The sequence below is a fragment of the Pleurodeles waltl genome, chromosome 5, assembly GCF_031143425.1.
Source record: "Pleurodeles waltl isolate 20211129_DDA chromosome 5, aPleWal1.hap1.20221129, whole genome shotgun sequence".
Classification (NCBI taxonomy): Eukaryota; Metazoa; Chordata; class Amphibia; order Caudata; family Salamandridae; genus Pleurodeles; species Pleurodeles waltl.
This window is the reverse complement of record NC_090444.1, coordinates 1,026,679,410-1,026,751,498: the sequence shown is the minus strand read 5'-3', so window position 1 is coordinate 1,026,751,498 and position 72,089 is coordinate 1,026,679,410.

Genomic DNA, 72,089 nt, shown 5'->3' with positions numbered 1-72,089 from the left:
GTAAACATGACATTTCTACCTATTCCAAAAGTTATCACTTATTAACTGTAATAAGGTAACCTATGTTATTCAATGGGACAGATACGCCTTACAGTACTCAAAAATGGATTCAAGAGTTTTTCACTACCAGGGTATGTAAAACTTAAGAGTTCATGTCCAACTTTTTAAATATACTGCACCCTGTCCTTTGGGCTATTCACGGCTTACCCCAGAGGTGACTTATATGTATTAAAAAGGAAGGTTTAGTCCTGGCAAAAAGCACATTTTGCCAGGTCAAATTGGCAGTTTAAAATTGAACACATGCTTCATTGGCAGGTGGTACCATTTTACTTGGGACTTATACATAAATTAAGTTTGCTAATTGGGTGTAAGCCAATTTTACCATGAGAAAGCTCATGCACTTTAGCACTGGTTAGCAGTGGTAAAGTGCACAGAGTCCTAAAAGCCAACGGGTTCATAATACAGGAGGGGACAAGGCAATAATTTTGGGTGTGACCCCACACAGAGGGCCAAGTCGAACAGAAGCCACAAACAGGCTGGCAGGTGGTGGCAGTTGTCTGTGACCTCCCTATTGAATGCATCAAGGGCTTACTACGGTAAATAGACTGTCAAGAATACAATGTGAGTTTTTCACCTCTGCTTGTAATATATATAAGACACACTGTCCTTGTTTACACCACGGTGCTCCTGTAAAAAGGTGTATCTGGTGCAAACAGGGAAAGTGCGCCTATTATAATTAATGCACTTTCCTCAGGACAGGAGTGAACTTCAGCCTGCTCTGGGGCAGAGCATTCATTGAAATACAAAGTGTCTGTTTACAAGACTATTCATGTTTAACAGTGCAGGTGGCAGGGATGTCAGTGTTGTCGGTATTATAGAAAGGGCTGCACAAGCATCTGTGATCTCTTTCTGCAATACCATAGTGCCCCAAAGACGTAAAAAGAGGGCACACATGCACATTCATTGCATACCAGGGTCATTATGTGCAACACAGACCATATTGTGCAATACATTCACCAGCTACATGGTTATACACATGCGTAAACTGGCAAGCAATCACAGCAGATAAATTGTTTGAAAACACCTGCAAACAGTCAAACATCAATAAGCACAGAAAGACATTCCATGAAATGCTCACACTTAACAGGGGTGCCATTTAATCAGCCAGAAGTGTCCCCAGCACCGCTAGCACACAAGACACAGCCATAGCACACTCCAGCAGATCATGGCTAATGCAGTCGAAAAGATCAAACACGTTGCAAAGAATGTACTGGGAACATATAGTACAAAGGAGCAACAGTAAAAGTGCCAACACAAATGTTCAGGAGAGAGGTACAATACAAAGTCCCATAAAGGCCCCATGCAAATCACAGCATCTCAAGTTTTGGGTAAAATAAAATTATACCAAACTTAAATCATAAAGTTTTGTGTCACTTAAGAAAATCACAGGAGCAAAGAAACCAACCACCAATTTGGGTGAGATAAAGAGAAAGATCACTTTCTTAGGGACCTTAAACAGGTGTTTACCCTGTGCCTTACACTTTGCCTATGTCTTAAAAAGTCTCTGATCTTGCGTCCTGAGGGGGAGATTCATTTGTGTAGTGTCAGAAATGATTTCATCTCTGACTTTCTGGTGGGCAAAAAGGCTCATGCAGTGCTCATATAGCCCCTTAGTGATGACCTCCTGGATATTATCAGTTTTTAAGTTGAATTCTGTTTTGAAATCCAGGTGGTCTGAAATGGACACAGAACATAATAAAATTCATAAAGTGATTTCCACAAGTCATGCAAAACAATCTGATCTCACACAGAAAACATATCTGGAATGATCACACTCATAAAGCATATGTGCACAAAAAACACGCCTATCAGTGCCTCAGTGCTCCTTGAGGCAAGCATAGGGGATAGGAGAGCAGAGAGGTAAAGGAAACCAGCACATCTGCAACCCATCATATCAATCTACCCTTCGACCACCTTCCCAAGCCCTGCATTATTTGAAATTATCAAACCTCATTATTTCACTGTGTGCCATCACCACAGACACATTGATGCACCCCACAGTAATAGTCTGGTAGTATTTCAGGTTATTAAGAAAAGCGCTACAGAATCCACATGGAATAGCTCATACTTCATCCCCTGTCGCATGATCCTTATCTTCACCTGGTAACCCACTGATGTAGCCCTCTCTTTATCAGTTTTTAGTCAGTAGTCATCCATGAGGGCCACTTTCCTAGTCAATGTTTGACAGCTGAAATCCAGGAACAGCATCGATCTTGTGCCACCCATTTTACCACCTTCTGCTGAAACTCTACCCTCAAAAATTGGTCTCTCAGTTCCATCGATTTAACAATAGCCATCAAGTGGTGCCAGGACCTTTTTTACATTGATTCATGTTGAGAGGGTCCTTAAATGCTTTCACTAAATTGCCACAGTTCTTGACTGACCGCATACCCAATAATTGAGCAAATATGTTCTGTATCTAATTTTTAGTGACACTACAGGGGTCTATACAGGAACCCCCAGCATTCAGACATGGGTAGCTCTCCTGCGGTTGTACAGTATCTCAATTCTCTCCTTCAAATTGAACAGTACGCTCTGCTCTTTAGCCATAAAAGATTTTGCTTCATCTAGGCAACATCTAAATCTGTCATATGACCCTCTATGGTTCATATTTTAATTTCATTTCGGTTCACTCTTTGCTCCTCAGCTAGGACTGTACTTGATGGCCCCTCTAGCTTCCTCACCACCTTCTTTGGAGCCAACTTGATGATGCCTGTCTCCTCCTGAATGTCACCGTGCAGAGCACCTATGGATCTGAGTAGCGATTTCTCTCCCTGCAACAAGTCCTCCTCTTTGCCAAGGCGCTCCACAACACCGGTCCAGCCTAACTCAACAGACGACTCACCTTCTACACCCCGTCCAGCCAACTCCGCTCAGCCGACCTCGCCCTCGCCACCGTCCCCCACATCCGAAGAGCGACTACCGGAGGCAGATCCTTCTCCCACCTTGCCGCCAAGACCTGGAACACCCTTCTCTTGCCCCTACGACAGACCGAAGACCTGCTGACTTTCAGGAATGCGTCTCAAAACCAGGCTATTTGAGCAGTAGCACCCCCCCCCCCACAACAGTGCCTTGAGACCCTCACGGGTGGTAGTGTGCTCTGCAAATATACTAATTGATTGATTGATTGATTTGCCTGGCAAAGAGCCAAAGCAATCCCTGCCTCCTTTTGATGCAGCCCTTTAGAGTTCCAAAAAGTTATCTTTATCCTTCTGCTAGGCCATCATCAGCTTCAAGAAGTCAGAGCCACACAGTGAGAACTGTCTTCTGCCCCAAACCTAGTGGTGCCCTTAAGACATCCTCCCAATCAGCATAACTATGGTCTTAGTGGCTGGTCCAGCACCAGCTAAGGACTGCATCAAACTATGTGAGAAGCAAAATGTCCAAAAAATAAGGTCATAAGAATGATCATCTTCCTGATAACCTGGGAGAACCACCAGTGCCTTAGTCCTGTGCACTACTGTGGAATCTTTCAACATATTGTGCCTTCCCAACCAGGATATACAAGTACCACTACTGCCATCTGACTACCTAATGTGTGAATGCTCCTTCTGGCCCTCCTCAAAGAATACTTCAGACTGTTGTGCCCTCACCCTCAAACAGCTGGGCATTATTAGGCACACCTTCTTTGCTAAGCAAAACTATTAACAGCCACCAATTGTGAACTATAGGTGGAGGACTGCCAGTATAATTGCTGGCTTTTCTGGATATGCATGTACCTGAATGGAGATGTGAATATAGGGGTACACCCTGCCATGAGCGGGGGCAGGGAAGCTCTGGCAATATTAATTACCAAAATTGGTAATGGTAATGCATTAACAATGTAAAGATAGAATAATACTCACTTCTGTATTTTTATTAAAATTAGGACTATATTACGTTAAACACTGAAAATCATGCATGAGAAAGATGAATATCAATCTGCTGCTCTTAGAGTGTCCTCCAGCTGTGCTCCTGGCAAACTATGTTTGGAAGCTGTGGTTTCCCTGGAGGAATGACTCCAAGGGTCAAAATGTCAATTCCATCTTGAGATATAGTCCACTTGACTCTTCTGGCAAAAGAAACACGGTACTGGGGTTTAATTATTGAAATGAGGAGCTGTGCCGAATATGTTTCAAGAGCAGAAGTCTGTAATTTTTGTTCTTTAAGGCAACCAACAATACAACGCTTTAGATGATCGGAAAAATAAGGTTACTTCACAGAAGAAGATAAAGTCATGGATTCTCAGAAATGGAAAGAAAGACCTCAGCATAAGTAAACTGCCTAACCAACAGATTCTAGACTATGACATTTGACATGGTTTTGACCCCTTTGGTGAGGGTTTCAGCCAACGGTCGACACCCACACCCCCTTCCCAATGCATCTGTCGACACTGGGGAGAGCTGTAAAACATCCTCCGGTGCTTGCACTGGAGGATTCCTTTTTTAAACAAGGGGAATGGGAGACACAGAATTGCTTCCGCATAAGCCCCCTCCCATCTGTAATGTTGCATGCTGATGTCATAGATTTCCCACCAGAGGGGTGAGCAGGAGGAAGTGGATGTTCTTTCCAACAGTAGTGGGAAACAATGCCAGAAACTGCCTCCAAAGGATCAAGGAAGGCCTTGTTGGAAGGGGGAGAGCCTCCCCTCTCCAATGAGGTCTCTCTAAAACTGTTTCCTGGCTGTAGATTGTGGTTGCACCATGATCCATGGCCAGGAATCCAACTAGGCCATCTGGGACCAGTGTTTAGTCCCTGGGGTAATGTGCCGACCCTCCCCCCCATGGGAACATTTTTTTAAATCTTAAAGTGCTTTTCCCCTGGGGGTGCAATCGCTCCCCGAGGGGAAGTAGAAAATGTGGGGAATTGGGTTCCTGGTTGAATAGGGTGTGAGCCCTGGTGAAGTAGCAGCAACAATCCTTGTCAGGGTAAGGCACAAGCAAGTCCCAAATTAACCTGTGCTCAGCTTCCTAGAAGCGTGGCACAGCGCAGACTGGCTTTACTTAGAGGAAATGTCTAAAGTATTTGTGCAACACTTCAACAGTAAAACAGTACAAATACCATGCAAAAAGATCCCACACTAAGTTAGAAGAATAGAATAAAATTGAATAAATGATACAAGCCCAACAGGAGAAAAATCCAATCAGTAGAAACGGAGTTATACATTCTTAAAGAATAAAGTGAACAATGGCACCTAAAAGCATAAAGCGCCGACCACGACAATCTGGTTGCACTGGGCCAGGGCAAAATCAAAAGTTCAGGCTGACCACCATAGAATGCAGGTCATATATAGTCCCAGATTAGTCCTGCTGATGTTTGACCTTCTCCAGCCTGGTGCTAAGAGTCCCATTCACATTGGCGAGAGCAGTGAGGAGCAAGGGGAGCACTGGGGGAGGTTTGTCAACGCGGAGCGAAGAGCAGGCCGAGGGTTGCAGATGGGTGGGCTGGTGCCTCACACTTGTGGTACCTCACGAGCAGTCAATGCTGCTCCGTGAAGAAATGGGCAGGTGGCAGCAAACAGGCCTGTTCCCGGTTGTGAAGAGCATAGAAGCTTGATTTAAGAAGCCATGAGCCACACCAAGGGTCCAGAACCTGAGAGGCACAACTTGGGGGTCAGGAACGTGCTGATGCTGGGTCCCAGAGCTGTTTGGGAAACCTTTTATGTCACTGAGTCACGGATGAGGAGGCCAGCAGACTAACCTTATAGTTACTCTGTGTGCCTGGGTTCACGATGAAGCTGCAGGAACAGTTTTTTCTTCCCCAGACAAAAGGGCAGCAGGTCAGCACAGGAGGGCAGCAGTTCCTTTAGGGCAGCAGTCCAGGAGAGTGGCAGTCCTTTGTAGCAGCACAGCAGTCCTTCTTCCTGGCAGAGTATCCACAAGTACAGAAGGATACAGAAGAGTTGGTGTCTGATGACCAGTATTCATAAACAGTTGTGCCTTCGAAGTGGGGAGAAACTTATAGGAGCATGCCTTTGAAGTGCACAGATGTCCTGTCTCCGTAGTTCCAGATTAACTATCGGTATACAGTCCTTTGTGTGAGACAGGACACAGCCTATTGAAATGTAAGTGGGCTGGGCCCAGCTCCGACTACCGATCCTGCCAGTGATAGCCCATCAAGTCACATTGTGAGTGGCTTCTAGGAGGAATACACAAAGCCTAACTGTCTGCTACATCCAATCTAGTGACCAGAGGTAGGCTACAGACATCAAATGGCACATGCAAGAAATTGCCAACTTTCTAAAAGTGGCATTTTCAGAATTGTTATTTAAAATCCAACTTCAGCATAAATTAAGATTTTAAATTGTGATTCCACAGACTATCCATGAGTGGGGTACCTGTTCTCATCAGGAAAGTATCCTTATAAAATGTAATAAAGTAACTCTAATGTTATCTTCTGGGAAAGGTAGGCCACACAGTAGTAAACAACATTTTATAAGGTGTATTCACTACCAAGTACATGACCTGCTTTTCAAATACATTGTACTCTGCCCTCTGACTTGTCCAGGGTCTACCTTAGGAGTGACTTATATGTATTTAAAAGGAAGGTTTGGGCCTGGCAAAAGTTTCATCTTGTCAGGTGGAAATGGCAGTTTAAAACTGCACACACACTGGCTGCAATGGCAGGCCTGAGACATGTTTAAATTGCCATGTCAGTGAGTGGCACAATCAGTTCTGCAGACCCACCAGTTGCGTTTAATTTACAAGACCTGGGCACAGGTAGTGCCTCTTTACTAGGGACTTACAAGTAAATTAAATATGCCAGTTGGATATAAGACAATTCTAAAATCTTTTAATGTTTTAAGGAGACAGCACAAGCACTTTAGCACTAGTTAGCAGCAGTAAGGTGCACATAGTCCTGGGGGCAACTAAACAAATTCAACAAAAATGGAAGAAGTGAGGGCACAAGGTGTGCAGATAACCCTTCAGAAAGGACCAAGTTCAACAGAAAAGTTAAAAGAAATTAAAAAGTGGATGAAACTGCCAGGAGATCGGCTCTGTTTGCATGTGGGCAGGCCCCTTGTCAGCCCAAATTATTGTTTGAAAATGTGTGTTTTCCACACATTATAAAACAAGTAAAGAAATGTAGGTGGGATTTTGATCCTCAGCGTATGGGGCAATCCCCTTTGGGGGCCAGATATAATTTTTTCAAATGTGTGTGTTCCCCTGGGGGCAGCGATTGTGCCCCATCAGGAGAAAACACACATTTATAAAAAAATATGCTGCAATCATCACATGATTTACCGCGGTAGGTACAAGAAAGTTCTTGTACAAAGGGATCAAAAATTACTAAAAATGTGGAATTGGAAGGTCCTGCGCAAAGGATAACTAGTAATCTTTCAGTTGCTTATTTCTGCATTTGGTTGCTAAACTGGCATGTCTGAGGTGAAATGTTTGCCCAGGCAGTTTAGCATTATGACGCCTAATTTATCCTGTTCTTGCCACATGATTTAGTCAACCCTGTTGTGTAATTTGCTGTTTTCCTGCCACATAATTCTGCACAGTTCCAGTAACCCCAGTAATTGCACTGTGAGTTGGCTTCAAGAAGTTAATTTTATACTGACAATGGTCTAGCCTATCCCCCAACAATAACGTTTTTGCATTAGCTATGTCAAAAATGTGCTGTGGAAATGGGGATGTGTCAAGGTGCAATAATACTGTGTAACTTTTTCTCTTTTTTTAGTGTCATTGGAGAATCTGCAGCTTCACCATAAAAGATGTCATTTTCTGTGTATTTACTGTTACACACATCTCACAGACACACAAACCCACCCACCGATTTTGAACAATACTTCTGCCTTCTATGTATGACAGTGTTTTAGAAAGAAGGTTTTAGCCAGTCAGCAGAGATTGCGTCTTGGTGGATGACTGCTGCCCAGGGCCTAACTCGGGTTATGGAGGACAACTCTGAGGCAGGATCAAAAACTGAAACAGCATCTGAGGGAGAAGTAAATAGAGCAGAATCTGGAAGTGATTTTTCAGTCAGCGGTGTTCTATGTGATGACTCATCTTCCTGTGATTCTGAAGGACATGATGATGGCAGTTGTGATGTCCCTTCATAAGCATAGTCTGTGCATTGGAGTCACCGTAGCAAGGTTGACCACCCCAGTGAGCAGGCATTTTCAGAGGCAAGCACAGATGAAAGGCTCTCTTGGGAGCTCTCCAATTTAGTGCAGCCCCATATTCCTCCATTCACTGGCAATGCTAGATTTAAAGTCAATACAGCCAATTTTTTGCTGATTGATTATGTCCATCTATATTTGGATACTGGATTCCTTGAGCAAAGTATGCAAGAAACAAATTTGCATGCAGAATAATTTCTAAGGGAGCATGGAGGCCCTCTAAGGCCACATTCTAGGGCACACTGATGGACGTCCACTTCACTTGAGGAGTTGAAGACATTTTTGGGCCTTACACTTAAAATAGGGTTAGTGCACAAATCAAGCTTGCTGTCCTACTGGTCTAATCACATATTTTGGGAACCATCAATCTTCACACCATACATAGGCAGAGATAATTTTTTGCTATCTGAGCATTTGCTGCATCTTCAATTAAAATTCTGCTGCATTGCCCTGGGATCATCCAGACCATGAGAGGTTGTTCAAAATTCAGCCTGTGTGGAACATTTGTCTGTCACTTATACAGAGGTTTCTACTCCTGGAAAGAACAAAGCCATTTATGAGGACATGATCTTTCACAAATGGCGGCTGCTGTTCCAGCAGTACATTCCAAGCAAAAAAGCTTGCTTACAGAATCAAGTTGTACACTCTGTGTGAGAGATTTTCTGGCTACGTATGCTGCTTGAAAGTGTATTAAGGGAAGTATTCCACACTAAACCCTGTAGATTGCCCTCTCATGCTAGGAGTTGCGGGAAAGACTGCTAGGGAGTTTTTCCTGTCACTCCTTCACAAAGGTTATTACCTTTATGTGGCAACTTCTATATAGGAGTAGAGCTGTACAGTGAGCTCTACAAAGCTGGCACTGTGGCATGTGGTACAGTTTGTTGTCGGCACAAAGGATTCCCACAGAAGCTTGTTTGTAAAAAGCTCCAAAAATCCCAGACTGCGTTGCGTTCAAACTAACTGTTTGCAGTCAACTTCTCTGATACGGCACGTGCTCACTACAATTCACGATGAGAGCACTTCTCCCATCACAGTTAGGGGTCATATGGCCAAAGTTCACAAGCCCACCTGCATACTTAATTATAGCAAGTACATGGGCAGAGTGGTTAAAAATGACCAGGTTCTTTAACCATACAACGTTGCAAAGCTCGCACTTGGTATAGGAAGCTGTTTACCCACCTGATCCATATGGCAACAGGCAATGCATATGTTGTTTATCGTCAGACCACCATGGGAAGTCTCATGTATTTCTGTGATTTTCAGTTGACCCTCATTGAAAGTCTTACTGATACAGAAGCAGCAGCCCCCACTTCACATGCTCTGGAGGACGTGCAACAACTGAACACATCCATTTGTTTGATACTGATAATACAGAGCCCTTGATGAACCCTCAGCTTCTTACTACCCCCACATCTTGTTCTCCTGGCCACAGTCTGCGTATAATGCCAGCCAACATGGATTACTACCAAAATTTGCTTGCTCCCCACCAATACAATTGACATATACAGATCCATTCCACCCATCCCAGTACCTGTTTACATTTCTTGTTCCCCTAAACAAGGATTGCAACATGCTGCAATTAATCTTTTCAGGTGAGACTTACCACAATGAGCACCAGCGGCAGCAATGCATGTGTAGCGATTTTCTTTTTCTCACTGCCCAGGTGCTTTATTTGGGCCGAGGAATAATGCATGGTCAAGTTTACAGAACTAAAGGACTATCTATCTAAGCTCTGGCCAGCCTTGTGACTATGCATGGTTGGTGCCGGCTCATAGTAGAAGGCTGGCACAGAGTTGTTTCAGCATTTCCAGGTCTCACATTGCAAGATCAGGGTTGGTAGGTAACCCATATAAATGAGAGGTTGCTGCCTCTAGTGCAACTGAACCTGTCAGTATGAAACCAGTGCCTCGAACATCAAGAGCTGCTTTGGAGGGGAAGGATGTGTTGTCTATATTGTTTTCGGAGCTCCAGTCTGTGATTGATGATGGGGTCAATTCTGCCCTGACACAACGGGCCTTGAAACGGCAGATATCTCTCCATGATGATGAGGAGGAGAGACAGTCCAGTTCCAAAGGGAAATATATTCATGGGGCTCAACATCAAGAAATCCTTAAACATATCGGGAATATGCTGGAGTTTCAAACCAAAGATCTTCCAGCACATGGTATTTTTCTCAATACGATTGCCAAGCAGCAGCTAATCTTTGCGCACATGAAGTCATAGAGAAAATCATGTTCACGGAATGGCAAGAGATTGATAAATTGGGGTTCCCTTCATTTTTATTCAAATGATATGCTTTAGAAAAATATAAAGTGAAATATCTCCAAATACCCCCCCAAAAGTAAATACTTTCCTGGACAGTATGACCTCTCCATTTTCTTTGGCATCAGAAGTAGCATTCCTGTGTGACGTTACAGATAAAACAGTGGAAGGTGCTGTTAAAAGGTCTTATGTACCCTCCACTTTTCTTTACGTGTTTCCACCTATTCAGCTTACACCACCCAAACCCTTTAAAAAATGCAGTTATTATACAATTGGCTCCAGGATACGAAAATTGCAACAGACCTTTTAGCAAATATGGACCTTCTTCTACAGTTCTTTTGAATGTCTGTGGGTTTCAGCTACGGCGACATGAACTTCCATTGCTGCGAGATGTCTCTGCGGCATAAATGATGGAAGCTTGGACCAACTAAAAAATCAATGATTATGGGTTTACCTTTTTCAGGTGACAAATTGTTTTCACCCGTTTGATGATCTTGTCAAAAAGGAAGCAGAAGAAAAGAAAATCCTACAGCCCTTCAGACCCTTTACACCTAGGAAATCTTTTAGACACAATTAAGTGGCACAAGGATACCAGGGACCAGGACAGACATCCCTTTCATGGCCTGGCTCGAAGCTGGGAGCCACGGCAGGAAGGAAACCCGAACCACAGCTGCATTCTCAAAATCAGCAGGCAAAACAATGACAATCAATATGATATGGCGGGGGAAGAATAAAGCTCTTTTTTTGAAACGTGGAAAGATCTCTCAACAGACAAGTGGCCTCTGAACGTTGTTCACAAAAGATACACAATAGAATTTCTCTCCCTTCCCCAGAACCATATTTTGAGAGAGCCCCATTTTCCAAGAGTGCTTTGAAAAGACAATTGTTGAGGGAAGGTATTCAAGCCCTTTTGATGAAAGGAGCAGTGTTTCTCGTACCATCCCTCAAGAAAGGAATGAGACTTTATTCCATTATTTTTCTTGTTCTGAAGTCAAACAGTTCCTTCCATCCATTACTGGATCTGAAGAATCTGAACAAGTATGTGAAGTAGGCCAGAGTTTCCATAGGAAAGGCACTTTTTATTATATGTTGTGGCATCCATTACAGGACTCGTAAGACCTTGAGTGGGGGGGAAGGGGGAGGTCAGGAGGTCTAAAGAGACTCCCTCTAGTGACTAGAGAGGGCCACCAGACACAAAAGGACACCTAAAGCCTCCAAAACGACCAATGGTGCTAAGAAAACACCTAAAATGCTAAAAAAAGAATATGCTCAGGGAACCAGCTGGGAACTGGTGCAAGTACCTCTCTGTTCCCAGAGCATCCTAGACCCCCAGGGAGGGCCATACCTCCGAAAGTCAGCACAATAATTTTCAAACATATTATGGAGCGTGGAATGGGGCATGTGTGAAGCCCCTCTCCCTCAAGTTCATTGCTCCTGCGGCCCACATTTCCCTGGGAGCCCATAGGAATACAATGATAATTTGCATAATCTTTCTATTTCTGTCCTTCGGCCCCCGTCTCCCTTGCAACCAAAGAGGACATCAGCTGGGCGCCCTTCCCAACTGTGTCTTTGGGGATGGGGGTTCCAGAGCACCAAGCCTCTAATCTCTTGCCCCTGCTCACTGCGAGAGGAAAGAATGTTTTGTTGCTGCTCCAATCCACTGTCAGTGTGGGCTGGAGCAGGGAAAGATGTTTTGAGGCTCCACCACCACCCTCCTCAAAAACGTAATGCTGTGGATGGCCCGAGTGGGACCAAGGCAACAATCATAAATAAAATAAGAACTTTCCTGCGGGGGACACATCAAAGGGCCAGCAAGAGATATGATAAACTGGAGCCTGGATCACCTCATAAGCCCATGCAAGGGCTACTTTCAATTGGAATTTCCTGCTTGTGATTCCCTAGAGTGGACAAGGCACCACAAGCATGTCCCCGAATTTTTGTCAGGCTGCCAGTCCCCACAGGAGCCCCTCTAAAGTTTTTTGCAAAGTTGTCCTAAGTCTTCTAAGGGGTTTAATTATTGATCCCCAGAGAGCTTTTATAGAATTTCAAGTATTCCTAGAGTTTATAGTTTTGTTTAGAGGTTCTGTGAGTGATATTTCTGTGTCTGGATTTAAGACTTCATTTTCAGTCTGTTGGTAGGAAAAAGGAAGGATCATGTTCATGTTTAATCAAATTTGTACATTTTTATGGACAATAACCAAATTGATAATGAACCGTTGTGTGTCTAAATTAATTTCATGGCAATGTTTTAATGATTATCATTAGATTAAAAGTGAGTGGTCTAATGGTTGTTAATGTAAGGTGGTACCATCACTAACAGTTTTAATGTTGTTGCATTGGTCTGATATGGTATGTTTCAGCTTTTAGGAAAGTGTTGACACCCTGATGCCAGTAAGCCTGGCTTTTGACATTACACCAACTTATATTATGTCTTGTACTTGTGGGGGGAGGCTTCATGGTGTTGTAAAGTGACCCATTTTTAGGTGGTACCTCTGATTGGTATTTATTTACACCTGGTGCTAACTTTGAACTCTATCATTGGGACACTGATATCCAAAGCCCAACATATGTGCTCTGACCTCTAAAACAAAGTTGAAATAGGTCTAACATCCCGTTTTGCATATTTAGTTTTACAATAAGGCCATTGTATGAATTGTAATAGCTACACCCATGGCATGTCTTATTGAATCTCACACATGAACTGAAGTATTAAGTTTGTGCCATCAGTTTGTGATTCTGAAAACATGACACCGGCCTCCAATGAGAACTGATGCCCTGTAACCTGCAGGGGCTCATGTTTACAGATTGATGTGAGGTTAAACTCTTTTATAGACCTAAAACCTGCCTCTAAGTGCTAAATATGTCACCCCTAAAATTACCTTATTATACATAAGATGTGGGGAAAATTGTATAGAAGTGATACATGCCCACATTAACGTTAGCATGTACCAAGAGTGAATAAATCACCAAAAGCTATTTTTACTGCATTGGCTTTAGCTGATGCCTTAGGAAATATCATTGGAATGTTGAGAGCTTCTTTGCAGAAAATGGAGTAGCTTCAGGCTTATAATGGTAGGTAAAAACATTTGCTCCAGCATTCTACTCTTTGTCTTTCTGTTTCTCCCTTTTGAATTTAGAGCATTCTGATCTTCTGCCTAGGGCCACATAGGTTGATATAGGCCCTATCCCTCCTAAAAGGCCCTTGTGTGTGGCTCAGGCAATATAGCTTGGGTTCAGGGCCTGTAACAACTGGTATATATCTTGGCAGCGGGCTATAAGGCTAAATTAAATCACTATTTCTGCATTATTGAGCATGAAACAGCTACAGAAAAAATACGTTTTTCTAGCTGTTTTTAAACAAAAACAATTCATTGGTAACGTCAGATTGTTTCTAAGTGGTTAGGAAATATAACTTTCAGAAAAGTTATATTTACTTGCCTAAGTCACTGTAGTCTGATTAGCCTTTGTTTGCAGCTGCTGGCTCGCCATGTCCTGCTTATATTGAGGAATGGGCAATTGACCCATCTGAGCTCAGCAGAATATTCAGGATGGGAATTGCTGCAATTTCCCTTAACACAGTATTGCCAAATCCTGCATGACAGGCCTCTTTGAGGGACATGTAAACCTTTTGCACAAAAAAGCGATCAAACACGCCCAGATCAGGTCCAGATCACAACTCTTGTGCATCCCTATCTAGTTACTTTAGGACCCTGCTTTGTCTTACTGGACTTCTGTCTCATTTTACATTGCGGGTCCTGTGCTTGCTTCAGACTGGATTTTCGTGCTAAATGTAAGAGAGCACTAGTATTTTCCATGGTGGAGACCCCTACACACCCCCTGTTCTCAGAGCCCATGTTTAGTGTGGTTGACCACATTGTCCATTTTGGATTTGCCCTCACACATTGCAATTTCGCCCTGTGTTATGTATGTTATATATACGTTACAGTGTATAAATATTCAAATATATAGATAGATTAGTGTATACCTTTAAGGAAGTTATGGATGTTTGAGTGGAGGTTACAAAAGGTAGAATGTATGTAGGAGGAGAACGCTGGGTAGAGAAAGAGTAGAATGAAAGTAGGTAGGGGAATGCTGAGAAAACAGTTGGTAGAGAGCTATTGAGACTTCATATCAAGTGGTCCCTGCGCTGTACCTGTCTGGACCTGTCTGGTCTTTTTTGAGGAATAATGTATATTTCATACTTAAACTTGCATGAAGACTCATACATAACAAACTGTTTCTATTAAGGTAAACAGGAACTACAGACACCGTAGGTAGGCCAGGGCCTGAGAACATTTACTCCATTAGTCAGAGAGAGACTAGGAGAGTATTAGGGTGTCCCCAGCCACAGGCTGTTAAACCCTACAATCTTCCTTCTAACACTGCTGATATCAGGTAGACTGACCCTGCTGCTTTTAACATCTGTGATCTGTGAGAACGACCTGGGGAGCTTGTACCCTCTTCAACTTGGAATCCAAGTGCAGAAAAAGCTGAAATGATTATAAGGTTGATTCCCTGGTAAGTCCATGAACATGAAAAATAAAATGACATTCCTGTGAAGAATCCCTGTAGACAAATGACAACTAGACCAGACAGGACTTTGCTGTTGACCTCTTCCTGACAACGTGAGAGACTTTAGGTGACTCTGGGGTCCTGATTTATACTTTTTGGTGCAAAACTGCACAAACTCAGTTTTGAACCAAAAAGTTTAGCACCGGTTTCCACCATTTCTGTGTACCAGCCGGGCACCATATCTATGGAATGGTGCACGCTGGTGCAAAGGGTAGGCTAGCGGCAAAAAAAATGACTTACGTCGGGTTGGGCTGGCCGTATGGAAGAAGTGGTTTTTGCACCAAAAAATGATGTTAGGCAGGTTAGAGTAAAAAAAATGACTCTAACTTGCCTAGAGTTATTTTCTGATGCAAAACCATCTTTAGCACATGACTCCTGTCTTAGAAAAGACAAGAGTCATGCCCACCACCTCAATGGCCAGCACAGGGGACCAGGGTCCCCTGGGCATGGCCAATGCACCCAGTGCCATGTGGGGGGCATTTTACAAAATAAAATAAAATACTTACCTGAACTTACCTATACTTACCTGTGATGGGGTCCCCCATCCTCCGCTGTCCCTATGGTATGGGTGGGGGTGTCCCTGGGGCCTGGGGAGGGCACCTGTGGGCTTATTCCATGGTGTTCCACCATGGAAATAGGCCCACAGGTCCCCTAACACCTGCCCTGACCCAGGCATTACAAAATAGGGCAAAGCAAGATTTGCACAATTTTTTGACTCCTCCTCCCTCCTGTGCACCATTTTTGCACAGGAGTATAAATATGGCTTTAAGGCCATAGAGTCACTTTTGCACAGGAACGCCTACCTTGCAGCTCATTAAGGTAAGGTATGTTTCCACTTCCAAAAAATGACTTTAACTCCATTAATTTGGCGCTAGACAGGTCTAGTACCAAAGTATAAATATGGAGTTAGTTTTGCACTGAATTAGAGTAAAAAATAAAATGACGCTAATTTGGTGCAAATAGAGTATAAATATACCCCTAGGTGCCTTACCCTCAGGCCCTATGGACATTAGAAGTGAACTCATGTGGTTGTTTGGGCACCAGAAGAAAGTTTGGAAACTTTGAAAAACCTTTCCTCTAGAACTCTAGAGTTTCAGCGGAACCTGTCAGAAAAGTATCTTATCATCAGTTACACAGCAATGGATTGAATTTCAGCTTCATCCTACATGGCAATCATCGCATCTCTGAAAGAATGATTGAGGGACTGATTTAGATCTCGGCTGTGTTACCGCCAAGCATGGCGACGGCAGACCTCAAAAGACCATCAAGTTGATGGTGTTCCCCCGCCGTATTTATATCTATTGTGGCTGAGCCAAAGACTGCCACAACGGAGTACTCTTCCTAGCCGTCAGGCTGGCGGGTTCCCCCCAACCCTATTGAGATGTAACAGTCCTGTAGGTGGTGTACTGGCAGCAGATTGCTGAGAGAGAGAGAGAGACTGTAGCTGGACCCAATGGACATCAGACAATGGCACTAGCCATGGAATAGAGGTAAGTCACACAAACACGTTGTACTTTAGCCATATGTGTCCCCATCCAATACACACTACACAACACGCTACATACACAGTTATATCCATTGCAATTCCACCACAACACAGCACGAACATGCTGGAAACACACATTGCCAAACATTCATGACACAACACACCCACATTGTTGACACTTCATCCATACATGACACAATCACAATAATCTACACAACTACACACACATTTACATAAACACACTCATACACACATCATGGCAATGACAACTACTCAATAACAACACTCACCTGAATGTTACACATAGCAACACAACATACACAAAAACATCAAACCCACATGCAAGTGGTACGCATACAGACACAACCACATCGCCCACTCCATCTCCCTTTGCTTCAACCAGCCAATCACATCTCACACACACATATACATATACTGATTCACATACACAACTGGTAGCACAACATAACAGGTACAGGTCCTCCTGCAATGTGTACACATGGACACAGTTGGCAGGTGTGAATGTAATGTCACTGTGGTGCCAGCATTAATTTGGCAATGAATACTGTCACTACAATGACATGTGTGCACTTTTTAACTTTAGACTTTCACCAGGACCAATCCACTTGGTGTTTCACAATTGATGACAGGCAGCACAGAAAACTACACCTATCACTATCCCCTTTTGTCATAACAAAATAAGTATTCACAAAAAATTAAGACGGTGCACAAGTATGGGAGGCCAGCCACCATATACTCCCTAACAGGAAATCAATTCCTGATTCTGCGATCAAATAAAATATTACTCAGCTCTCAAAATTGATCCATCAGTTCCCAAAATATGTAGCAATAATCTGTGTGCATCACAAATCAAATAATATTAAGCAGTGCCCAACATTCATCCTCCTATAAAAAGCAAAGAAATAGTCCAAAATGTGAGTCATAATCCATTCTTTATTTTTCTAATTTTCTTATAAGATTCATATTCAATTGTAGCCAAAGCCAACGCATTTCATCCACTCATGACTTCTTGAGGACTACAAAAATATACACGAGTAAACATTTAGTATAGTTATGCAAATTAAAAATGATATATATACAAATTAAAAGCGACACTTCCTATTGCCAGTAATAAGGCTAGTAAAGGAAACAAAGCTTCATCAAGCACGTTCATACAGTAAGTTATCTCTTTCTTATGAATGGTTCAACATTCCCACTGATGTAACTTAATGTTTAAGACACAGTGAAATGGCCATGAACATAATCAGATATTAAAATAAAGCCAGAAACACAAAAATCCACAGCCCAAAACATCGTTATCATTGATTCCATATATTAAGCAATCATTATAGTCACACTAAGCTATTCAGCATACAACCCATGTATCCATAGATTTAGTAGCAGTTCAATTCCTGTGGCTACAAATAATAAATGCACATGTATAACTCAGTGTATAAGTGCAGACAACAACCCTCCAAACATTATAAACGACTGCTTCTCAATAGTTTCATCACTTTACATATAATGTGAATGAATTCATCAAATACTGTTGCAACCAGAATAATTGTCACAAAAGATATGCCAAGAAAAGTTCTCTTTGTATTCAACATATTAAAAAAGGATTATACCTCGTGTGTATATGTCATGCTATGCAGTTATGGACAGGAATCCTCATGCTTCAGATTGTAGTGTGGTTAGTTTTACGTATCCTTTGCGCATTAGCTTCAGGCTTTAGGCCTTTGTGCACTTTGCCCTGGATGTATTTTATTCATTTGCTTGCAGCTTAGAGCCTCTGTGCACTTTGCTCTAAATGCTTTTTATTAGGCTTCGTACTGTTATTTTTCAAATAGCCAGTTCTACGGTCTTGTTTTTTATTCATATCACACTGTTTAGCCTACTTCAGCACTGGAGTTCTCCATAACACATTCCTGTTCACTCTGTGCTTCAGTCAAGGATACAGTCTGGTACATTGCCGATAGACGTGGTAGGAGTTTAGTCTTTGGCATTCCTGCTTAGGGACATTTTGTGATCACGCTGACATGTTAGTTATAAAATCACTTCCTTGTCCCAATACACGCAAGAGGGAGATTCCGACCAGGGGACCACAACTAGACGCTGACTGCCTCGTTGCAGATGCTGAACCAAGATCACAGGCCTTTGCTCAGGTATGAGGGCTGATGTCTCCCCAGGGATTCAGAAAGGCAAGTTAGAAGCTTAACATGCTGTGCTCGAAATAGACCAAGCAGAGGGAGAGAGAGTAGAAACTATTAGACACAATGATAGCTTTGTTCTTATGTTTTACTCTCCTGTTGACTATTTCAATCCTACTGTGTTGTATGGTTCTGGTTATTGCGGCTCACGCCTTATTATCTAAAATGCAGTCATTTTATTAAAACATTATATAAAACTTATACTGCCTTTGTCATTTGTATATGAGATCGTATTGTAAATGAGAGAGTTGGTTTGGATCTGAGTGACCACGACTTCCCTGAGAAGTTCCAAAGATGTCATGCGCTCGGCTGCCCAATCATCTCTTCCCCTTGGGAGAAATGAGGCACTGCTAGTTAGCCGGAGCAAAAACCGGATTTAGGGTGACAGAGTTCCTTACACGTGGGTCCGACTAAGTCCCCCACACCGTGATCGATCCTGCTGCCTAGAAATCCAGTAGTCTCATTTAGGATAATGAGAGCCCACGCGACATGGCGCCGCCAACGATTGGTCTGGCTCTAATATTTAGGTCCGGCTGACTCTCTCGGTCTCATATATATTTTGACTACTCGGTTCCGTAAGTGGAGACGTCCGTGGGGCTGAGGGTTTCCGCCACCACGGGATAGGTACATCCTATTACTTAGTTGTTGGTTGTTCAAGCTTGAACTTTAAAAGGAAAACCCAATATTGGTGTGCCTTCTCTGACCTAGTGCTGTTTTTTACCAATGGCGAATCCTAATGTAGTGAATATAGCAATCAATATGCGACAACCGCTCACAGGACATCTGGTGGCACATGGCCTGACGGTCCAGGGGGGTCCGGTCACTTTTGTGGTGGACGCCCATGCAGCCTATAGAACAGAACTTTTTTATTCTTAGGTCAGATTTCCGGCAGTTGCTGGGGGTACAAACACTTTTCACGAATACACTATTGCGAATGTCCCTGGACAATACAGGGCTTATGCATATTTAGAGATACCTTTATCTTATCAAGAACACCATAGTTGGCTTGATGGCGCCCTCCCACACACAGTAGCACAAGTTAGGTTAGGTCCACTAAGTAATGATGATCCTACCTTGCCTTTATTGGCTACATATACACCTCATCCTGCGGCTGCTCAATTGACAGTCGTTGAAGTTCGTCGTTTATATACAGACTTAACGGCTACATATAGACGATTAGTTCAGTTTGTAATGCAGACACTGAATACAAACGCAGCGCGTGCTGCTCCGGCGCACCCACAAGCAGTGGTTCCGGATATTAATCCAGCCACTGTGCACTCAGTTATGGGTAAAGTACCGGCTAAACGTGAGGAGACTCCATTTTGGCTGGCGCAGAAAATTAATACGCTGGAAGCAGTATTTCCCCATACGGGACCTCAGGATAAACATAGAATATTGACGATGTGTTTGCCATATGGGATGGTTCCTCCGGTGGACCTTTGTAATACCTGGGGCACGGTGTTTGCCGCGCTCTACACTACGGCACATGGTACACCGACATTAGCTAATTTACCGGAAGTGCTTAAACAAATTCAAGATGAATATGGGGCTGCCCCTGCCTTAGATTTGGGCATGCAGTTAATGGGCAATTTTGGCGCAGTTTCTTCTATTATTTTGAGTAATCTCAAGGGAGAGCCAGTAGCGCTAGCAGTGCGAATGCGTCTTTGGGACGTTCCGCAGATTAATCAAGAGCGGGAACTCCCGAGAATAATTGCAGAAACATATTCCAGTATTGGTCGCGATAGCCTAGGGGCTAGACCGCAAAAACCCCAATTACAGGGTAAAAATAATAAAGATAATGCTAAACAACAGCAACCTGAGGGTACTAAAAAGCACTGGGAAAAGAAACAGCAAACACCTAAGAAAGATGGGGGACAGTCTCCGCAACCGGAGACCCCGCAGAATAGGTATAATCTCAGGAATAGGGAAATTTGAAGACGCCTGAAAGATATCAATATACTGATACACCCCAATCTCGTTCCTTTCAGGACTCCTCAGAGAAGAGAAGTGAGAGAGGTGGGCAGTCAGAGCGGAGAACGGAGTACGTGAAACCAAGACAGGATTCACAACGCTCAACTGAGGTTTCTATTAAACAAGAAGAGAAACCGCTGCAACGAAAACAGCAATTTAAAAAGAAGAAAGTGGCAGCAGTCTCAGTTAGACATGCCGCTCAAGAAGAGAGTTCTCTTGACGAACAAATACATGGGCGTTGGCACTGTTCGACAGCGCGGCAGAGGTCACAATAGTTCGCCGGAGTCTTCTAGAGCATCTGGAGGTGAAAGCAACTGATGACTTCATACAAGTCGAAACGGCGGACATGCGAGTCTCTGATCCTGATAGAGTATATCAAGTGACTCTGCAATTAGAAGGGGACATTGACCGCATTGTACACGCCATCTTTTGGGACCATGTGGTAAAATCATATGATGTTCTGCTGGCCGAACAAGATTGGCCGCCTGACTTTGTTCGCGACTGTCCAGTGGGGGAAGAGGTTATTGCACCTTCCTTCTCACCACTTGTTCCGAGAGAACTAGCGGAGTCCTATAGTAAATTATGGGCTCTTGCACAGGCCCCCGCTCTATATAGAAATAATGTGGGGTGGGATAGACAATCACCTTATCATGTAATTCCAATAAAGGGCGAACCTCAGCCGCAGCCGTAGTATCCTATCAAATTTGAAGCAAGGGCATCGGTTAGGAATATTCTTACACAATTGGAGTACCAGGGTGTAATTGAGCCCTGTGTCTCGCCGATGAATACTCCCTTATTTCCGGTTGCTCAACCGGACCATTCATATAGGATAGTGGTGGATTACAGACATTTAAATGGTCATACACGCACATATGCAATACAGAATTCACATAGCGCAGCGCTTATGAATAATATAGTGCGTAAAAAATACAAAACAACGTTAGATATCTCGAATGGATTTTTCTGCCAAAATATAGCTCCCGAAAGTCGGGACTATACCAGTTTCAGTGCGTTTGGCTCTCAGAAAAAGTTTTGTCGTTTGCCTCAGGGGTATAAGAATAGCCCAGGACTGTTTTCGGCTTGTGTAACTGAAATTCTGCACGAGTTGGACCATGAAGCGTTATCATATGTTGATGACATATATCTGACAGACGATGAGATTCTGCAACATCTAAGGCGTGTATCGCGCATTGTTGTGGGGTTTGCTGAAATTGGCTATAAGTTTAATTTTAAGAAATCGAAGATTGCCTTCCTCAGCGTCATTTTCCTGGGATATGAGTTGTCGAGTGAGGGCAAGAGCTTAGCGCCAAATTTTTTGGAGAAATGTGCTTTATTGCAGCCTCCTAATACAGTTCGGAAGCTCCAGTCATTGTTGGGGTTTCTGAATTTTGGCAGAGCTTACATTCCTGAATATGCTACGCGTATAAAACCCTTATACAAGTTGATTCGCCCGAATTTTTTTTGTAGAATTTGGACGATTGAGCATACACATATCCTACGAGATTTGCAGACTGATCTCTTAGCAGTTAAACACTTACACACACGGGACAATAAGACACATTTAGTCATCAGGGTGATACCTGGGGCTGTTGGATTTACATATGTCACCTTTAATGAGGGTGAGACAGTCCTGATTGCATACAAGTCCCACTTGTATTCTGCTGCAGAACAACGATTTGCACAGACTGAGAAAATACTCACTGCAGTACAGATGGCTGTGATTAAAGAAAGACCGCTTGCCGAGGGCCAACGCATTATTGTCGTTTCCCCGATTCCGGCCTTAGAGGCTGTTACAAAAGCAAGTGTCCCTAATTCGAAAGCTTTACACCCGCGATGGATACAATGGGCTACGTCTTTGACAGCCACTGATGTAGATTACATATTTGACCCTAAACTGCAGACTCAAGAATTTCTTCAATATGAAATGGAATACCCAGTTCCTGCTGGCACATTGCCTATTGACCAATATCAGGTGGTCGTGTATACCGATGGCTCTGCGCAACCAGCGGTTGGGACTAAACAACAGTATTCTGCTGCATGTGCGGTGGTGAGCGGCACTATGGAGGGGGAAGTGTTCTGCCCCCGACATACTTATACTAAAACCTTGGGAGATTGCACGGCACAGCTGGCTGAGCTCAAAGCTCTATTGTTAGCGTTGGAGCACGCGGATCCGGCGATTTTGACCTTGCCTTGCTGGTCTGTGACTCCTACTACTGTGTTCAGTCTTTCAATGAATATCTACACTATTGGAAGTTGAATGGGTTCAGAGATTCTAAGGGCAACACCATTAAACACAAATTGTTGTGGGGTAAAGTTGCGGATCTGAAAGAGACGCTTCCTAAGGTCCATGTTGTGCTTACACTTGGACACCAGCGTGTTGGAATACACGTTGCTGGAAATACTTTGGCTGATGAAGCCGCGAAATCAGCAGTGGCTATTGCCACTGTGGCCGCAGTGACTCGTTCGAGTTCCAAACCAGACACAGAGATTTCGGCTGCCATAAAAGCTACAGCTGATGGCACAACATTTCCTCAAGGATTTCCTTCTAAGTATCGTTACTGCTTGAGTAGTGCGTTCAATGCTGTTGTTGATATTCCAGGCATTGGTGTACGTGATTTACCAAATAAAATTGAGAGACCTCGATTAATTTCTGCAGCACATGAGGGGGTGGCATCTGCACATGCTGGTGTGGCTGCCACTATTTCGCTTTCACAGGCTCGTTACTGGTGGCCTGGTCTCTATAAAGAAACAAAGCATTATGTCCTTTGTTGTGATGTTTGTCAACAAATTAAAGGTTCATCGGCTAGACGCCCGCAGCAGACGCCCCTTCTAATTTCAAAAAAACCTTTACGGTGTGTGTACTTGGATCATTGTGGTCCGCTAACACCAGATGGTGAATACAAATATATATTGGTAGCTGTAGATTCGTGCTCCAGATTTGTGTGGGTCTGGCCACAAAGCTCAGCTGACGCTCGGACTGTTATTAAAGATTTGCGCATCTTTGTCGATACATTTGCAGTTGCGGCTTTTCATTCGGACCAGGGGCCTGCTTTTGCCTCTAAGGCATTCAGGGACACCATGGCTTTGTTGGGGGTCCAACTCCAATTCTCGTCTCCATTTCATCCTGAGGGAAATTATGTTGTGGAGCATTTAAATCGTGATTTAAAGCAATCCTTGACGGCCAGAGTTATAGGTACGGGTCGTGGTTGGCTAGCCCACCTGTATGGAGTACAGAGAGCACTTAATAACTTGCCTAGAAGGTCACTGGGGGGTCGTACTTCATATGAGCGCCTGTTTGGAACACGAATGTATGTTCCTGATCTAGATGGTCCTGGTGTGGAGGCGGCGGATACGCCCTTTGACATAAATGATTGTGTCACTGTTTTGCAGGATTTACAACAATTCCGTGAAGATAACTCTTCTGCAAGTGCTGCCTCCTCAGGAATTAAGGATGAGCCAGTAACTCCTGCTGGTTGGATACCCAGGATTGGGCATCTAGTGCGTGAAAAGGTCGCAGTAAAGAAATAATTTGGTCCTTCTTATCGAGCACCTGTCCCTGTGTTAGGGGTTAGCGGCATGAGAACTGTGATTTTACCGCCACTGCAAGGGGCCAAAGGAAATCGCTTTGTTTCCATTGATAATGTCAAGTTACAACTTGTGGCCGATTCTGCACAGCAGACCAAGAGGGACACCCAGTAGTTCCGGAATCCCTCTCACTACTGGGGAAGAAGTCCCGCTGCAGGTGATTTACACTGACGCTGTTTCCTCTCCGAGCTTGGGGAGGGTGGAAGATGATCTTGCGATTGTTCCACAGACAACGATTAATTTGGAATCTTTTGATCAAGTTGCTGTACGTTCTACTGATGTTTCTGAACATGTGGTTTATAGTGTGCCAAGGTGAGAGCCTCCATCTGCTTCTTTGTTCACAGTTGCACCTTTTGCAAGAACTGCCTCTGGCTGCTTCAACGACACTGATGATGCAGTGTCCGGCTCCTCGTCCTCGATGTCTTCAGTCCGAGGTCCACGTAAGCTGCTGCGTTGGCTTAAACGCACATATTTTGTTTCTCCTTGGAACTATTTGTGGCTTTTTATGGCTGTTATGACTCTTTTTTTGTGGTTGGGATTTGTGGTTACTTTTTTTCTAGTAATACATGGTCATTTTCTTCCTGAACGATCTGACATTGAGCACGTGGAGACTGTGTTAAAACCACATTTTTCGTCTCATATGGTTCAAAGAGACTTGTCCAATGTAAACATTTCTGCGATACCGACTCCAGATGGGATTGTGTGGGATAAAGTAATGTTTGATATATATGGTCCCACTGAATTGATTCAAATACCGTATGTCCTCAAGTTATCAATGAATGATATTGTTATACCAGGCATTGTTTCTGATGATTGGGATGTGAAGACAGTAGATTCTATGCTGACAGACTTGCAATATTATACTGTCTATAACTATGAAGATGCTTACCTGTTTAGAGATAATCAATGTGACATGTTTTGCTACAACTATTATGGACACCACTTTATTCATAAAGCAAGTAGACCTAAGTCCATATTTGATTATGTGCAATGGGAACATTGCCCAACTCCTCCACAGGGGAGTTCAAAAACGTATTATGATAAATTTGCATACTTTTCTGGGAATAATCAACAAAATGCTAAGTCTTACTATTTTAGAGTTACTCCGTATGCTAATAAGCAAATGTTATTGACCGATACTAAATTACTATATTCAAATTTGTTTGTGTCTAAACTTTCGGTTGAGGGGTATGAATATTGGTTTAAGACTGTTGATTTAAAAAGTGTCTGGGGAATGAAAAATTGGCAAATGCAGGGCAGGGACACATTATTTAGAGCATGTATTATCCCTGTGCAGATGATTTTCCTCAATGACACGGTACAACAGACTAGCTGTTTGGGCTTGGCAACGATTAGAGAGTTAAATTTGCCTAGTATACCTATCCCTTCCAAATTGAACAATTGGCAGCGATATGTTAATGCTACGTTTAGTGAGTTTACACACTGGGTCCAGAATGATACGCTTAACACTTCATTGGTACATCCGGGCGGGTGGTTATTATGGCCTGTAGACACTAATAAGTGTCATCAACGTTTTGTCAACTCTTCAGGGGGGTTCAGGACTAGTAGGGCAGACCCTCGTTACATTTCACCAGAACATGCTGATATCATAACTACATACAGCGTGGGAAAGCTTTGTCAGCAATGGTTGAAGTCGTCCACGCTGGATGCAGTTAAATCACATCTCACGTTACTGTCTAATGATACTGACTTACAAGATTTTTTGTCAGGACCTAAGGTACCACGGAAGAAACGTTTTTTATACGAAGTATATAATGAGATTTGGAAGCTTTCACAGCAGGAGGCAGCGGCCCGGTTGAGACAAATTGATCAGGAAAACCTGATGCAGGCTTTGTCTGTTGTAGATAATGGCATGCATACCCTTTCTGACCGTGTTTACACAATTGACAGCATCGTTTCCTCTGCTATAGACATTATTAAATCAGATATGTCTTCTTTATATCATGGGCAGAGTCAGACGAGGTCCATCATGCAGCTGGGTTGGACTCTTCAGACCTTGAAGGCAGGTCGCGTTCCGTGGCAGCACATTCGTGCCAGAGAGATCTTTGTCTCCTTTAATTTAACTTGTCAACAACAGCTGATGGCTAAAAAGGAAGCGACGTATGTCATGTTGAATATTGAAAAATTGGAAAAACTTCCTTTCACGGTTGCTGAGATTCCGTCAGCTGAGTGGTTGATTCATGGGGTAATTAATCTGCCTATCTCCACTCTGCAGTTTACTTCTTGTTTGAAGCACATTCCGGTGGGTAGATATGAACGTTTGGGAGACAGTTACATACACGAGGTGTGGGAGCTTCACTTTCTATACAGATGTATTAATGGTTTGAGGGAGGTTTTTCTTAGCGGTAGTGAATGCAAAACTTCTGTCAGCCATTCCATGGTTTGTAAACAGCTGTCCTTGCACGGAGCGTGTAACGCTTCGATTGCTAACTTAGCTTGTTATCTGAAGGGAGTTCCAGTCCCGGTTATTAAAAACACTTTCCAGGTGCTTTCTAACGGCAGTTACATTGTTCTTAACAGTGAACACTGCTGTGGCATGCGTGCCGGAATAGTTTACGTTGTCGTTGTCACCAAGGCCGTTACGTGCTGTGGGAATGTGTTGTTCCCCCCCACTCAAATTAGGGAGGTAGCGGATATCTGGCCTCATATTGCTACTTCCAAGGTTAATTTCGACAAGTTGAGTCGACTGAAGGCTTTATTGTTTCAAAAGCATGTGGCCCTTACATCTGCTAGCGAGACCTACGCACTACAGGTGGCAAGGTCATCAGCGGAAATACAGTCCCTTTTGAATACTAACTTTCCGAGTCACTTTGGTGAACTTGTGGGACGTATATTTAATGCGTCCAGCACTGCTGGAATTGCAAATTATTTCAAAGCTGTTGCTGTTGGTTTTGCTCACACCTTCTCTTCCATATTCGGTTTGATACCTTCGGCTATACACTCTATTTTCTGAAGCATTTTTGGGGGTTTCCCGATTACTTTGGCTTTACTGGCTGGAGTCTTGCTATCGTTGCTATTTTTTCGCAATGGCTGTCCCGCCACGACGAGATCCTATATTGCTGCTCCCATCAGCGCAGCTGTGTCGTGAACGCATGATGCAGCATTTTGGAGCAACACTCCTGGGACATTTGGAGTGTGACTGGTCTCTGTCATTCCGACCAGTTTTGGATTGTGTGCAACCCGTGTTTCGGTGCCTTTGGTGCTCGTTTGAACATGCACTGGCTGTCTGTCTCTCACTGCAGCGCCCTCCAGTGGTCGAAACTGATCTGTTTTTGTTCCCGATTAGGGCTCATTCCCTGACTTGTGCACTACGGTTGCGTTTGCTTCGTGAGGCAGTTTATGAGATTCCCTTCCTGGAGGAAGATGGTATTGTCTCATTCATAGGCCCTGCACGGGGTGCCGCCCTGAATGGTTTTGGGGCTTTGGAACACACCTGCTCCATGGTACTTTGTGGCGTGGATCTTCCAATATTGACATATATCGAAGTGGAGGAGCTCCTGCTTTCTATTGCTTCTGCCTGACAATTGGATATTTTTTTTTTTTTCCTCGAAAATTGACATTATATTGTATTTGGCTTTATCGTCACATGCTTCACAAATTTATGACTTTGTTGTCCTCTGACCTTGTCGAAAATATATATTTTTAGGTATTGTTTATATCTGGGGCATACTTTTATGTTATTGGAACCACTTGCTACTGACAAGGGGAGGGTGTAGTGTGGTTAGTTTTACATATCCTTTGCGCATTAGCTTCAGGCTTTAGGACTTTGTGCACTTTGCCCTGGATGTATTTTATTCATTTGCTTGCAGCTTAGAGCCTCTGTGCACTTTGCTCTAAATGCTTTTTATTAGGCTTCGTACTGTTATTTTTCAAATAGCCAGTTCTACGGTCTTGTTTTTTATTCATATCACACTGTTTAGCCTACTTCAGCACTGGAGTTCTCCATAACACATTCCTGTTCACTCTGTGCTTCAGTCAAAGATACAGTCTGGTACATTGCCGATAGACGTGGTAGGAGTTTAGTCTTTGGCATTCCTACGTAGGGACATTTTGTGATCAGCTGACATGTTAGTTATAAAATCACTTCCTTGTCCCAATACACGCAAGAGGGAGATTCCGACCAGGGGACCACAACTAGACGCTGACTGCCTCGTTGAGATGCTGAACCAAGATCACAGGCCTTTGCTCAGGTATGAGGGCTGATGTCTCCCCAGGGATTCAGAAAGGCAAGTTAGAAGCTTAACATGCTGTGCTCGAAATAGACCAAGCAGAGGGAGAGAGAGTAGAAACTATTAGACACCATGATAGCTTTGTTCTTATGTCTTACTCTCCTGGTGACTATTTCAATCCTACTGTGTTGTATGGTTCTGGTTATTGCGGCTCACGCCTTATTATCTAAAATGCAGTCGTTTTATTAAAACATTATATAAAACTTATACTGCCTTTGTCATTTGTATATGAGATCGTATTGTAAATGAGAGAGTTGGTTTGGATCTGAGTGACCACGACTTCCCTGAGAAGTTCCAAAGATGTCATGCGCTCGGCTGCCCAATCATCCCTTCCCCTTGGGAGAAATGAGGCACTGCTAGTTAGCCGGAGCAAAAACCGGATTTAGGGTGACAGAGTTCCTTACACGTGGGTCCGACTAAGTTCCCCACACCGTGATCGATCCTGCTGCCTAGAACTCCAGTAGTCTCATTTAGGATAATGAGAGCCCACGCGACAAGATGTGACCAAAGTCATCAGTGAATTCGATTCAGTTTGATCCTACTATGTGATAAGTTAACACATCCAATACATTAAAATGCCAGTGCTTTTGCGATAACCAAAGCTTTTCTAAAAAAAAACATATTACATCCCATCTCCCTCTATATCAATACGAGATGTTCAATATGGACAATATGGACAATGTGTCCATCAAGAATAAAAGGATGTATTCAGCCCGTAAAACCGGAAAAGTTTGCAATCTGTCCATAACTATTGATTACCATCCAGGCAGGTGAGCGTTTTTTTCAACGACGGTAGATCTTCACTTTCTCTTGTTTCTAATATGATAGTTTTTAAGGAACGCTCCTTGGCATGCAATTTCTTGCTTTACTATTCCAAACTCCAAGCGAACTTGTACTGGTGGTGCTGCTTTTTTTAACCAAAATATTATTTTGTATCATCTTGTCACAATTTTATCCAAGATGCGTGCACCCCCAGAAGTGTTTAGCTGCTGTAACTGATTGTAGTAACTAATTTCGCATCCACAACTTTCAGTATGATAGATAAAATAGGACCTTTCAACGATTTATAAAGGAAATAAGGGCTGAAGATAAAGCATACGTCTTTGACTGCAACTGCTGCAGATGAGACAAAAATGATCTTCGGGGATCTATGTTCACACCCAATTATTTATATTCTGAAACTTTATCAACCAACTTATTTTGTAGAAACCAAGCACCCTTCTTTTTTATCTTTCTGTCAATTGTTGTTGTTTTAGTCTTGCCTAGATTAATCACAAGCTTGTTGGTGCTAGAGTATAGGCTAAGGGCCTGATTTAGAGTTTGGCGATGGGGTTACTCCATCACATCATTGACAGATATACTGTCCTCCAAAATATAAATTCCATTGGATATAATGGGATTTATATTTTGGCGGATAGGATATCTGTCACCGTTGTGATGGAGTAACGCACCCGCCAAAATTCAAATCAGGACCTTTGTTGGGTAAGGATTTTTTGTAGGCCAATTTGGGTTTTATTTCTTAGGACATCGTTGTCGGCATTCAGTATGTAAGATTTCAATTTGCGCTCCAACTTTTCATGGATGAGAATCTGTTTGATTCATCACAATTTCAGCCGTTAGTCTTCAGCATTAACTCTTTGGGGGTCATGTTTTTTTAACAAAAAAGGAGAGGATCTGTTTATTAAATTAAAAAGTATGGAGACTTAGGGCCAGATGTAGGTACAAAAAAATTAGCGACTCGCAATTTGCGAGTATGTGCGACTCGCAAATTGCGTGTCACTAATAGGAATGCAGGTACAATGTCCGTGTACAATTTGCGACTCGCACACGGACTCGCAATGCAGATAACGAGTCCGCTGTCTGCGAGCTCGCTGTTTGCGACCGTACAAAAAACAAACTCGCAATTTGCGAGTGGGTGTTGCAAATTGCGAGTACTATGTAAATTGATTGCAGGTGCTGCAGAACACTCCAGAAACCACTCCAGAACACTCTGGAAACACTTCCTGGCACATGATGATGACATCACAGCCAGGAAGTTTACTAATACACCTGGGAGGAGGGAGGACCACACCCATTTTAAACTGCTGCACAGCCAACAGGAGGAACAGCAGCAACAATGGCTGAAACACCAAGAAAAAGAAAACTCAAATTTTCTGAGAAGGAGCTGGAGGTGCTGACAGAAGAATGATGTCAGCACTACGATGATCTCTTTCGAAAGGCAGCCCTCAATGTGCCAGAAGCAACCAAAAAACAACTCTGGCTGGAGATCCAAGAAAAAGTGAACTCCCTGGGGGTGAGCCACAGGAGTGTGGAAGAGATCAAAAAACGGTGGTATGACCTCCGCTCCCGGACCAAGGAGAGGGTGGCAGAAAGGCTCCGGGAGATGAGAGGCACAGGAGGGTGACCATCATCCGTACCCCCACCCACACCCCTGGAAGAAAGGGTGGAGGAGACCCTGGAGCAGGAGGCAGTGACAGGAATAGGAGATCTGGACACCTCTGAGCCCACTACATTAACCGGTGAGTACCATGTGATATGCCTGTATCCCCATCAATGCCATACCCCCACCCACCATGTACACAGGGGCATGCACAACCAAGATAGCTCCATTACAGGGTAGCAAACACCAAAATGATGCATTATGGGAAATGTAGTCAAGTAGGCAGTTCATAGGCAAATGTTTATTAGGAAGTGTGCAACAGATAGAAGACACTGACAGTCTGTTCCCCATGTCCCACAGGTCTCCCACAAGACACCACCACAAGCCACAGCAGCCAGCCCCATGAGGACAGCACAGGAGCTGCCACCACTCCCACCTGCACGACCAACACCATCCCTGTGATGTCAACACCTGCTGCAACAGTGGTTCAGGAGGCTGCGGCAGCAACAGGCAGGAGTGCCACAGTAGAGCACACAGGGCATCCACCGCTGCGCAGGCGACGCAGGTTCAGGAGAGCAGGGCTGCAGGCTGAGTCCGGCCGTCCATCTACCACCAACACCGAGGCACAGCTGCTCCATGGTCAGCGCCTGCAGAACAATATGTTAGGGCGTATTAGTGGGGTGCTGCACCGCTTTGTGAGGAGCAATGAGGCCAGCATGCAGCAGCTCCATTCCCAATTGGACGTGATTGGCACAAACACTGAGGACCTAGCCCTGTCCATGAGGGAACTGGTGGCAGGACTACTGTCACAGGGCGAGGGTGGGCGGCGCAGGGACCGTCAGCTCCTACAGAGGCTTGACAGGATGGCCACATCAATTGGCAGACTGGCAGTTAACACCACTGGCCTGTCGAGAAGGACAGTTGGCCTCCAAGTAGAAATGGGCCACTTTGCAGGGGATGTGGCTAGAGGCCTGAGCCGGATCACACATGTGATCGATTTAATGGAGGCACGGCATCTGTCCAGGGGCACAGGGGACACACCCCAGGACAGCGAAGAGGGATCTACAGTGAGCAGTGTCTCTGCCACTGACACTAGGGTGCTCCGGAGTGGGAGTACCAGGCAGAGCACTGCAGAACAACCTGGGACCAGCCAGGCTGGCAGAGGCCGCCGTAGGACATAGACTGGACCCTGGCCCTGATGTAGGGGCACATGACACAAATGTGCCCCATGCATGGTTTGCTTTTTGATGTTCATGAACAGTTAGTAATTGTAAATAGTTGAATTTCTGCACATATTAAATAGTTTTTTTTGTTCCACTTAACAAATGGAGTGTTTGGTCAATAGGTGAGTATGGTTGAAGTTGACACGTACCTTCCAAAGTATTGGGTTGCGATGTGTTCCCGTCTCAGTCTGCCTTGATTTGCTATACTCCGATCCCCATGATGGCGATGTGGTTGCTCCTGCTCATCATCCTCTGAATCAGGGTCTGCAGGGGTGAGAGGTAGCCCACGTCGGGTGGCAATATTGTGCAGGATGGCGCATGCGACAACAATTTTGAATGCTGTAATGGGGGTATACTGGAGGGCACCTCCACTGCGGTGGAGGCATCTGAACCTTGCTTTCAGCAATCCAAAGGTGTGTTCTATTATGTTCCTGGTCCTCTTATGTGCACTGTTGTATCGCCTCTCGGAATCATTGCTGGGTGTTAAGTACGGAGTCATAATCCATAGCCATAGAGCATATGCACTGCCACCTGTTGGGCACAAACATTACACTGTTAGAAAGTCCTGGTTGGTGTGCACAGTGACCTGTGTGTATGTCTACGAGGTGTATGCAGCTCTACCTAGGAGGTATCCATCTCCAAACTCCTCACGTTCCAGGCGTTGGTGTATCCCACTGTGCCTAAAAATGTAGGAGTCATGGGTACTGCCTGGAAATTTCGCTACAATGTCGGTGATGACATAGTGGGCGTCACAAACAACCTGAATATTGAGTGTGTGGGTACACTTTCTGTTGCGGAACAGATGTTCCAGGTTTGCATGGGGGCATATTTGAATATGTGTCCCATCTACACACATTATGACATGGGGAAAGTTGGCAATCCGGTAAAATTGCAGCTTGGTGCTGTTAATTTCTGCCTCATTCCTGGGTAGGTATATGAAGTGAGACATGTGTGTGATTATGGCATCTAGGAATGCCCTGAGGAACCTTGACAGTGCACTTTGAGATACCCCACCTGCCACAGCAATGACCCCCTGATAGCTCCCTGAGGCCAAGAGGTGCAGTGAGCATAGCACTTGCACATGCGTAGGGATGGCGCAGCCGCGCAGCGTCTGGCGTTCTAGCTGTGGTTTTAGTAATTCAATTAATTCTAGTATGGCTGCGCTGCTAAGGCGGTGTTTGTCGTATATCTCTTCCTCAGTTTGCTGGAAGAGTGTCTGCCTTGTTCTGTAAATCTTCTCCTGTCTCTGGCTCCTCCTCCTCCTCTGCTGGGCTGCGTGGACTCTCCTCCTCACTGCTATCAGGTATATCTCCGCCATCTTGAGTAACCCAGATGCCTTCTGGGTCTCCTTTTAAACTTTGGTAATGGTTACCACCTGCTCTGAGTTGGTGGTAAATGGGACATGCAAACTGGGCTTTTTGCGGCTAGTCGCAATTTGCGAGTTGCAATTGCATATGGTTTGTGACTCGCAAATTGCGACTTCCTATTTGCGGGTCGCAAAATGGGGTTGCAATCTTTGCGAGTCGCTAACGGCTCGCATCGCTTTTTGCGAGTCGGAAATGGGATTTTTGCATCCCATTTCCGATTTTGCACAGTCACAAATAGCGATTCAGGCCATTTGCGACTCGCAAAACTTTGCTACATCTGGCCCTTAATTCTCCATAGCTCCCACCCACTTCAACCTCTGTTTACAGCTATCTTTTTGCTGCATAGACTGCACTTTATTGTATTTGATCCTGTAATTCTCTCAAATTATGAAAGATGATAATGCATTATTACCTGACAGCTTTGTTTAGAGGAATAGTTCAGGGCTCCAGAGTCTTACACTCATATGAAGTTAGATTCACACCTTCCTTTACGTTGTTCATTTGTTGCTCGTGGCTGGACTCCATAAAGAATATCCTCTGGTGTTTAGAAGCAGACGGGGAAGATGTGTTGGCAGTATGGGCCATCTCTGACTTTAAAGAAGGGCAGAGCTGTCACCGACCACACTTGCACATCACAAAGCCTCTGCCTCAGCACACTCACAAAGGGTTTGGCACTAGTCTTTTGAGACAAGTTGGGGCCAGGGCAAAGAGGCTTGAAATTCCAAAATCCCATTAGGGTGGAAACCTCCAGGACCTTCTCCCACTTCAAAGCTTGCACCAAGTATAAATACTAGACCCACAGACCCAATTCTTCTGTACACCATTGGATATGTGGAAGCCTCAGAAGGACTGCTGTGCTGCTCTGCTGCAAGACGGACTGCTACTCTGCTGCACTGCTACCTAAGTGAAAAGGACTGGAACTGCATCTTGAATCCAGGAGCACCAGAGTGACCCAAAGGGTAGTTGGCTGGTCTCCTGATCAGAGCCTCAGGGGCAGTAAAGGCTCCAACCATCTTGAACCAAGCACTTGCCTGCTGTCTGTCGTACCACCCAAGTGGTGGCACCCCAGTCCTGGGCCCTTGGAAGTGGGCCTGAAGGTCCTCTGACAACGAGCTGTCACCCAAGCAGAGCAAACACAGGCCCATATTTATGGAAGGTTAGCGTTGCCTTAGCGTCATGAATTTTGACACTAAAGCGGTGCTAACTTAGCTCCATTTTTATATTTTGACGCTAGACCGGTCTAGCGTCAAAATATTGGGATTAGTGCCATTTCTAGGAAGGGCCAAATGCTTCAATGAGTTGCAAGATAGGCGTTCCCTTCCTAAAAATGATGCAAGCCCCCTAACGCCACATTTAACACCCAACACAGAAACGATGCGTAAGTGGGAGGTGGACCTAAAAAATGGTGTTAAGCCTGTTTAGTGCCATTATTTAACGTTTGGTCAGACCAGGCGTTAAAGTGCAGGTAGGCCCATTTCCATGGAAGAATACAATGGAATGGCACAAAGATGCTCACCCAAATCCCCAGCAACACAACCACCCACAACACAGTGACACTACAGAAGGAGGGAGCCCATCCCAGGTAAGTTGCAGGCAAGTGTATGTGTGTGGTGTGCCATTGGGGGCCCCTTACATGGGCTCCCATGCCTGGCACTGGGTATGTAGGGCTTGCCCAGTGACACATCCCCTGTGGTGGGCATTGAGCTATGAGTAATAACTCCTCTCTATACTTAGACAGGAGTCATTGTTTGGCTGCTTGGGAGTCAAAACAATGACGCTAGGCTGACTGGTGGCAGATATTTTGCCGCTAACCAACGTAACTTCATTTCTGACCCACTAGCGCCATTTCACTTAACACCATCCCTCACTGGCTACTGTCTTTTTTTTAGCCATTCCTTAGCGCCATTGTCCGTAATTTTATAAATATGGCACATGGATGGCGTTAGCGCAGTTGTGCACCATAATTATGGGCCACAGTGTCACGCATTGTCTTGCAGCTCCAAATCAGAACTGCAGCTGCATGCTGCATTCCTGACACAGGACCTCACAGCTCTTCGGAACCACTGCTGCGAGAGACCTCTACAACACAGGACCTTGCATTGCAGCCCTGCAACCCCTTGGAATTGCCACCGCGCAATGCGTCCTTGATGCGGGACCTTGTATCACAGCTCCTCAGAACCGCAGCTGTGCTATGCATCCTCCTGGAGTGATCTCACAAAACTCTTCAACCCGGATTTAAGATATTTTTTTCAACTAGCCTAACTTGGTCCCTGTATCTGACCTGACGATCATATCAGTTGGAACTTGTGACTTTGTCAGGCCCAGCTTGACTAAATCACCACAGTTGGAGCTTTGTGCTTTTAGGCACTATTTTTACATAAATCTTTAAAATTGGATATCTCTGATTCTACTGATTGGATTTTGTCATATGGTCTCAAATTATTTATTACATTTTACTTTAGTTTTCTAAATTGGGTGGAATTTTTCTTGTGTTGTGATTTCACTTTATTACTGTTTGGAATGGTGCATAAATACTTTACCCATTGTTTTTCGCTAAGCCTGACTGCTTTTGGGACAAGCTACTAGAGGGTTAGGAGCAGATTAATTTGGGGTTGCTTGTGATTTCACCCTGACAGGAACTGTGGTTGCTGCTTGAGGAGGGTTTCACGCCCCCTTCCCCCAACCAGTAACCCAATTTCCTACACTTGCTTTTGATTTTAGACCCACAATAGGCTGAATTGCATGCTGTCCCTCATGTCCCTCATTCTTGTCAACACCGCTGGGAACACGAAAATAAATCACTGCGCAGGTGACGTCAGCGGAAGGTAGGCTCGTGAATGCGATACCTTTAATACAAAAAAAGCTGTCTGGTGTAGAAAATAATATATTTAAGCTAGAAGTAATGTGGACGCCCAAACTGGTTAATGCGTAATCATGAAATAATTCTTCTTCAGGGAAACATCAGCTGTTGTTTGAAGAAAGAAAGGAGCTCCAATAATGTAAACAGATTTTCATACTTGTAATGTTCTCCACAGTTACTCCCAGCTTTTCACATGGGCTCAAGTCCAAGCTGAAACATTTATTTTCGAACTGTTTGCTCAAGCCGGAAAATGAACGCCAAGCGTCTTCCGAATTGCCCTGTAGCACACTTTGGGTGTAACATGACTGAGTCAGCAATTTCCTCTTGGACAGAGGCAAAACAATAGCTGCAGTAATTTTAATTTCATGTTGAGAAAATGAACATTTACCAAGTAATAACTTACAAGCCGTAACTGTGTTGCTAATTGAAATCTAAACCAAGGGGAATTAACGACATAGTGAATTTATCCTGCAAGAGCAAAAACCACGGATTCCCTTAGGACCGTCCTACTGTTTTTATGGGTATTAATACCGCGACTGCAGCTCCCTAATCGCAAACTTTGTAGTGCAAACATAGTAGGATATGGTCAGTTAATTTATGCATCTGTAATCCGTTTAATGTTGTTGATTGCAGCGTTTTCTTTCTTTATCAAGATATGGCATAATATACCAGAACTGAGGCCAAGATGAAAATAATCAGTGGAATCAAAATAATTACCTTTGAGGAGCAGTATATTTAAATTTAAGCAGTAGTATAGGAATCACCTTCAGCCGAAAGGCTTTCTAGTTCGTGGCAGCTGCTCTTGTATTAAAGAAAGAATGTTTTTTTTTAAATAAGGCTGTCAAAATCAAATCCGAATTTTATGTTTTATATATATAAAAAACCTACTTGCAATAACAGATAGGTAGTTATAGTTAGAACCTAATTCCCATAGATGAAGAAGTTTTTTTTGTTTTGCTAATAACTTTGCTATTCATTTCAGCTGCTGTCTTGAAAGTTTCGGGGTGATTCATCAAGCAGGGGCAGAGAAAAAAGAGGTGGGGGTACCAAAGTGTGTTTTCCCCATGCAATTTCCCACAGGAATTTTGAACATGACTACAGCCCAAACCGCTGAACGGATTTACACCAAACTTGGCAGAAAACAAGATCTTGGTCCAGAAAGAGGGCTTTTTGTAATTTGTTCAGTAGTTTCAGACTCATTAAAAGAAAAAAGAAAATTGTAAATCTAAGGACGAAAATCCTTCGCGGATCTATTCATGGGGGATCCGCGCAGCTGAAGCCAAAAGCAAGGCATGGATTGGCTGTCCGCAACCTGAGAAAAAAAGTAAAAAAATAATATAAGCAGTCAGGATACAGGTAGCCTGACCCCATAGAACAGATAGCGGGGTCCCTAAGGAACCCTCATGGGCAAGAAATTGCCCGCAAAAAATGTTTTTGCCTACATGAGGATCCGCAGATCCACCCCGGTGCTCAGTGCAACCCCCAATGTAACTTCGCAATGGATCCGGAAACCTGATGCACTACAAAATATATTACTTTATATTTTTCAAAAAACAAGAAATTCACTGATATCAACAAAGGTTACAGGGACCTTATAGTTAGGTTGTCGTTCTACACACACAAAACCATAAAAATTCAGCAGTTATATTTATAGTTATACTTATCTGAAGAAACTATAACTCGTGCCGTGAAGTAACTTTAGGCCACAAGTTATAGTTTCTTAACATAAGTATTAACATAACTACAACTGTAACTGCTGAGTTGAGCTTCTATGGGTTTGTGTGTTTAAAATGTGAATCTAACTATAATGTCCTTGTAACTTTGTATTTTTTTAGTGAGTATATATATATATATATATATATATATATATATATATATCACTGTGCCTATTTTCAGTGTTCAGTTAATAACTGATTGACTTAATTATTGAGATTATTGCTGCTTGGGAAGGTTGTTTTATGTTTTTATTGTTTTTTCTATTTCTAGTTGTGAGGCACTTTTTTCAAATTTGTAAATAGGATTTTTTTACACCACTGCTGTAACTTGATGATATCAAGGACTATGTTCATTTTTATGAATGTATTTATTGTTTTATTGTGATGGTTTATGCTTTTATGGTTTTTATGGCTTTTTATCCGAAATAAAGAAATAAAGAAGGAATATATATATATATACTCAAGATATATATATATATATATATATATATGAGTTTGGGGCCCGGAGGTCTGGTGGAGTATACTACAGTGTTTAAATACATGGCGTGACTATAATTGTGGTGAGTGAACCTTTATTTCAAAGTGTGAACATTGGCTCATGTTTTAACTCAAGCACAGATTGTCCAGCACTGTGCTAACATTTTGGACGCCGGTTATTTTGATTCCCCTGCGATTGAATATTGAGACCACAAGTCCCAGAATGCCTGAGCATTTATAATGGTGGCAGGTTGATTGAAATTTGGTGTTTATGCAGATTGAAGCCACCTGAGGAAGACGAATATCGAAACGCGTTGTGGTGTCTGGATGGATGCTGCAAAACCTGCCATGGAATGTTATCGGATAAATAAAAGGACAGTGCTGAAAGGAAGCCTCCGGGAGTGCAACGTGATTTGTTTTGTGAAGAATTAGGGTTGGCCTTAACCCTACTTTTGCACCAGCAATAAAATGGAGTTCACCGCCCTAGGCCACTTCGCTTGATATATATATATATATATATGTATATATATATATATATATATAACCTACTGGCAGTTGCCAGTAGGTATTTATAGTTAGGACCATGTCCCCATAGGAAAAGCATTTTTTGACTTGCCTATGCCTTTGGCGTTGTTTTACGAGCCTTCACAAAATTTTCTAAGAAATGTGCACCAGTGATTCTTGTTACACGTGGAAAGTTTTGGAGTGATCTGTGTGATCTGTCAAGGGGGAGGCGAAAAAAGGGGGCAGCAAAAGAAGTGCATTTCCCATTATAATTCCCATAGGAGTTTTGAGCATGACTACATCCTCAAACCACTGGACCGAATTACTACAAATTTGGAAGAAACTAAATTTTGTTCCACAGATTGTGCTTTTTGGTATTTGCTGTAAATTAGTTCAGTAGTTTTCAAGATATTAAAGGGAATAGAAATGTTTATATCTAGGGCCTCGATTCTTTTGAGACATATTTGCAATTATCGCTGCTAGTTCGCAGATGGGTGTGGCAACAGGAATAATGTGGTCAGATGGCCGCTATCTGAGCAGAAAATTGTGGCTGACATTTTAGGGAATGGGACTCTGTACCCAGGGCTGAAAATTCAAATTAAAAGTGCTATAAAGGGTCAACATGGACCTCCATGGGTGCAATATAGGGGTCTTTGAGGGGCCCCTGAAGCGTATATGTCGGAAAAAAAATGTGTCCATGTGCTATATATGCTAATTCATCACTACCATTAGTGCAGCACTTCTGTGTAACGTTACAAGGAATTTGCGCATATTGGCAAAAAAAATACATTCACAGACTTATTCAGACACTAATGCATTCACTCATAGATGCACTCAGAAACTCATGCTACCTCTCACATGTGTGCTTCATGGGGTTGAGTGGTTATATGGGCTTGGCCACAGGGCCTGGCTACAGGCTAGGGCCTGCAGCCAACCCCTTCGGCTGTGGGTGGGATTGGGTAGTTATACAGTGTTGGCTGCAGGGACTGGCTACAGGCAAGGCCCTGTCTCAAATCCCAGCCATGCATGGCCACACACTGTGCGCAGCATGGGGTTGGATGGTTAGAGGGGCTTGGCTGTAGGCCTTGCGGCCATCCCCCACAGTACATGGCCAAAGGCCATGCACCGCGTTGGTTGGATTAACGCATAGTAATTTAAATTACCTTACATTAAAAAAACATAAAAACTCACTAAAAAAACAAAGGTTACAGGGACGTTATAGTTAGGAAATAGAATTTTACAAAACATTGAAATTCACTTAAAAAAACAAAAGTTATAGGGATGTTATAGTTAGGTTCTGAATGTACTTGTACAAACTTGTATAAATATACATATATATATATAAATATATATATGTACATATACATATATTTATTTATATATATATATATAGATATATATATATATATTCATATATATATATATATATCTATATATATAGATATAGATAGAGATATATAGATATTTATCTATATATCTATTTATATAGATATTGGTAGAGGTTCATTCTGAAGGAAAATGTCCTTACAAGTATTTGTCTGGTCACCAGTGCCTGTGGTGGACACGCTGAGGCCCCTTGTGAATGGATAAGGGCACCCATCAGCAAGTCAGGGGGGTGCTGTTCCTTTTAACTTTTATTATGTATTTATTTATTTATGTAATTTAAGTCAATTATGTTATAGACACACTAGTGCACTCTCAAATTAAATAATGCACATGAGCAACGGTTTATATCTGCAAAAAGGCGAGACTAACCATATGAAGTTCATGAGTGGGATGTGAAAGGGTTAAAAAGGAGGCATGGGGGAACATGCAGAATACTAAGGAAATTCATAAATAGAAAGATGTAGTATGATCCATATGAATTACTACTGTTCCACAGTTTACACATAGCTTTAAAGTCAATATTCAAAATGCCTTATAGTCTGTCTCTTTTTTTTTAGATCTAGCATGAGTCAAGATCTTTTGATTTTATTAACATGGTACATGTAATATACTCACTTATGGAGACTGTCAGCCAGCACACTTGATTCAATGGTCTGTTGTTGTGTCATTTACATTTTTCTTATGACCGCTGCAGCATAAAGCATGCTGCAAAGTGTCTCCCCACTTTATTCATTGACTAACTTCTTTGTGGTTGACGGCATTCTGCCCTTTCACAAAGAGCTTCCATTCAGTAACAGGAACGACTGTCAATGTGTGTTTTCTGAGAACAAACCATACTTTTGCTTTTTTTTAATAACAGCAAGAGTCCAGCAGCTCCCCCAATAATACAGTTATTAAAAATGAATCAGCAAAACAAACATTGACAAAGGGACTGATTTAGAACTCAGCAGACGGCTTATTCCATCACAACGGTGACGGATATCTCATCCTCTGAAGTCTAAATCCCAAAGGCCATAATGGGAATTAGATTTCTGCGACTCAGATATCCATCTCTGTTGTGACGGAGTAGCCCATCTGCTGAGTTCTAAATCAGTCCCAAAGTAAAAAAAATGTCAGGCAGAGCCAAACATATTAGCTTTGGCAATGGTTTTTGACATAACTGTTTTTCCGTTGGCTATGTTCCAATATTCAGAATGTGATGATTTGCTGTTGGTCCTGATAAGGTGCAAGATCTAGCTGGGATCGTTATGCTGCCAGAATCTCTGCTCTGATAGAGGTTGAAAACCAGAGGAGCAGAAATAAATTTGGTCCTGCTGCTAGAGCTGCCAACTTTTGAACTGGGGTCCCAGATTCGAATCCCAGCCTCATCTCACCATCCTGAAATTCTGCACAAATCACCTAACCTCCCCATGTCTAAAAAAAAGTGTAATGTTTGGTTCTGATGTAATAAATAACTGGGCTCAGATTTACAGAGAACTATCTCACTGCACAGCAGCAAGTAAAAGTGTTGTGTTATGTGCAAGGGAGAGAGCAGAACAGCACTATATCTACTAAGATGTAGCACTGTTCCGCTCTCTCCCTTCTCTGGTGTACGTTTAGCTGCCATGCGCCAATGCAGATGCCCTGGCACCACAGTGCATGGGTACCTGTGTTGTGGGAAGCATAGGTTTTGTAATGGAACAAGCCTTTTCCAGTACAAAAACTATGCTTTGAGGAATTTCCCACTTTGCATGCGTGCTGCACAAAGCAGCACACATGTAACCTGGGAAAAACAAGGAGTGATGACAAAATTTCTCATCATTATGCTTACCTTGAAGAGGTGCAGGATTTTGACACAAATCCCTGTCTACAATTCTTTATAGATAGGGAGGTGCATTAAAACCCATGGATATTTGCATTTGCACACCCATTCTCCACCCATGGACCGCCCCTTTGACGCAAAGGAAAGCAAGGAAGCACACTGCATAGCTTTGTATTACTTTGGGTTACAATCCAATGCCAATCACCATTTGCGTTAGATTGTAAATCGCACCACAACACTCATCATCAGGGTGCATTAAAAAAGTAACACAAACCCGATATAATGGGTTTATAAATCTGGCCATGGGTTCTGTTCTCATGTAAAGTGTTACAATGCCCTTGGGTCAACTTCATGCTATATGAAACTGCAAAAAAAATGAACCTATATTTGAGAACAGTTTTGAGAACAAAAGCGCCTCAGTAACTCGACAGCACCAGTAAGCTGGGTGAGGATCAGGACCAACAAATAAACAGGCTATGGCAGAGTTTGGTTAGGATCCACAACAACTAGTGAAAGGCTTTTCCCACACTGCTTCTCAAGGAACCTTTGAGATACAAAGCAGGAGAGTAAACGGACTACCCTGTCCATCCACTGTGGCCATACAAAAAGCATGATCAATGTAGTACTGCTTGCCTCTGTAGAACTGAGCCCACCAAGAGAGGATAAGCAAGGATTTTGAGGCTGACTCACACCCATGCAGGAAGGTGCCTTTGGGCAGGAAAAGGTATCTTTGCTAGATTCTGAGACCTATGCTGCCATTTTGCTTGCGCCCAAATCAGAAACATCCAAGGGGTCTGTCAGAGATTCTATCAGAGGGTTTGGAATGCCACTAATATCAGCCAGGCACAAAGAAGTGACGAGAGAGCAACTCAGAGCAGAAGTATCAAAGAATGAACAGAGAGTGGGTAAGAAGCCTGTGCTGTATAAGTAAACTGCAACAGGGGCACTCCTGAACTACAGTCACTGCGGCACATGTACTCATGTAGCGCTTAGAGTATACATAACCTACAAAGGGTTTCATTTGAGTCTAAATGTTCATGCATTGGTTTCTGTCTCCACCAATCATTAGCTAAAATGTTTGTGGCTCTTCTTCAACTGTTTGTTCTTGAAAGGATTCCACTTTTGTCACAGTGTTGTCTCTGGTGTTGTTTAGTTTGTCCAACTATTTTGTTGTTTTTTATTTGATCTTTTCAGCGTCAATGTCCTCTTCTGGAAATTTTTGATTTTGTTAATCACTGCTTCACATGTTACTGAGTTGATGTGATGAAACATGAACGATTCGCAACTTACTTTTCCAAAGCGTTCTTGCCTGGTGAGAACCCTTAAACTGCCCAACAAGAAGTATTGTAATACTCCCAAGTTTTAACCATTGTCATTTTTCTCTTGTGCAGACAAATGGATAATTCATAGCTAGATTTCCGAAATATCTGTTGGGAAAGTACTAGTAAACCAACTTGAATTGAAAATTCATCTGAACTCCCAACAAAAATGCAATTCAGAACATACACCAAACACGTCTCAAATATTCAATTCACTGGAAATTACAGCATCTAACAGCGGTCACTACCATCAGTTGCCTATCACATATTTACATTTGCTACTAGAATGAAAACTTATACCAGTCTAGGAAACATGCAAACAGCTTGGTACTGCCCTTCGGTCTCACCCATCTGAAAAACACTCACAACAGACATACACAGTGTATTGATCTCACAACGCACAAAAATAATTTTTATCTTTTTTAGAAACATTCAGAAAGTCATACTAAGACTATCAAAAGCTCAATACTAATGGTAGAATGTGCAATACATAAGTGATTGTAACATGATCAGACCGAATTGTAATACTACATTAATTAAAAATATAATTTGTGGTGCAATATGGTAAACTCCATTTGGAGGGCTGCAGAGCAGACAGGGGCTGCTGCGTCCCAACCATGGTGGTTGAGGACGTTTGGCACTTTTGTCCTGGGGTCCTTCCTATTATGGCTCTTTAAACAGGTACAATCCTTTCCAAACTTGACTCTTAGCGTACTGATCCCAGTCTACACCAGTTCAGGGCCCCTTTGTCCCCTGCTCTGACGTGAACTGGACAAAGGAAAGGGGAGTGACCACTGCCCTGTCCATCACCACCCCAGGGGTGGTGCCCAGAGCTCCTCCAGTGTGTCCCAGACTTCAGCCATCTTGCTTTGCAAGGTGTAGGGGCACTCTGGAGGGCTCTCTGTATCCAGTGCCAGCAGGTGATCTCAGAGACCCCTCCTGATAGGTCCTTACCTGATGATGTAGCCAATCCCCCTCTCAGGGCTATTTATGGTCTCTCCTGTGGGTTCTCTTCAGATTCTGCTTCAGCAATCCTATGCAACTACTACTTCACCCTCTGACCTCGGATCAACCGCAGCCTGCTCCAGGAACCGCTGTACCAGCAACAAAGTATCCACAAGGGATACCTTTCTTCTGCAACTTCAGCTCCAGCCAGCAAATGCAACAGTTTCCACGGTGTGCGCGCTCTGGGCAACTTCCTGTCTTCATCCTGCACAAGAAGGACCGAGGAAATCTCCTGTGGGATGACAGAGTCACTCCCCTTCTCATGCAGGCACCTTCCAAGACGACGACCGGTACCCTTGGACTCCTCTCACAGCGACAAGCATGCTCCTAAGGACACAGAGGGTGGACCCCATCGACATAGGCTATCCTGAGGTCCCGCTGACGCAATTTGGAGGAGGTAGGACCTTGCCTTCCCTGAGAGTGACAGTACCCCTGTGTACTGTTTCTTTTTCACCTCCTGAGGCCTCTGTGCACTATTTGCAGAACTCCTTCGTGCACAGCCTGGCCCAGGTCCCCAGCACTCCATCCTGTGACGCTCAACTCGCTGAGTTGTTCTCTTTGTAGTTTAGAAACATATGTTTAAAGGAGTGTTTTGTGGTACAGGTACATACCACCGAAACCTACTCTGAAGAGACATGAGTCTGCATTTGCTAGGCCACATGTCCACACATGCATAGGGAAGATACTTTCCATGCCCACCATGCCAGCCTTTGCATTGTCACTCAAGTGTAAGGGTGAAGTCTGTACTATGATAGTTGCCTGTAGGGACTGTATGCATTGAGTCAGTGTTGCAGAATGTAAATGTGTTTGTTCAGTCAGGCCTAACAAGTTTACCCTACAGAATCCACATTGCTTTGTGGTGTTTCATTGTGGCTCACATCACGGTACATGTTGCTGGAGCATCGAATACCTGATGTCTTTAGGCTTGCTTAGTCATTGTAGGCCTTGAGCAGGGTAGTGGTGTTTCTGACGTGTGTGACACAACCATTTGAGCAAAAACTTGTGTTTGTAATCACTTGATTTGTCTCTTGCATCCATATAGGTAAACACCCATCAAAAGAAGGAGATTTGGAGAGCCATCGCCCAGGAGTTGCAGACCCTGGGGTTCCATAGCCGGCAAAGTGCCCACTGTTGCAAGAGGTGGAAGGGCCTGAGGTGCTGGGCCAGAAGATCTCAGAGATTCAGATAGGGCTGTCCTCCCAATGTGGGTGGGCACACCTCGAAGCATGATCCCCCTAGGGGCCCGCATTCTGGCAGTAGCATACCCTGACCTTGATGGGCATGTGCAGGGAGCACAGCAGCCACAATGAGTACAGGACATATTACTGCCTGTCACACAGCCAAGTTAATGTGTTAGGTTCTAACATCTCCTCCTGCTGACTGGGAATGGACCATGTGTAACACACAAGATGAGTAACTGTTTGTGTAGATATATAATTTGGGGCATATTGATGTGCCTTGCCTAGTAGCCCAGGGACCTAGATCACAACTGAGTAAAATCCACAAAACAATTGCTCTCTGAGGACAACACATTGCTTTGTACAGTGATCAATCAAGGAACGTTTGTTGTTGTAGTGGGTCTAAATTCTACGCAACAGACCACTACTCCTCAGTGTTACAGTCCAAAGAAAAAGAAGTGATGGATCACTGTCCTCAGCCATGTGTCTGGTTAAGTGAGTAAATTGGCATCTTCTCCCAAGATGCCACTTGTTTTCAGTGTGTGATGAGTGCTGGTGCCTCAGTATTGTCTGACATGTGAAGGTGGCATCACACATGTGACAGAGCATACATTGTTCTTTGGGTACAGCTACAGATCAAAACTTTCCCTTGGTAAGTGGGGAATGTCCATTGACATGATTTATATCCCTGTTTCACTGTTGGTAAAATTCCTTGTGCTGACATGTTAGCATATGTCCCATTCTCTTTTAACAAAATGTGTACACTGCTGTTTCATTCTTCGTCTACCTGTGTTCACAGGAAGATTTCTGTATTCCCTCACATATAGTTGCATGCCAACCTGTCTTTGGAATTGGACATATGCAATGGGGCTACATTTTATGTGGTGCCACAGACAGGAGTGTGTCACCATTGATTGTTGGCTCACACACTCTCACCCGTCATTGCATGTCATTTGGCATGTACAACTTCAGTAGCAATGAGAGATATGACATGTAGGACTAGAGTTTTTACACACAATGCCCATTTCCATGCCATTGATGTGGCATCAAGTGGCAAAGTGCACTGCACATGTTAAATGGGAAAGATTTGTTGCCTCACTGTTGGCACACTTCATGGAGTGACTTGCAGTTTTGTTGGAATCACATGTGGTTGGGTAGAAACATTCATCCACGGACATCTGGGTTTGCAGGACCAAAATGGAGACAGTGATGTAGCTTCCTATTGGGCAACATGTCCAGGACCTTCTACAAGTTCTTGTAAATCACTAGGCCTCTCCAATATACAAAGAACTAATGGCTTCTGCTGATGCAATCAGAGTTTGTCATTGTAAAGGGTGCCATATAGTAGTGGTGATTTTCCGGGGGCTAGCTGTTTCATTGTGTTATGTATTTTAGCAACATATCTCCCTGTCAATTTGCACATTTTGACTACAGTGTCCATTTCCATGCCAAATATGTAGTATATCTGCGCAACATTAGTACTACCTCCATGACTCAATTAGGACAATTTACACATGGTGAAATGTGCATTGTTGACATGTTTCCAGTGTGACGTGAGTATTTCCATGTTACCTTCTTCAGGATACTGTACTGCTGTCAGCAACATGGCAGGATTTGGAACATCATTTCTTATTGTTGTGTTATTGAGTATGTGACAAATAGATGTCCGCATGACCTTGTGTGGGATCTGTTGGAATGAACTTGGCGTTGGCATACTATTGTATGACAACAGGTATGCTCCATGAGGCAAAGCATTTGAATGTGATATGGTCTTCTACTTGTTCAATGGTTATTATGATTGCACAACTTCACCCATGCAATTGGACATCTGAGACCTGATTTTTCTGTGGGCAACTGTTGACAGTTCATATGACATACATGCATATGTATGATTCATGGAGGATCCACCTTGAAGTAGTTTGTTGCTGGGGCCTACTTGACATCATGGTACTGTTTGTAAATCACAGATTTTGTTCAGGTGTGATCAGGAACATGTGGAGACCCTTTTCCCCTTTGTATTTAGAGCATCATCCCAGGAAAGTGAAGGAGACAGGGCAAAACCAAGTGGGGAAGCATCTGGCCACAGTACCTCCAGTCATGACACCACCGACACAGAGGGACCCAGTGGCCCGGAAGGTGAGGGGAATGCCACTGAGGACACAGGATCAACCTCAACATCTTTAGATTCTACCTCCAGTGGCCACTCCCTAGTGGTGGGGGACCCATCAGGACCTGTTCCTGCACCATCCTTGTCCGCCACCCCCAGTACTAGCACCACCCTTCCTCTTTGTTTCCCACCCAGTTGGCCATGCCCACTCACCTAAGAGGGTGGGCGTCTCCTTTGCCCTAGGTACGTCAGTGCCAGCCCCTGTTACTCCTGCTGCCCTGAGTGAGAAGGCTATTGACCTCCTGAGTAGTATAAGGAGGTCAATAGCCTTCTGTGGGGCAGACTGCCATTGTGAATACCATCCAGGGATTGGTCAGCCAACTTCAGACAAATGGTTTCCTGGAAGACATTCATAGTGACATGTCAATCAATCAATCAGGAATTTGTAAAGCGCACTACTCACCCGTGAGGGTCTCAAGGCGCTGAGGAGGGGGGAGGAGGAAGGGGGAGTGTTCCTACTGCTCAAACAGCCAGGTCTTGAGAAGGTTCCTGAAGGTACGGAGGTCTTTGGTCTGGTGCAGGTGGGTTGGAAGAGTGTTCCAGATTTTGGTGGCGAGGTGCGAGAATGATCTACTGCTGGTTGTAGTTCTGCGGATGCGTGGGACGCTTGCGAGGTTGAGGTCGGCAGAGCGGAGATGCCGAGTCGGGGTGTAGAAGGAGAGCAGTCTGTTGAGGTATTCTGCTCCGGTGTTGTGCAGTGCTTTGTGAGCATGTTTGATGAATTTGAAGGTGATTCTTTTGTTGACTGGGAGCCAGTGCAGGTTTCTCAGGTTGTCTGCGATGTGGCAGTGGCAGGGGATGTCCAAGATGAGGCGTGCAGAGGAGTTCTGGATGCAGTGCAGCCTCTTCTGGAGTTTGGCCGTGGTTCCTGTGTAGAGGGCATTGCCGTAGTCCAGTTTGCTGCTTACGGTGGCTGTTCTTCTGGTTTCAGTGGGTATCCATTTGTGGATCTTTCAGAGCACGCGGAGGGTGTTGAAGCAGGAGAAGAAGATGGCGTAGACTTGTTGGGTCATGGATAATGGGGAGTCCAAGATGAATCCTAGTTTGCGTGCGTTGTCGGTGGGAGTCGGAGCAGCTCCAAGAGTGGCAGGCCACCAGGAGTCATCCCATGTGGCAGGGGTGGAGCCGAAGATGAGGACTTCCGTCCTGTCGGAATTGAGTTTGAGGCATCCATTCGGCGATGGCCTTCATTCCTTCATGGAGGTTGGTCTTGGCAGAGTCCTTGGTGAGGGATAGGATCAGCTGGGTGTCGTCAGCGTATGAGATGATGTTGAGGTTGTGGGATCGGGTGATGTTAGCAAGCAGGGCCATGTAGATGTTGAAGAGGGTTGGGCTGAGGGACGAACCCTGGGGTACGGAGCAGATGATTTTGGTGGCCTCTGGCGGAATGGGGGAAGGTGGACTGTCTGGGTTCTGCCGTTGAGAAAGGAGGTGACCCAGTCCAGGGCTCTGTCGCGGATTCCTGCATTGCTGATGCATGAGTGTAGGGTGTGGTGGCAGATGGTGTCGAACGCGGCCAAGAGGTCCAGGAAGATGAGGGCCGCGGTTTCGCCTTTGTCCAGTATGGTTCTGATGTTGTTGGTGGCGGCGATGAGGGCGATTCAATACTGTGGATGCTGCGGAATCCGAATTGGGAAGGGTCCATGGTGCAGTTTTCCTCGAGGAAGCGGGTCAGTTGTCTGTTGACAGCCTTCTCTATGAATTTTGCCGGGAAGGGGAGCAGGGCGATAGGTCGGAAGTTCTTGAGGTCCTTAGGTCCGCCTTGGATTTTTTGAGGAGGGCGTTGATCTCGGAGTGTTTCCAGCTCTCCGGGAAGATGGTAGACTTGAAGGAGCTGTTGATGATCTTCCTTAGTTGGGGTGCGATGACGGAGCTTGCTTTGTTGAGGATGTGGTGAGTGCAGGGGTCATATGGAGAGCTGGAGTGGATGGTGTTCATGATTTCGATGGTGTCTGGCCTACAGATATCTTTTCAGGCTCTGGCCTTCTCAATGATTACAGCAATCTATCCCCAATCCTCCCACATCTTCTCTCTTCCCTATCAAAATTCCCTATTACCCTACTTGTCCTAAGCACACAGACACATCCGCATGCACCAACCTCAACACACACAAGCAGCACACAGCGACACAAACTCTACCAGGCACACCGGCATGCAGGCACTCAACATTCACCCACAGACACAACATCAGCCACCATTTCAACAGACACTCCCACCGACCCACACACCACATCCACCATTCCCACAGACACCACCACAACACCCAGTGACACATCCATCACACCCACCATACACCCAGACAACACCTGTGAGAAAGTAGCCTCATTGTAGCATGGTTACCCCCACTTTTAGCTTGTTTGTGAGTGTATGTCAGTGTGTTTTTACTGTCTCACTGGGATCCTGCTATCCAGGACCCCAGTGCTCATAGTTTGCAGCCTACTGTGTGTGTTGTCAGTAGTGCTTAACTGTGTCACTAAAGTTCTGCTAACCAGCACTTCAGTGTTTATGCTCTTTCTGCTACCAAATTAGTCACTATAGTTTAGTAACTTCATACGCCAATTCCAATTGGCACACTGGACCCCCCCCTTATAAGTCCCTAGTATATGGTACCTAGGTACCCAGGGCATTGTGGTTCCAGGAGATCCTTATGGGCAGCAGCATTTATTTTGCCACCCATAAGAAGCTCAGACAAACCATTTCACAGGACTGCCACTGCAGGCTGAATAAAATAGTGCACATACTATTTCACAGCCATTTTCACTGCACTTAAGTAAATTATCAGTCACCTATACGTCTAACCTTCATTTACTGAAGGCTAGGTGCAAAGTTACTAAGTGTAAGGGCACCCTTGTACTAGCAAAGGTACCCCATGCAGTCCAGGGCCAAATCCCCAAACTTCGTGAGTGCGGGGCCACCATTACACACATGCACTACATATAGGTCAATACCTATATGTAGCTTCACAATGGTAACTCCGAATATGGCCAGGTAAGGTGTCTAGTATCATGGAATTGTCCCCCCATACCTAATCTGGTATTGGGGGGCCAATCCCATGCATCCTGTGGGCTCCACCATGGACCCCCAGTACTGCCACACCAGCTCTCTGAGGCTTGCACTGCAGCTACACCTGCTGCCACCTCACAGACAGGGTTCCGCCCTACTGGGGTCAGAGAAGCCCAGTCGCAGGAAGGCAGAACAGAGCATTTCCTTTGGGAGGAGGGTGTTACGCTCTCTTCCATTGGAAATAGGTGTTACAGGCTTGGGATGGGTAGCCTTCCAGAGCCTCTGGAAATGCTTTACAGGGCACAGATGGTGCCCTCCTTACATATGCCAGTCTACACAGGTTCAGGGACCTCTTGTACCTGCTCTGGCGCGAAACTGGACAATGGGAAGGCGGGTGATCACTCCCCTGTCAATCACCACTCCAGGGGTGGTGCCCAGAGCTCCTGCATTGTGTCCCTTGCGTTAGCCATCTTGTTTTCCAAGGTGTGGGAACACTCTGGAGATCTCTGAGTGGCCAGTGCCAACAGGTGACGTCAGAGACCCCTCCTGATAGGTGTATACCTGGGTAGGTAGCCAATCCCCCTCTCAGGGCTACTTATGGTCTCTCCTGTGTGTTCCTCTTCAGATTTGGCTTGCACGTTTCCACCAGGAATCCTCTGCCACTCCTGCTTCATCCTCTGACCTCGGATCAACCACAGACCGCTCCAGGAACCGCTGTAACTGCAACAAAGTATCCAGAAAGGCTACTGCGACTCTACAACTTCAGCTCCAGCCAGCAACTGCAACAGTTTCCATGATATGCACACTCTGGGGACTCCCTGTCTTCACCCTGCACCAGAAAGACCGAAGAAATCTCCCGTGGAGTGCCAGAGTCACTTCCCTGCTCCAGCAGGCACCTTCTAAGACGACAACAGGTTCTCTGGGACTCCTCTCCCGATGACAAGCATGCTCCTTGGAACACAGGTGGTGGACCCCTTCGACACAGACTGTCCTAAGGTCCATCTGTCCAAATTTGGAGGAGGTAAGAGCTTGCCTTCCCCTTTTGTGACAGTACCTCTGTGAACCACGTCATCTTCACCTCCTGAGGCCTCTGTGCACTGTTTGCAAGAATCCTTCATGCACAGCCTGGCCCAGGTCCCCAGCACTCTATCCTGTGACGCTCAACTAGCTGAGTTGTTCTCCGGCAGCATGAGACCTTCTTTTGTAGTGCTGCAGCAACTAAAATTTGCACCTTCTTTGTCCCCGTGTCCTGGGACCTCTGTGGGTGCTGGGTCCAGGCAGCGCCATTTTGACACAATCCGCGACATTGCTTGAACCAAGGCTTGTTGGACTAATCCAGCGCTACAACTCGCCTGCATCCAACATCTCCACGTGGGGCATCCTTTGCATCATGCAGGAACCCACAGCGATGTTCTTTGGTGCTCTTCTGCAGACTTCTTCCAACCGGAGAATCCTCTTTTGCACCATCTTCTAGGTTGCCAGGGGCTCCTGTCCTTCCTGGAATCTTCTGCGACTTCTGGACTTGGTCTCCTCTCTTTACAGGTCTTCAGGTCCAGGAATCCACTATTTGTTGCTTGCAGTCTTGCTTGGTTCTTGCAATAACTCTATTCACAACTTTTAGTGTGTCCTAAAGAAACTTGAAGTAGTTTACTCCTACTTTCCTGGGCTCTGGGGTGGGGTATTTTACCAACCTTTGTGGTTTTCTGACACTCCCAGTGCCCCTCTACACACTACACTTGCCTAGGGGGGAATTCGTGATTCGCATTCCACTTTCTTAGTATATGGTTTGTGTTGCCCCAAGGCCTATTTCTTCCTATTGCATTCTATTATTTACTTACCTGATTTTGGTGTCTAGTGTATATATTGTGTATAATAGTTACCTCCAGAAGGAGTATTGCCTCTAAGATAATTTTGGTCTTGTGTCACTAAAATAAAGTACCTTAATTTTTAGTAACACTGAGTATTGTCATTTATTGTGTATAAGTACTGTGTAACTATAAGTGGTATTGCAGGAGCTTTGCATGTCTCCTAGTTCCGCCTAAGCTGCTCTGCTACAGCTACCTCTATCAGCCTAAGCTGCTAGAACACTACTACATTTCACTAATAAGGGATAACTGGACATGGTATAAGGTGTAAGTACCTAAGGTATCTGCTACAAGCCAGGCCAGCCTCCTACAACAGCTCACAACCCACAGCCCCACACACCTCAGTCACCATACCCCCAGACACCACCACAACACCCACAGACACATCCACCACATTTGCTGTTGTTTTTTAATATCTGACTTTGTGGGAAGTGTTGGTCACCCAAGACAAGGGTAGATGTTCACTGTATGGATATGTGGGTGTTGATCCAATTGGGGTGTCATTGCATTGTGTTATGCTTGCTAGGGTAAGTATTTCATCTTGTGTTGGCCAATGTCAGCCTGTATGGTGTAGATTTGTCCCCTGATAAAGGTTGTACTTTCGTCTCATGTGCGGGAGCTAGAGTTTTGTTTGTCCACACATGGAGGGTGTTAAATTGTGTAGCTTCCTTTGGATTTGACTGACCATGTGTCCACTGTGATGTGTGTACCTTACAGCTACATCATCTAGATGTCTGGACCATGCTGTTGCTGTTGTATGTCTTTCTTGACTTGCACTTACACATTTGGCAGCTAGGCATATCACTTGGCTCAAATATTGTTTGTCCCTGAGATACATGAAGGGTCAGTTCCTATGCAAATGCTGTTTTAGGGGTATGTGCAAAGTGAAATGTGTCCATGAATGCTCCTGATGTCGCCATCAGTATTATGCAGGTATTGTTTGCATTGTGAGCTTTGGATATTCCTTTCACAAGCTATTATGCATCCCATTGACCTTCCATTGTGTTGCAATGTGGGTGCTGTGTGGGTCCATCGATAAGCAGCACCTGTGGCAGGACGTGTGTGTGATGGGCTCCATGGCGGCACAGGTCATGTAACACTGCCTGCAAGTGAGTTGCTTCCTTTATGCTTTCCGTTTCCACCTGCTGGGATGTGGTGGTTGGACTGTCACGGTCACGCTGGCGGTAGGCAACATCATAATGTGTCCATCCGAAACACTGGCTCCATCGGCCTTTTTGGCCTGCCTCGCCACCGCGGTGGTTTGCGCTGCCTGGTGGTGCTGGCGGGACTGCGGCAGTCTTTCCCTATGCGACTGCCAGCATCGTAATACTGTGGTCTGACTGCCAAGCAGATGGCGGTCACACCGCCGCCATGGTGGTGCACAAACCGCCAGACCCGTAATGCAACCCTTTGAGAATATGTAACATTAATTTCAATATGTAATATTCATTTGAAAGCAAATCCACATAAGTTCAGAGCAAGCCATATTCATTTAAACAGCAGTCACATTCATTTAAACATGGCTTGTGTTCATTTCAATATTTGCCTAATTCATTTCAAAGCATGTTACATTTATCTCACAGTTTCATTTTCATTTCATTTCATTTCATTTTCATTTCAAAAAGTGTGATATTCATGTTACAGAATGTCAACTTTTGATGTGGGCCATATTAATTTCATCAGGTGTCATATTCATTTCAAAGTGGCTCATATTCATTTTAACATGTGTCATATTCCTTTCTATGAATGTCATTCATGTCAATTGATGTCATATTCACCTTAAGACCTGTCATAATAATTTTAACACGGGTCATATTCATTTCAACATAGGTCATATTAATTTCAATATATACAGTATTTATTTTGCTGTGTATCATATCAATTTCAAAGCACAACATATTAATTGTGACAAGTTTCATTTTAATTTCAGCATTGGTCATATTCAGTTTAAGACATGTTGAACTCATTTCGGTGGAGCTCATGTTTGTTTCAATGCATGTCATATTCATCTTAGCATGTGTCATATTTCTTTCAATGGATGCTTCATTCATATTAACACATCTTAATTTTAACATGAATCATATCCATTGCAACATATATCGTAATCATGTCAATGTATATCATATCACTTTCAATGCAAGCCATATTCATTGTGATAAATGTCAAGATCATTTTAACGTTACTCATATTAATTTTAAAACATGTCAAATTAATTTCAATGAAGGTCATATTCATTTCAACGTATGTCATATTCATTTTAACATGTGTTATATTCTTTTCAATCAATGTTAAGTTTATTTCAATGGATGTCATATTCATATTAACACTTGTCATATTCATTTTAAGATGCAACTTATCAATTTTAACATATATCATATTAATTTGAATATGTATCATATTAGTTTGAATATGTTTCATATTGATTTCAAGGCATGCCATATTCATTTTAACAAATCTCACATGAATTTCAGCTTTGGTCATACTCATTTGAAGACATGTCAACTTCAATTTAATGGGTTTGCATTCATTTCAACACAAGCCACATTCATTTTTAATCATCTCCTATTTATTTCTGTGTGTCTCATATTCAATGCCATCTTGGTAATATTCATTTCAACACAATTCAAATTCACTGCACATGTTTAATGTTCATTTCAATGTACATTGTATTAGTTTCAATGTGCATTGTTTTCTTTTCAGAATATAATATATTCATTTCAATACTTTATGTTATTTTTAATCTGCCATATTAATTTCAATGTATGTCATATTTCTCTTGGCATAAGTCAATCATTTCAAGAAATGCCCCATTCTTTTTGGTGAATATTGTATTTGTTTCAGTGATTGCTTTATTGTTTACAGTGAGGGCCATATTAATTTGAGTATGATTTATATATATTTCAGTATATTTCTTATTCAATTTGGTGTGTGTGTTATTCATATTAATCACTAAGTAGCATATTCATTCTGCCAGGTTTTATATTTGTTTTGGTTCAATTCAGATTCACTCTGCCAGGTATCATAATTATTTTGGCACATAGTACATTCATTTTGGTGTGTGTCATATTCATTTTGCATCATGCTATGTATTTCAGGAGGTGTCCAATATGGGGAGCTGCAATTTTGACATGAACAGCTTCCCATAGAGCCGGGCTCAGCTTTTGTGTTCAGTGCGCACAGCCTCGCTAAGTTATTGACAAAAGCTGCTCTGTGAGCCTTGGGAAGGTAAACCTGAGGTACATAGCAGTCACAGCCTATTAACGGACTTGCACAAATGAAGCACACAATACAGCAGTTGTAACCCATAACAGGTTGCATGGCAATCCATGCACTACTCGGCTCAGAACAAGCCTAACTCAGCCCGGTGCATAGATTGCGTGGCATGGCAGTTGTAACCTGAATAGGTTCAGTGAACTGCAAAGAAGTTTTAGCCAGACTCAGGTGGGTGCACAGATCGCATGGCAGGCATTTCTTGCACAACGTGGGCTAGGGCATGCATCATATGGCAAGGCAGCTGTAGGCCAACCCAGGCTGATGCGTGGATCGCACATAATGGCAGTTGTATCACAACTCAGGCCGGTGCAGTTCTCGAAGGGAACTGCAGAGAGAGACTACAGACCCACTACAGCACTAGTCACTTCAGATTTTGCTGTCTTTAGCTGTCTTTCTCTAGGTGCTCCTCAGGCCAGGAGCATGTTGGGCTTCTGCTCCTTAATAGCCACTCCTTCTGCAGAGGTATTCTGCCAAAGTATCAAAGAAGAAAGTATCACAATACAGTAATATCATGTCAAACATATAATCAAATCAAAAATATCGTAGTACAGAATATAGCACGTAATCATATTGCTTTTTCGGATAAATAATATTGTTTTTTGTATTGATGTACATATTATAATTCCCTTAACTATAGTTGTATAAAATATATTTTTTAAATAATTATGTATATATTACTCATTGCATTTCTATAAGGTATTAGTCTTATGACAATGTTTGCCTTTTTTAGTATGGTTTAAAATGGTAATGTGAATTACGGTGGAAAGTTATTTAATGTATGGACTATTGTTTTAATATTCAGCTCATGTTATCTTAACATTATTAATTGCTAATTAGTCAGTTGATTAATTGTCATTGTAATTATTTTTAAAATGAATTGAGCAATTAGTATTTAAATATAAGCTTTTGAAAAGGAGGTATGCTTTTTGAGTCTTCCTCTGACCATGATTTAGAGACTGACTCGGCATCGGAGGCAGAAGAGGTAGGCCAGGATTCTGGAAGTGAATTTTCTGTCCGAGAGGAATCATCTGATGATGAAGCCACTCTCAGTGCATATGAAATCCTGCTTTTAGAGGAAGACACTGAATTGTGAGTAGTGCAGCAAGAGGCATCTGGATTGCAGCCTTGGGCTGGAAGGCTTCCCATTGGAAGTGCTGGACTCTGGGTTGCCCTAAATATGGTGCAGCCGGTGTTGCCTGCTTTTAGTGGTGTTGCAGGGTGTAGAGTGAATACTGAAAACTTTTTGCCTATACATTTCTTTCAGTTGTTTATGTACGATGTATTTTTGGATGAGATTGTTGAGGAGTCTAATTTGTATGCTGAACAGTATTTGAGGAACAATAGTGACAGACTAATGCCCCACTGTAGAGCTACCTGGTGGACTCCCACAAATCTGGATGAGTTGAAGAAGTTCTTGGGTTTAACTTTTTTGATGGGTGCTTTCTTCATATTGGTCTACTAGTCCCTTGATGGCAACAGTTATATTTCCTGCAACCATAAGTCGTAATCGGTATTTGCTTCTTCGTCAGATACTGCATTTTGTTGATAATGCTTTAGCGTTGCCATAAGATGACCCTGATTGTGACCATCTTTTTAAGGTTTGGCCTGTTCTTGATTGCTTTGTAGATCGATTTTCAGAGATCTATGTTCCAGGGAAAGAAATAGCTTTGGATGCCCTGTTCGAGGGCCAATTTTTAGGCAGTAGATTCCTAGCAAGAGGGCATGTTATGGAAATAAGATGTACATGCTGTCTGAGAGTAGTACTGGATATGTCTATAACTTCAGGGTGTACAGCGATAGGGATTCCAGTATTGACCCCCCTGGTTGTATGTCCACTTTTGGAGTTACTGAGAAAACTGTGTGGGAACTTACTGAGGACTTTTTAACAAAGGTCACCATTTATACTTAGATAACTTTTACACTGATGTGCAATTGTTCAGGGAGTTGTTCAAAGTGGACACTGTTGCTTGTGGAATAATCCACTCTAACCGTAAAGGTTACCCAAAACAGCTTGTTTGTAATAAAACTCAAGATGGGACAGTGCAGTGCCTTGGGTAGCAATGAACGTTTCGGACTGGAGAGATGTCTACATGCTAACTACCATCCACAATGAAAGTAGTTCATGTGTGACTGTTTAGGGTCAGGTTGCTGAAGTGTGCAAACCTGTGTGCATTTTAAACTACAATAAGCACATGGGTGGTGCAGATAGAGCAGATCAGAGGTTGGAACCTTACACTGCTGTTCATTTGGTATAAGTTGGTTATCCATCTGTTCCATTCTGCAACCTTTAATGTTTTTGTTGTATTCAAGGACTGTTCTCCAGAGTCAAAGGTGACATTTGTTAAGTTTTAGGAGTCTGTGATAGGCAGCCTTGTTGTAGTGGAACATGCATAAGTTCCTATAAAAGCAGTGGTGGAGGATGAGGCTAGATTGAAAGATCGCCACTTTCCTGATCACATTCTTCCCACAGTCAAAAAAACTTTCCAGCTAAGAAATATAGAGTCTGTGCCCGAAAAGGTATCCAGAAGGAGGTCATATGTGCTTCCTTGATTGTCCTTCTAAGCCTGGGCTGTGTTTGCCCACATGTTCTAAACTGTACCAGTTTCCCACGAGAATAGTCAGGGAGTCCTATAAGAGAGCCAAATACTACAACAGGGAGAGTATGTTTGAGAAACACGATAAAGATCCAAAATCTCAATTGGTGTGTGTCATACAACATTCTAACTTAAATGAAAAAAATAGAAAAATAATTTTGAACAATTGGCACATACTCAATAGTGACCAAGATCTATCACCTCTAGAACGCCCGCTACTTGCCCTTAGAAAAAAACCTGAATATCTGTAACAAATTGGTTAGATCCAACTTGTCAAGAGATCAATACTTATGTCAAAAATCAAGTGTGGAACATGCAAGGCGTGCCCTCAAGCCATATAAAATGATATATTGAAGTGGAATTGGAAACAATTTAGATTGATGGATATGGCAAATTGCAGAACAGCTAATTGTGTATATCTGATCCGCTGTCCTTGTGCTCTAGGATATGTTGGTGAGACAGGACGAGAGGTAAGAGTAAGGATTTTGGAACACATGTCCAATATACGCATTAATAATAGGGAGGGACCAACATTGGAAAAACATTGGACATAAAATAGAGGATCTAACATGGACAGTTCTAGAAAAGATAAGGAAATCGAGAGGAGCCGAAGACAATAAACTTAGGAAAAAAAGAGAAGTATATTGGATACCTGTAAAAATGGGCTCAACGAATATATTCTGTGGGAAAATATATTTGATTAAATTCCCCCTTGGGTTAGTGAGCTCCTTACACTAAATATATTTGAAATGGGCATAACATATGTTGGGAAGATATGCAAGTCCTTAGTGAGGTACTAAAATTTTCCTATATGAATAGTCATCAGTTGGGGGGTCCTCCACATGTCTCGGTTTAATTCAGTCTTGGTCGTATAGACAATCATCTCCATTCCAGGTTCCCTGGTAGTGAGGTATTTCAGACTGATGGCGAACCAAATGTGAAGATGTCTGAGCTGGCTCTGTCCTTTTACCTTCTTTCTTTCTGTATCAAACATGATGTCTGTTAGAATTTCTGTGGTTTTAAGTTTTTCAGTAACACTGTCTAGTTGAAATCTGTGAAAATGTTGCGCTCCTTTTGTAAATTTTATTATCTATTTTTTAATGAGCCTAAATATTTCATTATTATTATGTTTTCTTCTATCTCTTCGACTTAGCTTGGTTATGAATCTGTTTATGTGACTTGGGCCCTATAATATATCTTTTCTTAGTTTATATGTATGAGATAGTTTCATACATTAGAGAATCAGCCACTCTATTCCAATATAGCGCCCGTTTTGGTTCCATGGAGATCACCCAGGTATACTCGATTCAAGCACATAGGGCCTAATCGCAAACTATGTATAGTCACGTGACTAGGAGTCTAAAAGGAAGGCATTCCAACCTGCGCGTTTACAAGGTAGATGCGCTGACTAGAACTACGTGTGTTAGTTTTCTATCGCTTATCACACTAAGTGTTTTTGGCGAAGCCATTTCTGACGGCAACATATAGTGCTAAGCTCATAGTTGTAGTAAACTTACGGTGTATTAAACATAGTTCGAAAACAATTGATCAGTTCGTTGTCGTTCATGATAAACGGGTAGGCAATGACATTTAATTTGGTAGTAGAGTATAATATTGGACTAACAGCTACAACAAATTGATGTTTTTTCGTAAAGCTAGTTAGAAAATGCCATATCATTTGCTTTTAGACCTATACAGCTGTCCTTTATGCCGACGTGACGGGTTCAAACTATTACTACAGTCGGTGACAGATGGCTTCTGTTCCTAATGAGCCACCTAATAATAAATGTAAAACTAACATAATGAGACTTTGGCCCTGTAAGGCAACATAACTACTAGCAAGTTTGTACCTATCTTTGTAGCCACTAATTGGTTGTGCCTTTCAGGCAATCCAATATATTTAACATTAGAGTGGACAATAGGGTGAACACCAAGCGGTCTGTTGTTTTCTTCATCTGAAAGACTGTTTATCCCTCATTATGACTTCTATCTAGAGACTTTTTCAGGTAACTGCATGACTGTAACGTGTAAATGGGATTAGCAAGTCATTGATATCACATTTTTATATTGGTTGGAACTGAGTTTAAGGCCTCATGGCACATATTTGATCAATGGACATCACAGTTGCCCACTAAAGTCTAAAAGCATGAAGTGCACTTTTTGGATATGATGGGACCTATGGGTATTAGACTATATTTATTCATTCTTCTGGTTTTCTTTAGGTATACCACACTAATGGATTTTATTTATATATGAAATTGCATGCAGTATCTTTTAACTTTGTTTTATGGCTGTATCTTTGTGCATGGGTAGCTTATATATTGTATATACCTAATGGCTTGGACATGGTACTCCACGATTTCAAGGTTGTATTTTCTATGTGTTTTATATACTAGACATCATCCTCTAATGTGGCATATATCAAGAAATCGGCATTTCGTTCAACATAAATGTCAGCCCTGTGGCAGTTGTATTTATTTGGTGAACGCAAATTTGGGAATGGCCTGATGAAGGTGGCCTCCATATGAGAGGATTGCCGAAATGCGCGTAGGCCCTTGGTTCCTACTATGTTTTTGTAACGTTGTATAAAACTATTGCTGTATTGGATTTTATAACTTTTTGCATACATGTATATAAACTAATAATATATCACATTATTGTTATAGTATATTTGTAGCTATGTTTGTATGTATTTTGGTATTTTGTTGTATATAGTATTGTTGTGTGTATGTGGTATGACTGACTTAATTCATTGCCTAATTTATAATGCATTTGATAAGATATAATAAAATATGGATAAAATCATTGTATGCCTTTGTGAAATGAGATTTACTAAAATGAAGATAATGACTTGGATGTAGCCTAGGACTGGACATAAACCACCAAATAATTACTAACATACATTATTAGATGAATATTGTTATATTGTGATTCTTTGCAGTATATTCATACACAAAGTGTAATTCTAGAGTAGCTTTTTCTTTCTTTGCAGCTTCAGCTTCTATTCCCCTGGGCTAGCTACTGTATTGTTTTCAGGGACCCCTTTGTTTGTTTGGAGACTAAACTGTACCACAGCCAAAAGAGTTTTTGGTTCTAACTCTGAGCGTAAAAGTAAACTGACCTGTCTTTATCATTTTATATTTTATGTTCAGATTTTACGGTTGGCATTGGTGTGATGTTTTTAGTTAGAGCTGTTGTGTTTGTAGTTATAGTTTTGTATCTACTTCCAATTGGTTTGTATTTTCTTGTTTGTCTAAAAAAATGTGATGCCAGTGTGCGTGGACGGGCGCTTCGCTGGCGGTGTGTATGGACTGGTGCTTGGCTGGTGGTATGCGTGGACTGGCCCTTGGCTGGTGTTGTTTGAGTGGTGACTTGCTTCTGGTCACTACACACAGTGGTAGCCAAACGCAGCTGTACACACTCTGTCAACCGCCAGTCGGTGTGATTGCAGTGTCATGCGGGCGTATGAAAGTGATGGGCCCTTGAATGGTACTGTTTGTTGATGTGAATGTTGTAATGTGCTGAGCTCGTGGCTGGCAGTGTGTGTGGTCTTGTGTGTGTCACATATGAAATGTGTGTGAATAGCCTGTAAAGAGGTTGGTGCCCTTTTAACATTTTAATTATTAACAGTACATTTCATATTTGTGAAATCTCTTGTTAATAAAATGTTACCCTCTGAACCTTCACTCACCTATGATAGGAATATCTTGCATGTCCTGATGCTTATCCAGCTTAAGGAGGTTTTGTGGAAAGAGTGTGCCTTATATTTCAACTAAATGAGTGCCCCTGAATTGTTGTTATCATTCACATTATCCACTGGTCTATTTTCTCTCCGTGTACTAATTTCCTAGCAAATCGGAAAGAAAGTGACCACCACAGCCATCTTCCTTCATTTATGCTCAGAATTCATATGGTTCCACACCTGGACATGCTGAATGATGTTAGACTTTCTTTTCTGCTCTTAAAGTGATAGCATCTAAATCTACTGTCACACCAATGGACCATACAATGATTTCTGATCCATTATTACAACTTCCTCACACTTTGACTGTCTTATTGGTTGAAGAGCACTGGTGCACTGGATCCAAATCTCAGATGAAGCTTCTAGACAGTCACAGACTGTTCAGAGCCTCTGCCACCTATTATTTTAACCATTTACCACTTTATTAGAACATGCTTAGGCAACTCAGCAGAATTATAGTCAAGGTTGCATCTGAGTTTCATGGGTCAATCGGTCATTAAACAATTCAACAAAGTAAATGTTTGAAATGTTAAAGCCTTATAAAATTATTTGAACACTCCACATGATTAGTTATAGAACTAGGGGCCACATTTATACTTTTTGACGCACAACTGCGCCAACGCAGTTGTGCGTAAATATTTTTACTGCATGCGGGCGCCTTATTTATGGAATGACGTTAGCCGGCGCTGCGGACTGGTACGCATAAAAAAAAATGACTAACACCAGGCAGCGCCGGCATATGGGAAAATGGGGGTTGTGCATCAAAAAATGGTGCAAGTCAGGTCTGAGGCAAAAATCAGGCCTCACACCGGATTTGCGCCATTTTTTTTGCTGCACAATCCCCATTGACATGACTCCTGTCATAGCAACGACAGGAGTCATGCCCCCTTGCCCAATGGCCATGCCCAGGGGACTTATGTCCCCTGAGCATGGCCATTGGGCATAGTGGCATGTAGGGGGGCCCAAATCAGGCCCCCCTATGCCACTTAAATTTTTTTTAAAAATTACTTACCAGAACTTACCTTTACTTCCCTGGGATGGGTCCCTCCATCCTTGGGTGTCCTCCTGGGGTGGGCAAGGGTGGCAGGGGGTGTCCCGGGGGGCAGGGGAGGGCACCTCTGGGCTCCTTCTGAGCCCACAGGTCCCTTAACGCCTGCCCTGACCCAGGCGTTAAAAAACGGTGCCCATCAGGCTGTGCGCCGTTTTTTAAGGCCCACCCCCTCCTGTGCGTCAAAATGATGCCAGAGTATAAATAAGGCGTACAGGCCTTAAAGTCATTTTTTGGAAGGGAATGCCTACCTTGCATATAATAAACGCAAGGCAGATTCCCCTTCCAAAAAATGACGCACATGGTGGGATTTTGACATCCGCGGGGTCGGGCGTCAAAGTATAAATATGGGGCAGGGTTTGCGCCGAATGTGCGTCAAAATTTTTGACGCACATTCGGCGCAAGCAGAGTATAAATATGCCCCTAGGCGTCTCTAAATCTCAGAGTTATCAACAAAGACCTTCAAGTAACTGATTGACTGACCAGAGAAATGCTAGAGGAGAAAAATACTATTGCTGTATATGAGTCAAAGACAGATACATGCAGATGATGGATATGTTCTTTCTGATTTCAGAATCAAGAGCAATAAGATCTCTTTCTTGCTATTTGTCAACCTGACGGGGATGTATTAGAATGGCATTTAAAACAACTGGTGTAATTGATCCCTCTTTGACCTCTCAATTAAGCCCACGTCTGCCCCTGCATCTCTTGAGACTCTGAGATTTCAACAGAACAATATCCTTGTTCTCTTGTCTGCATCCTTCCTTTCAAAAACAAGCATTGGCAAAACTTGTTTCTGATGGCACTTTTCACAAAACTGCAGTACCACAACTTACTAGTACATGCCCACTAGAGTTGCTGCAAGGAGTTACTTGATGACCCTCTTGAGTCTCATGCTACTGCGTGAAAAGTCCTTTCAAAGCTGCGTTGCCTCAAACTGTTCTGCAACTGCTTGAGAAAGCTTTTAAAAAGCTGCATTACCACACATTGTTACTAGAAGTCTCTCTAAAATCAGCTGCAACTGCTTGAAAAGTCTTTCACAAAGCCACAGCTCAGCAAGACTTTCATGTTGCCCCTTTCAAGTCAAAAGTCCTTCTCAAGGTTGTAGTACCTCAAGCTGTTACTTTGGTCCCTCTTGGGTCAGATGGAACAGCCTGAAGTCTTTCCGAAAGCTTCAGTACTGAAACCTGATACTAGATGTCCCTTTTGAATCAAATGTAGCTGCTTGAAAAGTCTTACCTGAAGCTCCTGCATCACAAGTTGTTACAAGATGTCCCTCTATAACCAGATGCATCTGCTTAAAAAGCCTTTCATAAGTAAGATTCAACTGGTTGAAAATTCACAAAACTGCAGCAACACGAGGTGTTACTGGATGCACCTCTCTAATCAGGTGTAATTGCTTGAAAAATTGTTAACAAAGCCACAGTACCCCATCTCATTACTGCATGTCCCACTTGATCCCAATGAAACTGATTGAAACCTCTTTCATAAGACAGTAGACAGGCCTCTGGATATAGAAAATAGAATGGAAAAAAGAAACAAGATTGCTCCCACATATAACCATAAAATAAAGGAAAGATTCTGAGACACCATGCAAGAAAAATGGTCCAATATTCGGAATGATACCAGCCACATCCCTATACAAATAAGAGAGACAGCAAATTACCATGCTGTACACATATGCCACATATACACACACTATAATGTGTCTCTGCTACAGACAGATATTTTTAGTGGTAAATGAGTGAACTAATAAGAGAGACACCTCATGGGAAGCCCCCAGAAGAGGGGGCTAGGTACACATCACCAGATACCCTAGGGCTTCTTATCTTCGACGTGTCGTATACTGACAAGTGACAGGGGAAAAGCCTTACCCATTGCTGTAATCCGAGAGCTGTCCATAGTGTATGAAAATAGTGATGTGGCGCCTCAGCCATAAAATGTCTGAATTGCTCGCTGTGGGAGAGATGTTAGATTGTCAAAGGGCATCTGTCTGAATTTGCTGTTATAAACAACAAAGTCCAAGGCCAAGGTCAGTCATGAAGATTTTTTATAGAAGGTGTTTGGCTCAGCATAGTATATTTTATTAGTGGGGGGCCAGAATCAATTAAAAACAGGTTGATCCATGTATGGACCAAAACAGGTAAGTTAGCATATTTCACTGCACAGAAACAGTCTTTGCAGTTTCATCAGGTCTAAAATTAATTTATAATCTATACTACTATGCAGTTGCTATGTAGTGGTGTTTCAGGAGTCAGATCATACCCTAAGATGTTCCAATGTAAACTCATACAAGGGACTTTTATTAAATAACCAGTCTTCCAATATTCCTAGATGGTGTAGTCAAGCCAACCGTTGTGTAAACATTTGAAAGACGGACTGAAGCATATGTACGGGTCTGACTGGTCTCTCAAAATTGTTTGTTTCTCTAACTAGCAGGGGCAGCTCCTTCGCTTTGGCGCAGGAGCGTCGCCCCACTGGCTAAGCCAGAAGCACAAAAATAAAATGAAAGTTTTCTTTCGTTTTATTTTTCTGCTTCTGGCGCAGCAGTGCAGGGAGGGGCAGGGCTGGCCCACCAGGGAGGTGCGAGGGTGGAGGAAGGGAGAGTGCACCTAAGTGCACATGATGGGTACTTAGGTTTCTCAAGCCCGGCTGTGTATACAGCTGGGCTGGAGAAACAGATAGACACCGGGTTTGTGTCAGGCCACTCCTGAAGCTGCTAACATGCAATGTTAAGCATGTAAGCAGCACCAGGATTGCTGGGGAGCTTATGCTGGTGTACCAGCATTCGCTGGGGCACCACATCAATGGAGCGACAAACGAGGCTGCCACATCCCTGAAGGTTAGTTCAATTTATTTTATTCTATCTTTTTGTTTTCTCCCCTCCGTGTCTGCCCCTCTTTTTGATTTGCGGCCGCTGCCACTGCTATCTAGGGTGGATTGTGGAAACCACTGAGAGTGTTTTTCGCTGATCCAGTTGCCTAAAGCAGTGCATGTTCGATCTAGTATGATAAAAAATAGGCTCTTCGCGCAAAAATCAACCCCATCTGTCCTCACTGAAAACTGCTGGACGCCCCTTATACTACATGTCCTTCGAGTCAGCTAAAAATGTTAACAACATTTTTCACAAAGCTATGGGGTGGTGCATTCATTATTTGCATTCATTATTTGAATTTGCATGTACACTTTTGGTAATTTAATGTTTTATGCTTGCTTTTGTAATAGGTAAAACAAAAATGCATAAGCTGGTTTAAGATAAGTCAATATTGTAGCATTCAATAAACGTTTTGTTTGTCATGGAAGACAGCACTGGTGCCATAGTATACATAGGCATTCCCATTCACTGGTAAATAGAAAGTGCCTTCAACGTTAGGTGTATGTATGCATGAACATTGCCAAAATGCAAATATTTAAATATGTGAATGGATTAAATGAGTTGAAGGAAAGGCTCTCTTTTCATAGCAATTTATGTATTTTAATTATAGATTTGTAAAAAACATACAGCGGGTGAGACATTAACAACGTTACTATACTTCAGGGTGTTACTAGATTTTCTTCTGAGATACATGCAAGTGCTTGAAAAGCATTTGCAAAGTTTCATATCCTAAAAGCATTACTAGATATCTGTCACAAGCCAGACACAACTGCTTAAAAAGTCTTTCACAAAACTGCAGTATATCAAGTCGTTATTAGATGTGATTCTCAAGTCACATGCAGCAGCTTGAAAAGGTCTTTCCCAAAGCTGCAGTACCTAAAGTCACTACTACTGGATGTCCCTCTCATGTCAGACGAAAGTGCTTGAAAAGTGCTATACAAAGCTGGGGGTGTCTTCAGCAAGTATAGCATGCACACTTTTGGAACTTAAAAAATGTCGGCTTGTTTTCTTCAGAGCAAATAAATATGTGAAAGCTGGTTTATGATGAGCCAATACTGGTTTTTAATAAGGTAGTGGCTATTTTCCCGGCTGCCAGATAAATAGTGAATTTGCGCTGCTATTTACATGGTTGCTGGTTAAAGAGAGAGCTCCATTTGACTGATAGTCATTTAAATAGGCTGCAAATGTCATTACTTTCCTGGCCATCAATTACATAGCAGAGAACATGTACCATTTTGGTCAGCGGCTGTGCAAACAGTAAGGATCTTCGCTATTCACCAGGCCATCAATTAGATAGCAGATATAGGGGGTTATTCTAACTTTGGAGGAGTGTTAATCCGTCCCAAAAGTGACGGTAAAGTGACGGATATACCACCAGCCGTATTACGAGTTCCATAGGATATAATGGACTCGTAATACGGCTGGTGGTAAATCCGTCACTTTTCCGTCACTTTTGGGACGGATTAACACCTCCTCCAAAGTTAGAATAACCCCCATAATGTGCTATTTGGCTGGCGGCCAATCAAACAGAAAAGAAGCTTCTCTATTTACGAAGCTGCCGACTGATAGCAGACATCATGTACTGTTTGGGCAGCTGATTAAATAGCAGCGATCTTGTACTTTATGGCCAACCACTGTGCAAACAACAAAGAGAATTCATTATTTATCCAGCTCTTGACTAAAATAGTAGATATAATTGACTACTTCATAAACAACCATGCAACCAGCTAAGAAACTTCATAATTTTCATGGCCTTCAAATAAATATAGAGATTATGTACTATTTGCCCACAGCTATGCAAATAGCAAAGAAGCTTCATTATCTACTGGTCCCTGACCAAATAAGAGAGAACATGTACAAATTGGCCAATGGGTGTCCAAATCACAAAAAAATAATCACTATTTATCCAGCTGTTGATTAAATGGCAGGGATCGATGCAAATAGCAAAGAAGCTTTACTATTTATCCAGCTGCAGACTAGTTAGTAGAGATCATGTACTAGTTGGACAGCTGCACTACAAACAGCAGAAAAAAACACTATTCACCCGGCTGCTGACTAGTTAGCAAAGATGATGTACTATTTGGCTGACAGCAGTGCAAGCAGCAGTAAAGCTTCACTATTAAACCAGCACCGACTGGATAGCAGAGATCATGTACTTTTTGGCCATACACCATGCAACATAGCAAATAAAATTCACTATTTTCTCGGCCGAAGACTAAAGCACACAGATCATGTACTATTTGACTCTATGACCATGCATATAGCACAGAAGCTTCACTATTTACCCGGACACCATCGCCAATTAAATAGCAGACATTCTATTAAGCCTGTTGCCAGGTAATGACTGACGCTTCATTGTAGATTAGAGGCACTTGGTGACTACGGCAATAGCAAGTGGGGGAAGGAAGGATGTTGTGAAAGTGTTATGGAACTGGCACAAGGATAGTTCTTAACGTGCTGAGACATGATGCACAAAACTGGCAGCCTTGGGCTCTTCATTCCTGTCTGAGTCCCTGCTTTTCCTCTACAGGCCTCTGTTTTCCTCTGCTCCCACCAGCCTCAGGACTCCTGTACATCTTTGCAATGACTCAATCTCTCTATGAAAGTCTTTTGTTTCTGTTTCAACTACATTCCTATACAATCTGTACCCTATGTTTTCCTCAATGTTTGTCACTGTACTGTTTTCATAGTCTCGGACACCTGGCTCCTTACCATCTCAGGCTGCCCCGGCAGTCTTTGCATACAATGCCTTTTTTCGCAAGCACAGGCCACCTCTGATCCTCTTCTGTTTTGTGATTGTTTCAGATTGTACCTGCTTCTCTATCTCATACTCGTACTCACAGTCTTTGCGGTGAGGGTGTGTAGGTGACAGAGGCTAACACTATTAGTGCAGGCCAACTGATGGCCGGAAAAGCTGATTCAGCCTTTCGTTCTTCCCAAATTGTTCAATTAGGCTTGGTAGTAAGTAAGGTTATATAAAACATTAAGGCCCTCATTCTGACCTTGGCGGGCGGCGGAGGCCGCCCTCCAAAGTCCCGCCGTCAGGTTACCGTTCCGCGGTCGAAAGACCGCGGCGGTAATTCTGACATTCCCGCTGGGCTGGCGGGCGGCCGCCTTCAGGCCGCCCGCCAGCCCAGCGGGAAAGAGGCTTCCACGATGAAGCCGGCTCGGAATCGAGCCGGCGGAGTGGAAGCTGTGCGACGGGTGCAGTTGCACCCGTCGCGTATTTCACTGTCTGCGCAGCAGACAGTGAAATACATTTAGGGGCCCCCAGGGGCCCCGCGACCCCCCCTACCGCCATCCGGTTCCCAGCGGGCGGACCGCCGGGAACTGGATGGCGGTAGGGGGGGTCGGAATCCCCTCGGCGGCGCAGCTAGCTGCGCCGCCTTGGAGGATTCCAATGGGCGGCGGTACACTGGCGGGAGACCACCAGTGTTGCCGGTCCGACCGCGGCTTTACCGCCGCGGTCGGAATGCCCATTGGAGCACCGCCGGCCTGTCGGCGGTGCTCCCGCGGTCCTCCAACCCGGCGGTCATGGACCGCCAGGGTTGGAATGACCACCTAAGTAGCAACTATTTAACCAGCCACCAGGTAAATAGTGAATTTGTTTCTGCTATTCAGTTGGCTAAATAGTGAAAAGTATTTTCTATTTGGCCATTAGCCTGAAAACAGCAGGGAAACTTTGAAGAGAATGTACACTGTTTGGGTAGTGGCCATGCAAATAACAAAGACATTTCATTATTTACTTGCCCACTGACTTATCAGCAGAGGATATATACAGTTTGGCTAGCAGTTAAGCAAAAAGCCAAGAATTGTAACTCTACTTTTTCTTTGCTGGTAAAACAGCAGACATTGGCCCTCATTCTGACCTTGGCGGGCGGCGGAGGCCGACCGCCAAAGTCCCGCCGTCAGGTTACCGTTCCGCGGTCGAAAGACCGCGGCGGTAATTCTGACTTTCCCGCTGGGCTGGCGGGCGGTCGCCTTCAGACCGCCAGCCAGCCCAGCGGGAAAGAGGCTTCCACGATGAAGCCGGCTCGGAATCGAGCCGGCGGAGTGGAAGCTGTGCGACGGGTGCAGTTGCACCCGTCGCGTATTTCACTGTCTGCACAGCAGACAGTGAAATACATTTAGGGGCCCTCTTACGGGGGCCCCTGCAATGCCCATGCCAGTGGCATGGGCACTGCAGGGGCCCCCAGGGGCCCCGCGACCCCCCCTACCGCCATCCGGATCTCGGCGGTCCGACCGCCGGGATCTGGATGGCGGTAGGGGGGGGTCGGAATCCCCGCGGCGGTGCACCAAGCTGCGCCGCCGCGGAGGATTCAATGGGGCCGCGGTACACTGGCGGGACCCCGCCAGTGGTGCCGGTCCGACCGCGGCTTTACCGCCGCGGTCGGAATCCCCATTGGAGCACCGCCGGCCTGTCGGCGGTGCTCCCGCGGTCCTCCGCCCTGGCGGTCAAAGACCGCCAGGGTCAGAATGACCACCATTATGTCCAATTTGGCCAGCAGCTATGCAAATAACAAAGAAGCTTAATCATTTTTCTGGCTGCTGGTTAAATAGCAGATATTATATACTATTTTACTAGTGGCTTTACAAATAGCAAAAAAAAAAATATTTACACTATTACTGGCTAATTAGCAGATACGATGTATTGTTTGGCTGGTGGCCCTGCACATAGAAAGTAACTTCATTATTCACCTAGTGGCTTGCTAAATAAAGACAGCATGAACAACTTCGCCAGTAGCCATGAAACAGAAGAGGAATTTCACTGTTTCCTGTCTGTTATTTAAATAGATTACAGTTTGTGATATTACAGCTTATGAGGATTTCAAAAGGTAATTACCGCCAGGTAGAACTGCAAACAAGGAATGAATATAATTTGGCATCCATCGTCTCATGAAATTTAGGATCCTGATGCAATATTGCATTGCAAAATGTTTTGCAAATTGCACATGTACCTTTTGAGAGTGAAATAGTATTTTACAAATCAACCTATGAACTATTAGGTTGGTTCACAAAAGACGTATTCACTGGGGGGTCCAGAATGACCTTTCTAATTCATTGGGCAGGTGCCATTTCACAATCCTCTGTGATTGGCTGTAATCACAGGAATAGTGGCCTGCAAACAGCAGCACATCACAATCCTAATGACCTCTTTTTTTAAAGTTGCCTGTATTCCTTCAAAGAACCAGTGTTGCTTTATACAAAGAAATCGTTTTTTGTTTTGGATATCTTATTTTCCCGTGTGGATGACAAACTTATTCCCAAAGGAAAAGAGGTCCTAAGGGGACTCCTTGCAATTGCAAATTAGTTACAACCGAAACCTTGGACCATAAGCTCAGCAATGGTTTGTGACAGCAACTGCAGTTGTAAACCATCAATACATTCATTTCATAATTAGAAATGGGAGGGAGGAAACCCCTTTAATTTGCAATTCAGAAATTATCACAAATTTATTTTTCTGAGTTGAAAGAATGTTTCAATTCATAAAAGAGGTTTTGAGCATAACAATAAGCACTTTTGTGGTCACAAACTTTGTGATTCTTCGACACGAGGCCCTCAGTGCTAACACTGGCTGAGATCAAGCAATAACTTTAAGTAGGCCAGGGTGAATTTTTTTTACGCTGGAGTACTTGGGGTAATTTCAGTAATTCCGCATTGCTCTTGTGATGCAAAATTACTGCAAATTGCACAATTACCCCCACTTGCATAATTGAGAGAAAACTGGGGCAAAAATCGTCCCACAGGTGCATTGGAACAGTGAGTTTAGCGAGCAGGAGCAGCTGCTTGCTGCTGCTGGTCCTGTTCTT